At 47.7% G+C, this 60,020-nt stretch overlaps 2 protein-coding genes across 6 annotated transcripts; one reads left to right on the top strand and one right to left on the bottom strand.

Moving 5' to 3' along the window:
* Positions 1 to 7,989: 7,989 nt before the first annotated feature.
* On the bottom strand, positions 7,990 to 57,796 carry CYFIP2 (cytoplasmic FMR1 interacting protein 2). 5 transcript variants are annotated; one of them, XM_035338960.1, is made up of 31 exons: positions 57,584 to 57,796; positions 51,531 to 51,671; positions 49,372 to 49,461; positions 49,215 to 49,292; positions 47,008 to 47,109; positions 45,934 to 46,115; positions 45,521 to 45,617; positions 44,707 to 44,835; positions 43,249 to 43,353; positions 40,517 to 40,608; positions 37,665 to 37,782; positions 36,669 to 36,788; positions 35,914 to 36,039; positions 34,975 to 35,141; positions 34,541 to 34,688; positions 34,016 to 34,169; positions 33,308 to 33,464; positions 32,487 to 32,583; positions 31,842 to 31,918; positions 30,789 to 30,897; positions 30,455 to 30,574; positions 29,594 to 29,793; positions 29,039 to 29,126; positions 20,265 to 20,408; positions 18,653 to 18,743; positions 17,813 to 17,943; positions 14,679 to 14,751; positions 14,063 to 14,157; positions 10,061 to 10,299; positions 9,443 to 9,590; positions 8,710 to 8,877 (listed from the first exon to the last, which is right to left on the bottom strand). In XM_035338960.1, the coding sequence occupies exons 2-31, from the start codon at positions 51,645 to 51,647 to the stop codon at positions 8,710 to 8,712; spliced, it is 3,762 nt and encodes a 1,253-aa protein (XP_035194851.1). In that variant the 5' UTR covers positions 51,648 to 51,671; positions 57,584 to 57,796. The 5 variants fall into 5 exon arrangements, with proteins under 5 accessions (XP_035194853.1, XP_035194855.1, XP_035194851.1 ...); XM_035338961.1 differs by lacking the exon at positions 57,584 to 57,796 and adding an exon at positions 52,377 to 52,394; XM_035338962.1 differs by lacking the exon at positions 57,584 to 57,796 and having other exon boundaries at positions 7,990 to 8,877; positions 51,531 to 51,647.
* Positions 25,851 to 29,007, top strand: FNDC9 (fibronectin type III domain containing 9). Its single transcript, XM_035338970.1, has 2 exons — positions 25,851 to 26,000; positions 27,539 to 29,007. Exon 2 carries the CDS (start codon positions 27,546 to 27,548, stop codon positions 28,206 to 28,208), a length of 663 nt encoding a protein of 220 aa, XP_035194861.1. The 5' UTR covers positions 25,851 to 26,000; positions 27,539 to 27,545; the 3' UTR covers positions 28,209 to 29,007.
* Positions 57,797 to 60,020: the final 2,224 nt, after the last annotated feature.

The raw sequence follows: 60,020 nt of genomic DNA on the forward strand, positions 1-60,020 counted from the left end.
GGGGCTGAGAAATACGTCACTTGTAAGGAAGATGGATGTATCCTAGTGCAGGTTTTGTGGCAGGTGCAGGGTTCCCTGCATCGTGTGCTCGCTGGGTGAAGCCATGCTCTCTGCTGGAGGTCAGGGTGGATTTCCCTCATCTGACCTTCAAGTCAAAGAGAAGGCCAGGCTGCCAGCAAAGGCAAGTCTGAAAAACAAACACCAACAAAAGGTGAGCGTGCAGCAGCAAGGGCACTCATGCTGTGAGGTGCTGAGCACCATGAGGGCAGGACACCGTTTTACCAGCAGTGGCTGCGATTTAGGGCTTTGCTGCCTCTGTGCTGAATCCCAGCCCTGAGAGCGCCAGCTTCAGCCCCTCTGGGATGGGTAGGGGCTCTCCTGCTGTACTCCTGGGGTGGTCCATCCACATGTGTGGGCTCCTCCATCGCTTGGACTCATTTTACATCACTTTGTGGCTATTCTGTTGGCAGTTTAACTTCTCCATCAACTTCCTGTCCCTGCTCCTGCTGATAATATTGATGTGCAAACATTTCAGAGGCTGTTGCACTCCGGTGTGCTTTACATTCATCCTCGCCCTCCCTTGCTGATGTCCTCCCTTCCCGTATTTGTGCTCAGTGACCGTGTGTACACAAACCTGCTGCTGCTACGAAAGCCCTTTCACTGCAGCAGGATCCAATCACCAGATTTTGCTGTAGGTCAGTAGTGATAAGTAAAACCAACAGAAGCTGCTTAGGCTTTCTTCAGCAAGCCTGCAATTATAGGTAGAAACTGTACCTTCCATGAGGCAATAAAATGTAAGATCTACAATATTTAGTGCTTGAAAAATTGCATTTCTTTCACCATGAAATACATTACCTTTATGTTACTAAGAAATTGCTCTCAGACCAAGCTGTGGCATTGCAGGCACCACGTGGATCCTTCACTCAGCACCTGATCGTATATCTGTACAACTGTTTTCTCCAGCAAACGTAATGTTGCAGTATTTTGTGAGTCATTTCATTTTAATTGGGTCAGTTCATCAGCCACAAACCTGAGGGTGACTGAGAAAGGTTGTACTGGCTAAATCCTGTGTCCTGCCCTTCATCACGGGAGCACCTGAGAATCAATCCAGATGGCATGGCAGTGATTTCTGATGTAGGAAATCAAAAGTATGTTGATTTATCAGTGATCTGGAAGCAAGTTCTGCTGCTGCTATTTATTATGCAGGTGAAAGACACCCTGAGCTACATAGTGATGGCAGGGTTTGGCCTTTATTTGTAATTTTACCTGCTGATGCTGGTTGTGAGCCACTCATGCGGTGTGTGAATGTGAGGCTGGTTGCAGAAATGGAGGCGAAGGCTGAGTGGGACGAGCACCGTCCATGTCCCGTGTTCCCCTGCGCGCTGCTCTGCACCCTGGGTCTCTCCCCTTGGCTGAACCGTGCCCAGTGTCCTCAGGGCTCGGGAGTCCTCACGGTGCTTTAGTTATGCCAGTTAAGGTGTGGCCAAAATCATTCCCAAGCCTTTGTGGGTGAGTGTTGTTGATACCTGTGCAGAGGAGAGCTCCTCACTATGCATAGAGCTTTAAACGAGTTAGGGAGGGAGCATATTTTTATGGCAGGGCTCTGAGCTTAAAATAGTCTTTTTGGTAATGGTGTGACCTCATAAATGACTGCAGCACAATGGAAAGCAAAAAGCACTTTGGATCACAGCTTTACCTTCCTTTGGTAGCATGGTTTCCTAAGAGAACTGGGCTAATGTGACCACAGACGTGTGTCTTTGACCCCAAAGATATTTGATAAGGGACAAGAACTCCAAGAGAAGCTCTTCTGAGCCCAGAGGTTGCAAAAGAAGGAGATGTCACAGCACAAGCTCGTGCTATTAGACATCAGGGAAGGAGCGTGTGTAGCTGTCCCCACCGTGGGAGAAGGTTCACTCCAATCTTGCAATCATCCATGGGATGTGTGTGTCACATCTTTCTCTGTGGTGCAGGGGCTGCGGGGGTGTGGTATATAAATTCACGAAGTCACAGGAGTTGCATTTGATGGATTTAGCAAGGTTGTATATGGCAATATGGGATTTAAAAGCCAGGTAGGATTGGCATGGAATTGCCTGCTACACTTAGTCAAGGGCAAGTTCAGACTGATAGTAATAAAGCAGGGGTGCAACCAGTGCCTCTGTTATTGGTTCACATCCTCATTTTAATGGCAAGGCTGTAATTAAGGGAATTCAGCTCCAAGCTATGACCTCACTGGTTGATACTCGCATCAGATGTTTCCTTAAAAATAAGGCCCAACTCATCAGAAATCAGGGAGTCTTCCATAGTGGCTCATCTCTTAGCAATGCAGTTCCTCCTGAAATACTGGTTTCCAGGCTAAAAAACTTGACTGGAATCCAGGGGATAGAGCGAGAGAACTTTGCATGCAAATAATATCTTTAGCAACATCAAAAGGCTTTTCTTTCCCCTGCTCTTCTCTGCTCATCTCTTCTGGCTTGGAAAAAAAAAAGATGGAAAAATACTGGGTATGAATTCCCCTGTGTTACATATTATGGTGGAAGTATCCTGCTAACAGGTGATGGAAACTTCAGCCCTTGGATGTCTGCTAGGCCAAGTTTCTGTGGAAACTTTCAGAGCAGGGCTGCAGTATTCTGGCTTTGTATAGTTCAAGGGCCCCAAGGAACAGTTCGCTGCTTCAAAGAGAGGGTAAATCCTTCTCTTTCTGACAGTGACCTGATTGTGTAGGGGCTAAGGGAATTGCCTGGTGTTCAGATGATTGCAGTGCAGCAACATGAAAAGATGCTCAAGGCTTGAAAGACTGGACTTTGTTGAGCAGACAGCTTTTAATTCAGGTTATCTCAAGGTAAGAGTGTCTGCAGCGGCTGAGGCTGTCATTTCACACTGCAGGACTTCAAATGGCAGTGGCAACTTGGAGAGTTCCCAAGCCTGTCCCACCCACGATGGTTCTGCACCCTTTTTGTGTTGCCCTCCTAGTGCCAGTGCAAGTACCTGTGGCTCTGTGCTGTACAGAAGCTGAGTGGTGTGGGTTCATAATGCCAGAAAACACAGCCCGCCTCACTTACGGGGTTATTTTTTACCCAGATCTGTTCAGTGATAAAGACCACTGAGGCCCCTAAGCCACGTACGCTGGCAGAACAGGAGTGGAGGGGTGGTCACGGAGCAGTGGGTGTTCTGTGGGCAATGGAGGCATCCCAGCAGTGGGTGCTGTGAGGCAATGTGGCATGCAGTCAGCAGATCGTGTGTTTGCAGCCCTCTTATCTGCCAGTTTGCATCAAAACTCTCAATGAAGGAAACTAGATGTGAAGGGCACTGCTGGCTTGCAGAAAGGGTCATTTTGTTACACTTGTGAAATCGTGAAACAATCATTAATGAACTATTCTTCTCAGTGGCAGAGCGCTGTTAATCTGAGTACATAAATATATTTAGAAATAGGAGGAAGAAGAAAAATATGAGCATAAGTTCTTGATACTGGTCCCCTAGGGCTTGTTGTCCAAAACTCAGGCTCTTGGAGCTTGATGCTCAGTGCAAGGGGGTGTGTCTGGCTCCAGGTGAGGCTGTGCAGCCTGTGAACACTCCGCACCTCTTAGCGCTGGCCATGGCACTGGGGTGCCCATGAGACAGCAGCTATTGAGTTTAAAAACAAACAAAAAAAACTGATGGAAGAAAACTTGCCTAGTATCAGAAGCTGTCAGGAAGAACGTCCTGCCCTCCTCTCTGCCATTCTCCATTGCAGAACCCCTTTGAAATTAGTAAACATTGGGCAACTTTCAACCAGCAGGTAAATCTCCACGGCAGCGTGTTACACACAGCTTCAGGCACATCGTGTGCCCCTTAGACACATCAGAAAGATCAACAGAGCTGCCTGGTCATGGTGTGAAGTTCACTTCCAGTTTTACATGAAGAATCATTGCGTTTTCAGTTCTGTTAAGCTAGGAAGCAGTTCCCCTGAGGAAACCTTGGGAAGAAGCTATGAAAGGGAACATCAGTTACAGCGTTTTGCCTGGAGCTGATGAAGCGTAGGCACTCCTGCTGCCACAGAGCCCCAGCAGTTGTTTCACCCTGTCTCCTCACCTTCCAGAAGGTCTTTTTCCCTCTGTCCCCCCTGCTCCTTCACTACAGAACCACAGGCACTGCTTGGATGCTTCTAATATAATCTGAAGAATGGTTTCAAACGGAAATATGGGGAAAAAAAGAAAATACCAAGGGTTGCCTCCTGGGATTAAAAAGTACCCTGTTGAGACGGTAAGGCTGTGGAAGTGAGAGGAAATGAGCTCCTCAGAATTTGACAGGACCTACTCAAAACAGAGCTGTTAATTATACTCCCCCCCCCCCAAAAAAAAAAAAAAATTCAAATGAAAATTTGTGGCAGAAGTATGTTTTCCTCAAATCATCAACTTTCTGATAGGAAACTTTACATTTTTAGCAACAAAATGCTACCATCATCACTCTTAGCTTTCTCTCTTTGCCAGGTGCAATCAGAGGCTTTCCCCAAACAACGGTTATCATAAATGGCAATGACACCATGAGGTAAAGTTTGCCCATTTCATGAATGAGCCCAATTTTTATTTCTCTTCATCACAAAAGTCATCCCACATTTGTAGTACACACTGTTGGTTGCTGTGTTACGGGACATATCACTACGTACCAGATGCTTTACGCTTGCAGAAGCATTTCTAATGGAGATGGAAGCTCCTGTTAGCTGAATTTTAGAACAACAGCGAAAAATAATACAAAAACAAAATATCATCTTCAGCTGCGTAGCAAATATGGATCAAAAATTTAACACTGTATCAGATCACGAGCGTAAATATACCTCACCATAAATAAAACTCGTACAAAATAACTCAAGCAGCTTTTCATACAAATATGGTACATTTGACAAGAGCTTTTGAGAATATTTTCCTTTTTTTTACACCTTCAATTCTTTTTTCTTTTCTGAACCACACATGAACCTACTGACTGGAGTAGTGCTGGAGGAAAAAAAGACTAACATTTTGTTCAATGCTAATAAGTGCTGTCACAGTTTAAAAGGAAAACCACTGAAGTGCTGAGTTTCAACTAGTTTGCTTCCCCTTTCTATTTTATCATTGAAAGTCAAGTGAAACATCATCCAAGAAAGGCATCTGCACTGCCAGTAGTCACATTTCATAATGGTGAAGCTGGAGGGAATGTTACAATCGACTCTGACTTCATTCATGACACAAAACATCCTTACCCACCCTCCTCTAATTTCTGTATCGAGTCAACAACTTGTCTTTGAAGTAGATGTTCTAACTGGTGGTTGCTAAACCCCAAGGAGTTTGCAGCTACTTCAGAGTAATCAGGAGAATGTAGGGTAACAAAAGTGAGCCTGTGGTCAGTTGACTTAAAATATCCATGGTGGGGTCCACACTTCCCTAGGAAAAAATAAGAGTTCTGCAGGTTGTGAAAGGCTGCAAACTAGAGGATTACGGTACACCTGCAAGGAAGGCATCCAAACCTGGCAAGAAAAAAATCAGGTGTGGAGAATATGCCTGATCTCTTGGCAATCTGTTATTATTCAGCCCTACTGTCACAAATTTGCTCCCTATTTCCACTAATGATTATGCCGTTTAAAAAAAAAAAAAAAGGATAGGGAAAAATTACACTTCACTGTGTTTTTTGAAGACCGAAGCCTGAACCTCTCATATGCAATCAAGGAGGATAAGAAAACTGAAACTAAGGACGATTTTAATTCTTTCAGATAACAAAAGGATAATAACGTTCAATCTCAGAAATGAAGACTGTAAGATTATTCCTAGCTGATCTCATACTACTTGAACAACAAGGCAAAAACATCTGCATCCACTCTACAGCCAAAAGTATTTTACATTTTGTTCATGCGCTTTGGATGTTTTGCTCAAAACATTTCATCCCTCAAAATCTGAACGGGTTCCTTTTTGCCAGCGAATCTGAGGGCAGAAAATAGATTTCATCTACCTGTTTGTTCAAGTACACAACTGTGTTTTGCAGGTTTTCAGAGAATTATAAAGCCAAAGCTACAGCAGAAGAATGTGAAGAGATACGTTTAGGTAAAAAAATCTCATGACTCACTCCAAACCTGAACAGATGAACGCAGACATTTATATTCAACTTATGATATCCTATTTTGTCTAGCTAGTTGAGACTGGGCTGTGTGGTACAGTTCAACCTTCTGTATTCTTGCTCGTGTTGTTTTCTACCACAGCTCCACCTTTCCGTAACATGTCAGATGTAGTAGGACATTCAGTTTGTGCTCTGAAAGCCAGACAGAGACCCATGCCACCTTTTCAGCAACACTTTCACACCAAAATAACAAGCACTTGCTATTTAGGTCATGAAAAATAGGATCTTGGTTGAATCTGTCTTGCTTGTATTTTGTTCTCCACCAATAATAAAGTGCTTGATTCTTTTCCTCCTTTTAAAAATATATATATCTGTAGATAAACTCCAGTAGTTTCAGCAGTGTAGGAGTGTTGGAACACAATGGAAAACCAGAACTGACATCCTTAGTAGAGAAAGTAAGTAGAGAGCAAGAGTCCCAGGTCCTTGTTGCTCTTCTGCTGCTCTTCCTCACAATGTGAGGGAAACAACTCACCTTCCAAGGCTGGGTCCTTTCCCACCACTTAAAGGTTTCAGCCAGACTTCCTGAAATTTCACTTTACTTTCAGATTACTGTGCTGCACTGTTTCCTCCCAGCAGTTTAAGTGTTTGTCTCAACAATCAAAGCAGACTCAAGGTGTAAAAATGTCCAGTGCTTTGCATGTGTGGGTTGTTTGTTGATTAGTAATGAAATAGGAGAGTGTCTGGGAGAACAAATTCATCCCACACAGCAATGCCTCCTCTTGCTAATAATGCAGTGCTGGCTGTTGTTTCCTAAGACAAAATATTCCACGTGGGACATTCCTACTAATTAATAGTATGTTTCCTCTGAGAGAATACATGTCCAGACTCTGCCTTTTTAACATCTGTAGTAGCATTCAGTTTACATGGCACGATGAGATGCATGAAAAGGATATATCACATCTGTATATTGTAACAGCAATTATCTGCTGTGATCTGGTTAAAGCTGAGAAAAAAATATTGCCAGTGGTGATGCTGTCATTATCTTCCCCTGCAGCGTGTGGTCTGATCTCTGTTAGCTTCAAGCCAAGGTTTTGTATCACTTCTGTGATGCTACTGGGGGGGAGCAGGGAAAACCATGAGTTATGAAATTCTTCCCTGAAGTTCCTACTGATTTTTTTCTCAATATTTGACAACTTCAGGGCTATTAGACGAGCTGAGTGGGAAAAGGGAACAGACTGCAGTGTTCCCTCAGAATGCTTTTGAGCCTGGAAAATACTGTTTCTGTCATTTCTGAGTGATGGGATGTTTACTAAGCCTTGCTGATAAACACCATTCTCTCAAGAAAGATATTTGATGACTAGGAATTTGTCTAAAACAAGGGGAAATAGGATGCCAGAGCATACACAAATTTTACTTGGGCAGGTAATGATAGAACAAGGGGGAATGGTTTTAAACTAAAAGAGGGGAGATTTAGATTAGATGTTAGGAGGAAATTCTTCACTCAGAGGGTGGTGAGGCACTGGAACAGGATGCCCAGAGAAGCTGTGGGTGCCCCATCCCTGGAGGCGTTCAAGGCCAGCTTGGATGGGGCTTTGGGCAACCTGGTCTGGTGGGAGGTGTCCCTGCCCGTGGAAGGGGAGTTGGAATTAGATGATCTTTAAGGCCCCTTCCAACCCAAGCCATTCTGTGATACGCGTTCCAGCTCTCATCCTCAGCTGAAGATCAAAGATCACGTATGTTTGAGGTAACTACAGCTGCCTGCTGTCAGAATCAGTAACAATTTTTACCCAAATTAGCGTGGACAAGAGCATATTCACATGAATGCAATCTCTTCCATGGTCCTTGTTTACTGCGTGGAAGATGTCTTTAGGGGAGAACCCTTTGAATTAAAATAAGTGGATGTCCCTTAGCAGTGAAAAAGTCAGGCCATTTTCAATTTCCTCCAGCTTTCTGAAGTGCTGAGGAGTTATTTGACAGCTACATCATCACTATTCTGAATCCTGACTGCCAAAGCTCCCTTTAGCAGAAGCTAGACAGGCCAACAACTCGACAGAAAGCGCTCAGCTAGCCCCAGCCTGGGGCGTGCAGCAAACCGAGACCGGCCTGGCCCGGCCAATCCTTGGTCCTCAGGGTGCTGCCACAGGTGAAATCCTGCCTTCATCCCCTCTTCCCCCGAAAGACCAAATCAGGGTTTGTCTTCAGACCTTCCTGCCCCATGGCTGGTGGCACACGTCACAGGTGGGGTTGATTTGCCCTATTGCTTCTGCGGCGGGAGCGGGCTCCCAGCACTGGAAACACGCAGCTCTTCCGACAGGAGCCCCACCTCTGGGGCCGCAATATGGCTTCAGAGTTCTGTGTTAGACTGGACGAATCACAGGGAAAAACAGACCACTTCGTGGAAGAAAAGCACATTTTGCCCGCCCGCTCCCACCCGCCCCCAAGTCTGAAAGCTACAAGTAAAACTGGTCACAGGGATGGTACAGAAGAACATGCACTCAACAGGGCCAGATGGGAAGATGCGTTCTTGTGTAGTAGGCATACCCGGTCTTGCTTTGTTGCCAGGTCGCATGCCATCAAGTTCATCCTCCCAGTTGTTCTGGGCTCAGTCTCTTCTCCCTTCTCCCAACGTGCACGGGGGTAGTGTCCACACTAGCAGGTGGTGGCCAGCGACTGGTGGATGGGGGGCTGGAAGCAGCGCACGTGCTCCACCGTGGAACTGTCTGTTTCCACTGACTTCATGTACTTGTTCAGGATGGCAAAAATCTCGTTGTTCAGGATCTGATACTTCCTGATCCTGTCGGCCATCTTTTTCAAGGGCTGGAGGGATGGTGAGGAAGAATAATAATCAGTGAAGAGAATTTTATGTCATCTGACCAGCCAGAAGTATTGGGACCTCTACCCTGCTGCTGAGAAACCTCTGCTAAAGCAAAGCAGCTGTTACACGTATTATAGTTCCACTTAGCACCTCCCAGGGACCGGTGACTCACTTCATTATAGGGTTCGATGACTCAAGAGAGAATTAACAAGGTCAGTGAGTGGTCCTATGTTAACCGACCTAGAGTTAGGACTTCCAACTGCTTATTGATAAAGCCACTGAGATCAAAGGCTGGTGGCTGGAAATACCAGCTTCTCTGCTCCAGGTTCCCAACCCCAGGAAGCAGGTAAAAGCTTTGGGAGAAAAAAGATTTGATTATCAAGCCAATTAAAACCTTGGCCTCTCTGCTGAGACTGCAGATGGGAATCTGACAGCAAGTGTATCCAGTTTCAATAAGGTTAACACCAGGCAAGTTTGTGATTTTTGAGTTTGAGCAAGGCAAGGCAGAAAACAGAAAGAGAGAAGTGTGCTGGTTCAGGTCTTTTGGGACCTTACCCTTCAACTTACCACGTTTTTTATGATTTCATCCTTCCCATCCTGCCTCTGCACCTTCAACAGGTGATAGCAGAAGTCAAAGAGGTCAAAGCGCCGTTGTTGTCCAAGGAGAACGATGATCGAGCAACCTGCCCAGTTCAGACCATCTCCAAAGCACTGCCTGGAGGGAGGACAGGATAGAGTTAGGTAAGACCTCTCCTACAGTGATACCAGGAACTTTCCTTGGTGGGGGAAAATCAGATTCAGTCCTATTCCTGTACACCTAGAGAAAATGAACTCAAGGAGACCTGTGGAATTATATCAGGACCAGTGCATGGTGCATCACATAGTACGATGGATGAGGACCTTGCCTCTGACTTGGGTTGTACCCATCTACCCATTTCCTTCTGCATGTTACCTTGGGCATGTCACTTTGTATTGCTCTTCTTCTCCCCAGCTGTTCAGATGGGAAGCTTTTCGTGCATCTCTATATGTCTACGCACAACAAAGTCCTGTCCTCAGGTCCCCATGTTCTCCCTCTACCTCTCTGCTGGCTGAGGCTACTGCTGCAGCTGAGGGCATCCCGGGGGCTGTCTCACCCCGCTACCTCATGAGCGTTGCTAATGGCAGACCTGGCCCATGGACACTCACTCTGCAGTGAACTCATTCGTGCCCACAGGGATGCAGTACACAAACTGCATCGCGCTCCAGAGGCGGTGAAACTCCACGCATTCATCCACGTGCATGACCCCGTTCGTCGGGGGAGGTCCGCGCCAGATCGGGTCCTGCAGGTAGCTCCTAATTCGTGTCAGGATCACCTCGAACATGGACAACCCGCAGCACAGCCGCTCCTTGGTCAGCAAGTCACCTTCCCGGGCGATAGCTATTTGCTGAGAAGGAGGCGAACCAAAGAAACAGAAGTGACAATGTAATACAGATGTACCCTCCTGCTGGACTTAACGATTCCTCGTCTCCCTGGCATATCCCGTGCAAGATCCACCCTTACCTCTGATGGCTGCTCCTCTGGCATTCCCCACCAGAACTGGCTCAACCCTCAAACAGAAGATGTCTTACTATTGTGCTCAATTATATTTCAGTGAGCTGAGTATCTTTGGAAATAACTATATGTGTCAGAAAACAAAAGCTGAAGGCCAAAGTCTGATCAGAAATACCGATCCTTAATTCTGCTAGCATGCTGCTCTGTTACATGAGCACTGCTCAATGTTGCCAGGCTTAATTTCATGATTTTTGCAGATTATGAAAATGAAACAGGAGAGAACACAGACATTTTGCTTCCCAGGGCATTACCATCATCTCTAAAACACAGGCTACAACAACTACCTTGAGTTCCTATGCAGTTAGGGTTAAAAAGCTCTGAGGAAGATGAAAAGCCACTGGAACCTTAATACTGGAAAACCTGTGGTTTATAAGAAAGTTAAATAATCTTTTTTTTTATTTTTTTATTTTTTTTTTTTATTCCAGCTGTGAAGCTTTCCATGTGCACAGAATCTCCATGACATCCCACTCAAATTTACACAAACAAATCTGGAATGGCTCCACTGGATGGAGCGTGGAGTTTGCTCACTGCCCTGATGTCCTCTTTGCTGCCCCACATGCCATTACTGACTTCTTGCAGTGCAGCCAAAAATATCATGGCAAATAGGACAGCTGAGTGCTGTCAGAGTCGTGCCGCTGGCTGTGGAGGTAGGAGGCTCCAGCTCACCCCGTGGATGGCTGACAGCCACAGGGCTCTGTCTCTGCAGGAAGAGCCTTTTACCTGGCTCAACTCTTTGGTGGCAGCATGCAGAGCAAGTGTGACACTTAGCGACCCCCTGCCTATCCTAGAGCACTTCCTGGAGCTTCAGGTAGTTTTTAAGCATTTGCTCCATTTCCAGCAGTCCCCCTAATGCCTATAGAAAATCAGTTATCCTGACCAGAATCACAACAGAGGCTCAGAACCTCTGGTACAAAGCACAGGCGTATGTCCCAGCTATGTATTAAGAACACGATTTTGCTCAGTTTATGTGGGTATTCTTTCTTCTCTACTAAAAAATAAAACCTGAATGTGCACATATAATCCTTTTCCTGACTACTGGTTTATGCTGGTATTAACCTAAAGCATTTTTAGTTTGGTAGCTATTGAAATGAAAGTGCTACAATTCCTGCTTTTGCCACAACTCCAAGGACATTCTGGGAACCTTGGAGCAATTAATGTTTAACTACTAGCAAATATCAGGGGAACGCTGTATTGCTCTGCAGAGGACAGATTGAGTCTGGGATCTCTAGATTTGTTAAACTCGGGAATAATTATCACCTGAGTTTCATGGCACACTTTTTTTAGCAAGTAATGATTTATTTCATCCAGCATGTTTTTATAGATAAAGACTGTATGTATGCTTTCTTTCTCCTCGCCTGCTCCAAACTCTAATAATGGATAAAGATTAGTGTCTGCACACAGTAGTCTGTGATGGCAAGATGGGGACACAGCAGAAATAAAGCCAGTTCACATATAAATTAAATGTTAGCATTATTGTTTGCTAAGGTGCAGTGATAAAACAGGTATTTTTGAGAGAACTAGTCCAATGATCTTAGTAAGCTTTCTTCAGAAATGACAATCTAGAAAAGGATGTACCTATTTTTTTTTTTTTTTTTTTTAATGATACCTCACACTTGCAGGTAAAATTTGGTTCTAAAATTTACCTCTGAAGACCAGTCTTTGACACAGCACTACTATCATTTGGTAGATATTTAACGTGGAGAAGGCGGCTGGACAGCTATTAGTCTTTTGCCAAATCTACCTTACGGTCTGGGGTTTCACTGACTTCTACGTTCAAGAGAGGAAGGGTGATCTGAGGATAAACTGTCAAGGGATGCCTCTGTGCTGGCTCAGCTATTCCCTCTGTTTTCAAAAGAAAAAGACTCCCATTACTTCCAATGAAAAAACTAATTGACGAAGCACTTTTGAAAATCCCTTGCTAAAAATCTACTCAGCATTAAAAGGAAGATGATTCCTTTAACAAACCACTGTGACCCCCTGGTTCTTTATGAATCACCTATCAAACAGATACTTATGTATTTCTAGTGCAGGCTATTTACCACACACTCACTGACAGTTTTCCTGTCATTGCACAAACCCAGTTATGCCATACCTCTTCTACAGCTTGTTAATTGCGAACTTGCCAGAACCATGCTTGAAGCTCCAAAGACTGCTGGGAAAGATCCCCACTAACTTCAGCAGCATTTGGCTCAGACCCTTCACAGCAAGTAATTACGTGCAGAGGGACACCTGGGAGAGGCATCCTGCAGCCAACTTCTGCTCAGATTCTGGACAATTGCTATAAGGTACTTAAGTGTTCTGCAGGAAAACCCCCATATGGCCCGTGTCCAAAACTGCATTTCCAGGAGCAAGCTAGGAGCTATGGAGGCACCTATAGCAAGTCATTCTTGTGTTCATTTACACCTGAGCTCAAAAAGTTCTGGTACTCAACTGTACCTGTGTGGTGAATGTGGGAATGGTTTACGGAAAAAATAATTCTTAGCGGGACATGAAATACCCTTTGTTTTCATCATCGTAACTATGGCAAGGATAAGCAACAAGTGGACTCTAATAGCAGAGTTCAATGATGGTTTTGCATGGAAAGAAAGAGAGAGAGAAAGACCAACACAAAGACACAAAAACACAGAGGTGAATTCTTTTTCTCGAGTGTCTCCTTTGAAAGGAAGCCAATGGGGAAGTGAGAGAACTGTCTATAAAGTAAGACAAAGCTCTCAGTTATCCATCCAGTTTCTTTGTTTCATATGATTTCCAATGAAGCAAAGTTCCAAATATTCTTGATCCATTATAAAAACAAGAAAAAAACAGTAACTTTCTGCCTGCCTTCAATCTATCACCTCATACAACTGAGCATTTGTTCCATTCCTTCAGCAGAAGATTACAGAAAAAGGGTGTTGATTTATTTAACACAATGACTTTTATCCTATTAACTCCACTAACTAGGCAGTGGAATTTTGGCTACTGGTATCAACGGGACTCAAATCGTGCCCGGTGCATTGATCGATCTGGGATAATTTTAGCAGTACTCAATTTCTGCACAACATAGATTTTATTTTTCAAGCTAAGACCCCACCTCAAGACAACACTTAAATGGAGCTGTAATTTTAAGCATGTGCTGAAGCTCTAAGCACGTGCTAGGAGGGAAACCATTCTCAGATGTATTCCTTGACAGGGATGAGCTTAAAAGTATACCACAAGGCAGTCCTAAAATGGGATCCCCAAAAGTGACGGCAATTGATTAGGCCAGGGACAGCCCTGCAATGTTTCCCCATGAACCATCCCAACAATTCTCTGTCTTTTTAAAAACAGAGAGGAAGGAAAGAGGTTTTCATAGCTGTCTGTATTCAGAGCTGACTTCTCACGCTCTTGCGTTACAGCTCCCTGCCAGCTCTCCGGAGTGGAGGCAGCAACACACCATCTCTGGACCCTCTCACCAATTTCCCTTTGATGTGTCCGCTAGGGCAAGGATTCTGATTTTCTTGTCCGATTGGCATTTTGGAATAAATAAATAAATAAAGGATCACTTTCCCAGGGCCAAACAGGCCAGGTGGGGACTGCTATGAATTTTCAACAGCCATCCCTTTCAATGAAATCCTTACCTGCGGAGTGCCCAGCCTCTCTATTAAGGGAACCAGGTGAAGTGGGGCATACTTGGCTTCGAGACGCTTCATGCGCACCTCCAAGCGTTCTCCTTCTGTCAAGCGAGCAGCAAACAGTGAAATGAGAGGAGGAAGTGGAGACCCGCAATTTCCGCCGAGTTTGCTCAGAGCTGCCCCCCAGCAACCATCCAACGAGACTTTGGATCAATGAGCCAAACCAACAGCCAATGAGGGGACCAGCGATGCAGAGAAGGGCGGGATGTGCGATCGCAGTCTCAGCAGCAGCTTAATCACACATGTCCAAAAGCATGTCCCTGTTACTGATCGCTCCTGTTGAGATGGACATTTCATGCTGTCATTCTCCAAAGAGGCTGCAAAATGGCTTTAAAAACTGAAAGGAACCCCCAAGCTGACAAAGGTTTCAGTCTGTAACTAGGCTACAGAAAATGCACTGTTGGCATTTGTTTCCACCTGACTTTTGGCTGTATCCACTATTTAAGTAGATATGCTTAGAGGGGGAAGCAGGGCCAGAACTGATCCTCGGCAGAAATGGGAGAGAAAGGGCTCTTGACAGAGACCTCTGAGTCTGTCCACTGCTGCCCTCTGAGCTTCTTACCTTTGATGTAGACCCTGGGCAAAATATTTTGGAAGGGAGCAGCATGCAGCAAATCACAAACTTCTTCCTGGGACTGAGGCAGGAAGAAAGAAAGATACAGTAAGTTAAAAAAATACCTATAGGGGATGATTGTATGGCTCAGGGGTCTGGGCAACACTACAGCAACCCAATCACATCTAGCACCTAGTCAAATCCAACCCAGCTCACTAATAAATCCAATAGCTTGAATCTAAATGAACTAAAGCTGGAAGAAACAGCTCTCAACTTAAGCCAGGAAGTCATTCTGTAACTCAATTTACCTTATGCCTATGCAAGGCCAGAGCTTCATTTTAATTTCTGGTCCACTTACTAATACTGCAAATAAGAGGGGATAAAGGCCATAGAGATCTCAGTTTTATCTTACCCTGATGACTTCCTGCTGTTGTTTTTACTGAGTGTGCCCAGGTGGAAATTACCCTTTGGCTGAGTTATTCTAGGAGGTATACATGTAAAATACACTGATGCATGGCTCCATTGTAAATAGATACGTAATATATTGGCTGAAACTATTTGTTTGTTTGTATGGTGTTCACAGCCAGTGCTATCCAACCAAAATCCCAGCGGTGCGGGCACTGGGGAGAATAGTACAGAAGTCCAGAGAGTAATAACATCATGAGATGCCACCTGAGACGATGCATGCCAATGCACTAGAGAAAAAATAATCCCAAACATAGATGCACAAGGAGGAGAAACCTGGAAGTAGGAAGGTGGAGACTGAGGAGCGATGGCTGACAATACATCATATACGAGTCTGCAATGGGAAACAGCAGCAAGGAAAACCAAAGCTGTTCGACACAGAGGCATTGCGTCACGACACGGCATTAGTTTGCTCCTGTGAAACTCTAGTTCTAGGACATGCTTTCAGTTCTGAGCTTACCATAGAGATTTAGACACACTCGAGAGGAGGTCATGACAGAGTAGCAAAGATTTTTCGGGGCCAGATGGAATGACTCAGCTGGGTCTGCTTGGGATGTGCGGGCGGGTGCACCATCTTCCAGCCCAGAGGGATGGGACAGAGTGGCATGGAGCTGCAGGAGGCTGTACTGGCGTCATGGATGCTGGCATGGGAGCGTGTTTGTGCGAGTGCAGTTTGTGACACAGTGCTGGAGGGAGAGGAACAGCACGGGGTCCCTCCTTGGGCATAGAGGTGTTGATGCTACCAGAGCGTGCGTATCACCTTTGTTATTCTGTTTGCAAAGCACTCTTCCTTCCTAGATGAATGTTCTTTCATTGCTCTTTCCCTCTGATAAAGTGAGTATTTTCTGTTTTTGCAGCCTGCATTCACCTGATATCTGTCCTAAAATTAGTCATGGGAGATTTTCTCCCCAAGGCCCATTACCTGAGAGTAAGAATTCCTCTTAGAAATTTAGTCCCAAGCAACACCTCATCCCTCAAATTTAAACAATAAAAAGGGTATAGCATGGAGCAGACTGCTAATCTTTCCTAGAGCAGTCTCTGCCAGCAAATACCACCAGCCTTAGATTAGGCTGACAGCTAGGATGATAACTGCACCGTAAAAGCAATTGCACCTTCTGCACAGGGACTCCATTAGAGGGAAGATCTTGTTGCGCAGTGGCTCCAAGCATCTGACAACCCTCCAGCAAGCAAGAACCAGTGCCTGCTGCATGCAGAACTGCTTTATATTCTGAATCATTTTTTTGTGCAGAAAAACCGAGGATGAGAGAGGGCGAGGACTTTGCTGGCACGGAAGGTGGGCAGATGTGGAATTTGATGGGCAGCCTTCCTAAAAGGACCCCCAAATTCTCACCGTGTCCCTTATTTTATGCTGTTCTAAAATGCCATTATATTGACAACGTACAGCTCCTGGAACCGGCAAAAACAGGAGGAATGTTTTTGCACTCCAATGAAACATTGCTAGAAGAAACCACCATGTGTCCCTTAAATATCGATTTGCAAGATGGGACGTAAAAGGCAAATGTAGTACATCTAGCATAAAATTCAACACAGAACAGCCAAGAGCAATGACAAAGCCACAAAAGGAATAGAAACTGCCAGGATACTGTTGGCAACTCTGGTCATTCTATTAAATAAAGCCAAGCTGCTAGGTGATATCTCTCTCTCTGGTTTTCTTCATCTTACACAACTGCTGCTCTCTGAATGTGTGTGATGCACCAGATTAGGAACTAGAAGGCTCTGTAGCTGGGCTTAAAATGCAAGGGCAAGGGCAGACATATCCTTTTTGAGGATATGCAGAGATTCTCAGTTTTCCTGGTATTCTATGGTTGAATGAACTTGGAATCTTTCAACTTTCTTCTGGTTTTACTCTGAACAAAAATGTATGGCTTTGCTGGGAAATCCCATTAAGCGCTAGAGAACCCTTTCTGAAAAAAATCCCTGAGACCTGATACAACCCTGTCAAAACCATTCTGACACGAAATATGCATGGTAACACAAACCTGTGTTTAATACTCCTCAGTTGGCTCTGACATGCGTTCAGCCCCAGCCTTTATGCCACACCAGTTCAATCAAGTCAGAAAGGAGCTAAGAGGCTGAGAGTCTTTTGCAGGTATAAGACACTTGTGCAAGGGGAAGTAGCAGGTCATCACTCCAGCTAAGTTTTGGTGAAGATTAAGTTATAGGAAATATCACAGGATCATCTGCTCTGAGATTTCCTTCCTGTTGGATTGCTTTGTCCTTAACATCATTAGGATCAATCAGTTTTTCCTTTGCACTGGCACCCCAAAAAAGCAAAGGGCTCAAATCTACTCCTCACTGTATGAGTATGTATATATATATAAAAAAAAATATATATATAGTAACAATCCCTGCCCCAAAGAGCTTACAATCTAGAAATAAGCCCCAGTCGTTTTTATTTCTCAGGACAAACATGGGGTAGCTTTGGGTCCAAGAATTAAATCTAGATCTTCCAGTATTCAGATTCTCCTTCAGCAATCCCAGATGTTCGTGACACAGCACCAATGCAAATCATCCCCATGGATCCCAGTAACACAGCCCTAGAGAGCCCTGAGCACACAAAAAGCTGGTAATTTTCCCAAACTCTTCTGTTAGACAACCGATACTCTTGAGCTGGCAAATTCAAGTACAGTCTGTTGGTGCAGGGGGTTTTGCCTTACCAAAGCCTGCTCAATAAGGAGGCAGAAGAGAATGGCATTGCCCACTTCTCTGAGGCTCTGGAACACATCAGTCTTCAGCTCTGCATACTCAATGATGTCCTTCAGCTGGTGGTGGAAAAACTCCAGGATTCCTTAAAAGACAAGGAAGGACAGTCAGAAAAGTGAGAGCCAAAGCTCCCTTCGGTGACTTGGATTAAAGGACAGCCAGTGCCCGGTGTGTCCTACATCATGAACTGCAAGCCATGACTGCTACACGGATAGACAGATCAGTGCTGGGGAGAGCTAGCATGCGGGGTCTCATCCTGCTTTCAGTAACCCTTGGGAAATAAGGAGTAATTCACATGAAGGCCTTGGATTTCCTAATCAGAGGAAAAAAAAAAAAAAAGAGATTCCAGGCTGTAATGGCTGTCCTTGTGCTGGTTTGTGTATAACAGTTCCCCATCCAGATCAATTGCAGACTGCAGCCATGCTGCAAAGAAAATCTTCACATCAACTAAACAGAGCTTTTGAAAAAAAATTAGTAAAAGCGACCCCACAGTAACAAAAGCTTAAAAAAGTCCTGAAAACAAAAGCTAAACTGCCAGAAGATGTTCCCTTATCAATCACCTGTGTGTTTGAAGAGAAATTTCTAACAGATTTCCTGGAAAAGTTTTCCGTGTGTGTTCCAGCGTCAACAGCAAACCAGCTGGAGGTTTGTCCCAGGGAGCCCGGGCTGTAAGCTGCACCGGCATGCCAGGTGCCAATCCTTGTTTAATTACTGGTTGGTGCCTGAGTTAATGCTGCACAAACACGTGGGCGAGCTCTTGCTCAAAGGATTATGCATCTCTCTGTAGCACCCACCTGGAGAGCCGTATTCGTGTCTTGGCAAGCGGCATATCTTGGGCATTACTTCTATCAGAGTCTTCACGTACTGCAGGATGGTGCCTTGCAGCTGTCAGAGACAAAGGGAGGTTAAACTCTAAGGATGGCTTCTCCTGGCATGGGTTTTAAAGGGGGCAGCTTGTGGCTAGGGCCATGTCTGACAACAGACTGTGAAACTGGAGTCTAAGAAGAGTTTCCTTCATTTGGATTTCACCCAGATAGAAAATCCAGCCCAAATGCACGGAGATTTTATAGCTTCCTCCCAAAGAATAAATCATGGTTTCATGGATTTTGTACTTCAAAATACAGCTTGCTGTGTTTGCATTGTTTGCAGCTGAAATCCAAACAAGGCTCAGTCTTGGATCCAGCTGGGCTTATGCTCCTAACCCACAGAGCGTTTGACCAGAGCTGCCAGAGGAGTAATTCCACAGCACAGGAAACGCTCTTTCCACCTGATGAATGATCACTAGATACTGAGAGTTTAAATAAATAAATAAATTACACGCACGTAGAACAAATTTCTGCGGGTTGGATGTTTTGAACTAACATGGACAAGAGCAAAATATATTTCTTAGTTAGAAAAGCTTGCTGTCGTTTGGAATTATTATGTGCTAAACACAATTTAGCCAAATGCGAGATCTCTCTCTTGGCACTGAATGCTGTCTGATCTCGCACACCAGCTACGGCATTTTCAACTAAGTGACACAAATTACATCGTCAATAGCTACAGTATTTTATAGGAGAGAAACTGGATATATGCTTGAGATTTTCAGTCCTATATTGCTTTGCTAGACACTTTAAAAATGACATTATTGCAGCCAAAACAGAATTTAAATATTTATAATGAGTTAAAGTCTTCTCTCCAGTAAAGCAGGATTTTTGGTAGAAAAGCGTGACCTGAAAAATTGTACATTTTTGCATACTCCCTCCTGCCTTGTTAGTGCTCTGTATTGCTGGCACCCTTAGGGAACGTTTCCCTGCGGATATCACCTCTCTCTTCTGAGGGAACTACAAAGCAGATGGAGCTCCTGGCCACCTGAGCGTCTGATGGAAACGGCCATATGGCTTGAATTCGTAAGAACTCACCTAGAGCAGGAATTTTCTGAAAGCCTTTTTCATCAGTTTTGTGTCCTGCTCTCTACCTCCCTGCAGGTCCCCAGGGGTATCAAAAAGCTGTGAGACAGGGGCTCTTGTGCCACTGCTGAGCACGAGCACGTCTTGGAGGTCTCCCAGGCTGCAGCACAAGTGGTGCTGAGGGGCAGTGGGGACGAGCACCACATCCCCTTGATCACCTCTTGGTGGATTTTAGCAGAGCAAAACGCAAGTGCCAGTACCCCCAGATCTGGGTGGCTGGTCATGGTCAGCGTTTCAGGATGGTGGGAAGACTCCACCATCCCACAGGAATCAGGGGGATGCCTCTGCAGCAGCGGGATCACACCCTTAATGGGAGCGTCGCTGTGCGGCTAAAGGGGCACAGAGGCACACAGATTTTAACACCTTGAACCACGGCCCAAAGCCCAGGCTGACTGCCCAACCTGCACCTCTCAAGGCATCGGGGTTTCTCCATCACCAGGGTCAGGGTCACAATTACCAGGCTCTTGACGATCTTCAACAGCTCCTCCATGACCACCGCGATCCCTTGATAGCCAAGAAGCCTGCAGATCGTCTTGAAATGAGGCGGCCCCACAAAATTGCGGTAGGAGCTGTAGATGTGACTGTAGGCAATGTTGAGAGGCTGAGAAGTTGGAAGCACAATGACAGTTAGACCGCGTTTACAGGACCTGTAATATTCTCATCTTACTATTAGGCTCCAACACTTGAAATAATTTTTAAGAAAAGCAGGAGAAATAAAAATCCCTGTAAGGAATTTATCATAAGACTTCTTGTGACACGAAGAGATTGTTTTTCTTCCCGTGCAGTCAAATATATTTGAGTCTGAACAAATTGTCACATCACAAGGTTTATCATCCTGCTGTGTAACCAACACTGCTTTCACTTCCCAGGTAATTTGCTCTCCCATATATTCCCAGTCAAAAATTTGAGTTCACTGGCCCTTTGCCTCTTCAAACTCAAATTCCTTTGTGCTAAAATGGAAGGCATTATGCACAGGTAACAAGATAGATTTTTTTTTCTCCTATTGGCATTTGCTCCAAATAAGAAATATTACTAGTAGGAACTCCAGCATCCGAGCCTACGGGCAGTTGGAAGAGACACAGAAATGATCCTTTCTGCATCCCCTGGATCCCTACATGTATTTAAAATATCCACATGTGACTGAATAAAAGGGGAAGAATCCAACTCTTGTCTAGGGAGCATCCTTGGGGCTCTGGCCCCCAGAAAATGTTTAGCAGCAGAAAACAGGAGGTGATTTCCAGGAGTGTAATTTATCAATACCATGTTGGAATGATAGCAGCAGGGAATTACTGCAATTTTTGGTCATTAGAACATTTTTTGAATCCATTTGGTGTAAGGAGAAGTGGGAATTAATTCACGTGTGTGATCAGAAGGAAAAAAAAAAAAAAAAGAAAATGAATTTTAGCTGAGGCACTGCATGCTCAGCTCGGGCTCTGCAAGAGAAGTGTTGGCACCGTGACTCAGCCCTAGCAGAGAAGGGCTGCAGCCTCCCCCACGCTATCTGGAACAACCACAGCTTCAGGTAAACAGCACCAAACATGAGCCTGAGAAGACTGAGGTGTGCAGTGCCCCTTTCAGCAAAACACGGATACCCCTGGCTCACGTATACTGGAAGGTCTTAAACAAAAATAAGGAAACAAACTAAATTGTATCCCAAGCATGCCGTGCACGGCTGATTGTGCTTCTCGCATGAGCACGGCGTGCCGGAGGCGCGCTGCATCCCCCCACAGCAGGGAGCTGGCATCCCACAGCCATCGCAGACCTGGCTCGTCCTCCACTTCTTACTCACTTCCTCGGGACTTACACTTCGCACGCCTAACAAGTTACAAAGGGGAGTCATTTGCTAAGCACTAGGAAAGTGTTTTCTTTTGCTTGCAGATACAGAATTTCTGCTGACTGATGCACTGATGGCACTTCATAGACTTGGCAGTTATTTAAATAATCAATTATTTAATCAATTAATTAATCAATTATTTAATTGTTCCTCATTTTGTTACAGCCCTGTTGCTTTGGTCCAGGGACGTATCACCTACTATGATTCATAGGCACTCTTTCAAATAGCTAGCAGAAAGAAGACAAAGTTAGAGAGTCCCCTACTTTCTGTGAAACAGAACTTCACCTCCGGGCCCTGGTAGATAAAAAGCCCAAACCCTTTAACTCTGTTCTGCGCATCAATACTTTTAGGTACAGAAAGGCTACCTTGTAGGATCTGTTTTACATTCATTCACAACACGCATGAACTTTCTCTCCCATCAAAACTAAATAACAGACCCTTGAATAACGAAGGGCCAGCATTTAAAATAGATTTAGGCAGACAGAAGCCTACTTTCAGAGCTCCTTCAATGCCAGCTCCTGTTAAGAGAACTGCTTCTGAATATCCTGCTTAGGCTTCTACCAGCATCCTTAGATAACCACAATGTAAAATCTGTTAGAGCTCGATCCAAAGCCACAAGATACACACGCTGATACAAGTGAAAAACAGCAATAGCTTATGTTTTGAGAAGCATGATTGTTTAACCCCCAGGTGACGCCCAGCCTGCAACAAGTGCCCAAGGGCTGGCGCCCCCATGCAGAGTCATGGATATGGCCCCAGCACAGCCCCTGCAGATAACACACACAGACTGGGGGGGATAAATATCCCCAGTTCAGTGGGCTCATGAATCCATGCTCACTTCTGGAAGCCCCTTTTCTGCTCCACAGCTAGGAGACGGTGCTCAGCACGTGCAATGTTCCCTGAGCTGGGACGTGGGCAGTACCCGGTCGTGGAGGAAGCGGTCACATTTTCCCTGTAATGGGGCTGACATTTTGCTGCACGGGCAGCGAGCGCCTGGTGCTGCCGTGCAGCCTCCTGCCTAGCAGTGGGATAATGGGGCTGGAGAGCAGCTTTGAAGCTGACTTTCCCTTCAAGAGGGGGTCCCAGCAATAAGCCTGATGAGGAGAGGATCATTTTGAGCACTGGCTGCAGACGAGCAGGATGATTCATCCCCGCCTGTCTGTGAGATGAGGTAGGTTTGTTGAGCTCTCCGCAGAGCCACACAGTGCATCAGCAGCAGGCTTGCATCTAATAATAATACCCCGTGAACAATTAAAATATAACTCCATTTAAGGGTGAGATACACAGCTTGGGTAGAAGACTGTAGGATGTAAAAAATGACACCAGGGTGTATTTTAAGACAAACCAGCTGAACATACAAGGTGGTTGTGCAGCACGGCTCACTCCCCCGTGCTGGGTGGCTGCTGCCACCCCCTCAGAGAGCAGGAGCAAAGCCCCAATCTCGCAGACTGTTGGGAGGTTTTGCTGTTCACAAGAGCAACAGCCACTGAGGACACCAAAGAGGTTTGCCCTACCTTTGGTTTGGGGCCAAACAGGCAGGTTTGGGGGCTGGGAGGCTGGGCGTGCAGGCAGGTTGGGATTTGCAGCATTGGGCAGAGCTCCCGGTGTCCCAGGTCTCTTGGGACATGAGAGGAAAACATGGGAGCATGTAGGAAAGGTCCCACGTTGCTCTGGGAGCTAGTGAGGTTATTAGGAAAGCCCTGGAGCACTGAACACCAGAGCCAGAAGCAAACAAAGGGAAACAAGAACTCGGTGTCATTTCCACATCTTCGAGCTCATTGTTGGCTATCACCCAGACCTGTCTGAGCTCACCTGAGGGAAGGCAGGGAGAATTTTATCTGATAAAACAGATTGGACACAGAGAGAACAGATGATACTGCTTGTGCCAGAAGCCCCTTGGAAAAAGATAAAGAACTAACAAAAGAGGAATGGATTTAGAGACAAAAGAAGGCCTATGAACTGTGTGTATATTCTGTGCCTCAGTATAATGCCTTGCTATCCTGGCTGCCGATTGCTACTCACACAGACACACACGCAGAGCTATGACTTACATTGAGCTGCTGGCCATGGCAGGACAGGCAGCACAGCACGTGCAGTCTGTTGGAGGGGCTCAGCAGCAAGCACAGCCCCGTAATGCCTTTGTGCCACTGCTGCAGCCCTGGCAGCAGAAAATAGAGCCACTCCAACCCACTCGCATGCCGTGGCTATTTATACAAGTGCAAGCAGCATGCACGGCCCTGCAGGTTACATCTGCCTGCATGTTCCTAAAAATGCATGGGCAAATTCAGCCCTGGGGGGAAGCAGTGATCTTCAGTGACTCTGGCACAACCCTGGGCTCAGCAGTCCCAAAACAGAAGCATTCAGAAAAATACATGAATTAAGCCCGATCTAGAGCATTGTCAGAGCTAAGAAGTGGTTAATGAGCAGTAAGAAGTGGGTTGCTGGTGATTTTACAGCTTCTTTGTAGGAGACTTGAACACCTGCTGCATTTTCTAAGTGGCTGAATGACAGAGGATGGCTCACTTTCTGCCGGTCACTTGAGCAAACCCGTGGTTTGCATCCTGCAGGGAGTGATGGCAGGCAGGGACAGCCGGGGACACCAGCAGGTGTTATTTGGGTAGTAGGGAACACCAGTGCTAAAGCACTGGCATGGTTTTGGTGTGTTTTTGTCCTGGGAAATGAGAATTTCAAGCTCATCACCAATGTAAGCTGGTGCCAGCTTGACTTTGGGAGCCAGCAATGCCAACACTGCTGAAAGCTTTGGTGTGGTTCCCCTTGAGCTAGCAGTGAGTTGCTGTGTGGAGGAAGATTAGCAGGACCCTTTGCTGACCTAATCCAAATACTCCTGTTTTCCTTGGTTTCCTTTGTTCCTGTTTACACGTTATTTGTGAACAACTGAAATTTAATTTTGAAGCAACTGTGAACATCAATAAACTCAACAACCCAGCTGCGGTAGGGAAGCACTTCTCCCATGAAAGTATCATCACGTGGTGTATGCCACCTTCCCAAGCAAGCGTTTGTATCCTCAGCTCTCTCCCTGCAGGCAAGGATGTACTTTACTTACAGCATGGGAGCAGCTAAGAAGTCTCCCCCTGCAAGGAGGACCAAGTGATATAAAAGGCAAGAAGCCACCTGGGAGCACTTCCATTTCCATCCCTACCCATAATTATTTTCATCTTTAATCCCAGTTTTCAGCTCTCTGGCAGCTGCAGCTCACTTAGAGACAGAAGAAAATATGTCAGGGCCTGGAAGATAAACCACCCAGAATTGCAAGGCGTCAATCAAAAACAGGGGTTATATGTATTGCCCAGGCTTGTTAGAGCTCCTCCTGATCCAGTCTGCATCATTTCCTCACCGACACATTTTGGAAGTTCTTTGAAACACTGCAAACACCTTACTGTAGATAAGGAACTAATAACTCCAGACCCAGAATCAACAATTCTTTTGGAAAAGTTTCCCTCTTGAATACATTTTGGCTTCAGAGAGCAGTGTGCCACTTCTTCAGAGCCCCTCCTTACTAGCCCTGCTGCCACATCTGTCCCCAGCCTGTCCCCTCCTGGCCACAGGCTCGGGCTGCTCCCCCAAACCCTGCTGGTGCTGACTCTGTCTCTCCCTCCTGCCCTCTCACCTGGCTGATGGGACATCCACGAGTCTCCTGTAAGGCAGGGGCATTCAAATCTTAATCTCATGTCTTAATCTCACAGGAGTTCAGCAAGGATCAAGGTCTTGGAAAATCCAGTTCCTGCTCCTACCACAGAGCTTGGAGAAAAATTAAAAAGCAAACGTGTTCTGCTGCAGCCTCAGGGATGAAAACCTACTGCTCGCTAGCTTTGGTTTAAAAGAGCAGTTTAAATGTGCAAGAAATAGCATTAAAGACAAAGCCCCTCAGTGACAAACTATCAGTAGGTATTAATAAACTATCAAAAGGCCAGGAGCTGGATGTCATGCCCCGTGCCAGTGTGGCTCTGACCCCAGGCCCTGCTGGGGGGCAGTGGCTCTGGAGCAGGGCTGCAGCATTCTCCCTGTGGGGCTGCAGGTGGAGAGGAAAGAAAACCAAAATCAAAGAGAAAACAAAACTACCTGTCTTGTTTTTCCGCCTCAGAGACACACTTTTCTCAGGCAAAAGCTTTTAGGGATAACGTTCCCAAATCATTGGAAGGCACCTGCCCATCCCTTCCTATTGGTTGCTATGGTGAGAGATGACGGAGCCCGAGATGGGTATAATACGAGGCAGCACGCGGGGAAGGGATTTAGAGGAGGCAGGAGGGACCCGTCGGTGGGAAGAGGGGAAGGTGGTTAGAGGGGAAGGTGCCACGCTGCTCACCAGCACCGAGGGGCTGCTGTGGACCCACAGGGGAGGTAAGCTGCTGCCCGCGGTGCCGGGAGTGCCTAGGGAGGGGTGTTGTGCTTTCCTGCTCTGCTCCTAAGAATGCTTAAAACAGTCATTAAGATGAGCTGCTTCTGGAGTGAATTAATGGAAAGTTAGATCTACTAAGGGGGAGAGGAAGAAAAGAAAGAAAAAAGAAATCAGCTCTATTGCATGCAGCTCCTGCTTGGGGTGCTCGGCTGGCTGGGAGAGAGAACCTTGCGACAAGGCTCAGAGGGCACTTGGTGACCTGAAGGAGCAATGTACCACTTTGTGGCTGCTGTTAAACAGTAATTTATTAGTGGTTGAAGTCTTTTATCCAGGGGAGAGTTATTTAATTGTGATTCATACATTTGTGCTTCGTTAAAGACACTGTTATTACATTTCACCAGACTTTAGATCTCACACTTCAGATCCTGATATTACACAGTGTGAGATGCTGCAGGAACAGAAAGGCTTTATTAAGCAACAAGTTAGGTATGCAAAGTGCAGCAACAGCTTAAAACAGTTATTTAACCATTATGCAGCTTTTCCATGTGACATTTAGGTGTAAAAAATCAAGATTTCTCTTGGAAACTCCACAAGGCAAACTGGAGCTAGCCTAGTAATCAGTTTATGTTAATCACACTTGCAGTAAGTATCCTTTCTATTCCATGGGAATGGAAGCAAAAAAGCTTTCTATATAGACAACCAGTCACAAGGAAGAGATTTGTACAAAATCTAACTAGAGCTTGAAATATGCCTTGTGTCCCAGGTGGTATTTTTCATTTTATTTATTTTTTTTCTCCAAGAAGCAGCAGGATGATACAGTAGTCTGGGCACTGGCAGAATTCAAATTTGGTAATTTAACCACCTAAAATCTAGCATCTAATCTAAGCTTGTCAGGAATACTCTTCCTGTCAGTAGAGAAAGCTCCCTCCTACCTTCTGGGCAGCTCAATTCCTACAGTCACTTTCTCTTTGCAGCTGCAAAGGGGAATATAACAATTTCTACATTCAAGGAAGAGAGGTTGTGGTGACTGAGAGAAAAGACAGTAACAGCCATGAGCGTGGAAGTCGTGGAAGCAGCAGGCTTAGAAATGAAAATATTGAGTTTGGCAGGTGCCTCAACAGGTTGAGTTTAATTTCCACAACCTCCCTGTGAGCGTAGGAGTCTACAGCAAAATGGGGAGGTTTCAAAGCAGTCACCTGAGTTACTCAATTTCTAGACGTTTGCTGAAAAGTCTAAAGACAGTTGTGAAGAAGCTTTCTGTCTATTAGAGAACACCTAGAGTGCTTAACAGTTCTCAAAATGCATTTTTTAGTGACAAATATTTGCAAAACAAACAAAAAAATAGTGCAGAGACATTCATGACTTATCTGACAGGCTGTACGTTTTAGTAATTTATAAAAAGCAAGGGTAATTCTCCTGAAGCCTATACGAGTCCAATACAAAGGCTAATAAAGCTGGTGGAAAGACTGCACTGATGTCAGTGGCCTTTGAGCCTGTGCACGCATTAGGGAACTCAGCCTCTCCCTGCTTCTGGTTTCAGGGGCACAATGAACATTGAAGTGCACAACATCACTTATACCAGTGCCACGGTCTCCTGGGCCACAAACAACCCTTGTCCGGAGAATTACTACCACGTCATGTACCGCCCCAACTGGAACAGCGTCTTTGCAGGCTATTTACGCCAAAACTTCCATCGCGAGGAGCGAGTTCCCCACTCCCTCAGCTCCCTCGTCCTCCACCGACTCACGCCCTCTACCATCTACGTCCTCTGCATCACGTGCAAGAACTCCTACCCCTCCAGCAACCACTGCACCACGTTCCACACCCTGGACCAACCCCCTCTGCTTTTCGGCGGCTCAAAGCACGAGCCCACCACCTCCATGTGGATGGTGAGCAGCCTGCTGCTGCTCTGCTTCATAGCTCTCTTGGCCTACGGCTGCCTGCAGTTCTGGTCGGCACGGTGCCGCGGGGCTTCCAGGCTGAAGGAGCCCGATGGCAGCTCAGAAGAAGTGGGCGAAGGCAGCAGCTCGCTGGATGGTCCCTCGAGCGATGGACTGAAAGAGGAGCTTCTGGAAGTGCCCATGACCACTGTGCTAATGAGGAGCTCCAGTTTCATGAGGGAGAGTCCATATAGTTCCCCCCGTTGCTTCTTCCCCTACAAGAACAGCGATGACAGGAGGGCCATCTTGCCACAGCACGGCCTTCAGTGAGGGCAAAAGGGAGGCCCTGCTTAGAAGTTTGGTTCGTGCTGTTCTTCCCCAGCTCTTGCCAACACGAGCATCTGTGTGTCCACAGGGGCTGTTTGTCCCAGGGCAGAACATGAGGTGGAATATAGTAGCCACAGGGAGAAAGGTTTTTGTCAAGTGACAAAAATATTCTCATTTACTGAGAGGTTTTTAAAAGGAAACCAAGTCAGCTTTCTGGGAACAGCCAGGCTAGGCTGACTGTAGTGTCATTATCTAATCTGCATCAGTACTGTAGGTTCACTTCAAAATCATCAACCAATGTACACAAGAATAAACTCCACTCCAGTAGTTTCATGCTTGAGTGATTCTCCATTAGCATCACCCCCCAAGCCCTCGTAATGCTTGTATAAACAGTAACCATGGCCTGACAAAAGAGCTTTTTGTCAGTAATAAGTTGTATACATTTGCACAGAAGTATTTTAGTAATTCCCTTTTAGAACTACTAACGGGATTCCTGAAGTAACACCTTCCTCAGGGAGCAGCGCTGCTCTGGAGCTCCAACTCGCTCTCCTCTCTCTGCATTTAGATGGACGTGACTTGGTCCTGGCGCCAACGAGCACAGAGCAGTGTCAGTTCCCCCTAACACAGGCATGTTATGGAGGAAAATATGGGAAAGCAATAGCAAAAAGCACACTGAAGCTGCTTCTTGCATGGCTTTTTGTTTCCACACAGCAATATGACCCAGTACATTTGCATCCACCACACTGTTAATGAACTAGTTCTTGCATTGCTTTCTTCCTAAATAAAGGATTCCAACATCCACCCCTGCTGGCTGCTGTGGCTCATTTACTGACCTTGGATCCATAGAGGTAATAGGGTTGAACGTTGGCCGGTTTGTCCCGCTGGGGTTCCTGTGTGAAGGGGATTGCCGTCCTCACAAACCTGTGGTGGGCACGGGAGACGGGGAGGAAAGCGGTCAGTGCCTGGTTAACCCCGGTCAGTGCAGACACTGCGCAGTCTGGGGTAACTGCAGCACCTGAGCTACACGAATGAGCTCCAGGCTGTCACTGATGTAAAACACGTTGGTTTAACATACTACAAAGATGGTGTTGTTGCCCTTTTTTTTTTTTTTTTTTTTCTGAGAAGCTGTCACAGTTCTGCTGTGGAGTCACAGCCCTCTAAACCAAACTACCTCTGTTGCTTGCAGTTTCTGTCCAACTTCGTTGCTCGAATTTGTTACTAGAGCTTTCCAGGCCAATGGGAGCTGGTGGGCTTTAACTTTTTCTATTGCTGCTGCATTTCATTTGGAATGAAAACCTCACTGCAATGCATGTGAATTTTATGTGGCAGGTGTGATGTTTTAGAAAGAAACATCTCCAGGTGCCCCCTGCCCTGTTTTTCCTCCTCACCTGTTGGTGGATCCATTGTAGCAGTAGTTGGGTAGAAAGTCAAAGTTGAGCTCCCAGAAGACATGGAGGGTGATGCGCCCATAGGGTGCGGAGACGTTGTGGTTGGCCTCCCGGAACATGGCATCAAAGCTGTCCAAAGTCATGTGCTTGCACAGCAACCTGTGAGTCAGGCGATTTATTTCCAACAGCCACTCCAGCTCCTGCAGCATATAAAGCAATGGCAGATGCAGAAGTGTTACTAAGATGACAACAGAAACAGCTGATTTAATTGCCAAGGGAATGATTCTATATCCACACCCCGCACACAACTTCCCAGGTGAGGATGTAGCAAATGCTAAAGACATCAATTTAACTCAGTGGCCGAGGCCAATTGCACTTCTACTCAAGGGGGTCCTGGTCCAGCATCTCCCTAAACTTGCAGGCAGAAAAAATAATTTGTTCCCCACTGAGAGCTGGCTGGCTTTCACATCAGAATCCTTCGGAGGTGGAAACTGGTAGTTTTACACTACTTGACTGTGATGCTCCTGTAAAGTATCAAAGGCAGCAAATCCTGTACACACATAAGCGATCTCAGTTACCTGCATCCAACAGAGGGAATTACAGTCAAGATTTCCCACTCCCAGATCACAGGACTCTATTCTACAAGGTCTGCAAAATTGAATTCATGACTGTTACTTTATGACTTGCACAGATGCACAATTAAGGCTTCGTAAGTAGAAATAGTAGAGACTCAGCATCATAAAGGAGAATACACGTCTGGCTGAAACCTACTGTAGGTGGGACTTCTGGTAGAAGACAGCTGACTCTGTATTCAGTGTATTATTCTCAGTATTCATTGTCTTAGTCAAAAACAGTTCTTACCACTATGGATGTCAGGTCCTCACTCTCGAAGCGGCTAATGGCCTGGTCTAATGATTTGTACATCGCTGCTGAGATACGCTGGGTTATGAGCCTGTTCAGGTCAATTGACCTACCCAGCAACTGGGAAAAGAAGAGAAAATATTTGTATGTTATATACAGATGGGGACAAGCTGTCGTGGTGTTCTGATTGTTTTTTAATAGACAAAAATTAAAGCCAAATATCCAGTGCTGCTTAAATGTGAAAATGGTAATACAAATGCCTCTGTTGGGTTTACTATTACCAAGATAATAGACCAAGAGCTGTGAATACCAGAATCTACTGCTTGCAGTGTACCTGGACGTGCCTCTGCTTTAGCAGTGTCTCGTAGCGGTTGGATGGTGGGTATGGAATGATCACCCCGTAATTCTTACACTCGGCCCGGAAACGTTTGTCCAATAAAACACTGAAAAAGGAAAACAATGTCAGGAAAAAGGAAACATGCACAATCAGCTACTCTGTGGATCTTTTCCAGAGTTGTTTTCATCCTTCTTTTCAACTTGCTCTGAATGCCAAGAAAACTTCCACACTTTACTAACTAAATCACAGAGCAGAAGTTGTTACCTGGGGACTGCCGTGCCTCTATCATTCTTGGCTTTTATGGCTAAAACGTCCAAAAAGATAAAAGATTGTGCTGAAAGGTATCACTACTGCCAGGAAGTGGGGTGATCCCACAGGTATGCTCCCTCCTTGAAGGTCTGCTGTAGGAACAGTTTGCTGGTGACGGTGATTGCTCTCCTTCTCTAAGGCCAGATGTGATTATAGACAAAACTCTTGGCAGAGTTAGACTGAAGACTCGGTTCGCCTTTGGGGACATGAGAGGAGGACTCTCGTTAGAGTTCATCCACATTCTTTCAGTGGTTAAAAGGAAAAGTCATGAAGGGCCGGTCTCCCCAAGTGGAGGCAAGCAGCTGTCTAAAGTGTGACCTAAGATAGTGAGAATCCTTCTGGCCATTACAAGTCCTGCTGCTCTGCTAGGGTGAGGACAAGTGCATATCCTTATTTCTTAGAGATGGGAGGTTTCCACTCATCTGTCTGGTAAAGTGTCAAGCAAGGACATGTCTTCAATAGGCTTGGTTCACTTTGCTGCTGCTCTCACAAATTGTACTCAAATAGATACATAGGATACGAATTATTTTTATTTCACTTTTAACCATATCTGTCTTGCCACCATTAATTCATTTTTCCCATCTGCACTGGCATGACACGGATAGCACGCTCTGTGAGGAAAGGATGATCTGTTTTGTTATGTCTACCTACAGCGGCTACTCCCTGAGGGGAACCTTTTGGTTAACAGCGACTGGGATGCAGCACTATCATCACTCATCAGCAGCAGTCAGGTTCTCCTACCTGCCAGCCATTGCTTTATAATAGGCAAAGATCTGATCTGCCAGCTTGTACACAAATTGATCAAAGCACAAATTCACCTGGGGGAGAAAAAACAAGACATCATGAGGGTGTCACTAACACAGAATAGCTCCTTCCTACTCATGCAAGATCGATATAGTGCAATACAGAGCTCTAATTTAATACACACATCTATGACGGGCTGTCTAAAAACCACACTGCAGATCTCACATGCTAAACATAAACAGAAATTTGCAGTTATCTTTCTGTCCCATAGTTTCTAAATGTTCCTAGAGGGCCCAGTCCTCCATCCCCAGTCATCCTTCTCTTGCAGGGATCTCTGGGTTCTCATTTTCTTCTGATGCCTCATTACATTCTGCCCATCAGACAGACTCTTCCAGGCTCCTGGTGTTTAACAGCCTTTGGCTTCCACTGGTCCCCGTGGGCACTGCTGAGCTGAAGCCCTTAATCAGCAGAGCATGTCAGCTCTCAGAATATTCTGATCTTTTGAAAACTTCTCATTCTCATGGGATATATTTTTCAGGAGATGCCTACAACTAATTCACTGCACTGCTGGGCTGGGCTGTCAAACAGGGCAATGTGACCCCAGCAAGTTCTTTCCATACAATAAAGATGAAAAAGACTTACTTCAGCTTCAATTTCATCATACAGGAACTGCTTTTTGAACTTGGTCAAGGCATAGTATGCGCTGTCATTATAGAGGTCCAAGGGGTACAGTACATACCTGAGGGCAAGAAGACAGATCATGCCTTGGAGCATATCAGCAAAACCAGCAGCCACTCGGTGCAAGAACTGGCTTTTTTCTGACCTCACTTCTTTCTTCTCCACTCCAGTCCCTCAACTCCCCCACCTCATTCCCCTTGTCTGAGTTGCTGGAAGCAGCAAGAACAGAGCTGGACGTGTCCTAATTGTGAGTTGTTCTATCAACACTTGCTCCTTCTCTGCCGTTAAAAATGTTGTTCTGCCCTGACTTCACAGAGTGCCCTCGTGGTGGTTATGAAATCATAAACAAAGCTTTCCTAATGAGGAACATTATTATGAACATAACTGTACTTGCATAACAGCAATTCCTCTGATCATTTATCACTTGTATTAAAAAAAAAGTTGCTGAAGTGCTTCAGCCAGGGCCCACATCCCTTTGGTTGCACATGCTGTCTGGCTGCTGCATGCAGATGACTATCACCAAGTTGTGTGCTGATCCTAATACAGCAGTTGCCAATTGCTGGTTTATGATGCATAAGCAAGTGCCAGTGTCAGGAAGCAGCCAGTGTGCATTTGCTAATGAGTTATTCACACAGTGCACATTCATGTGACAGCAAGGCAAGAAATACAGTTTGTTTTTTCCCTTCCTTGTCAAAGAGACTGCTCACCACCAGCCTACCCTTCTCCAAAACAGAATTCCAAGCCTGAGTGAAGGCACAGACCCACCAAAGCCCATCAGCTCTTACTCCATCATGGAGGGCTCTTTGGTTTCCAGAATATGGTCCGTGAGGATCCAAGGCATGGACATTTCGATGGGGAACTGGATGCGGCGGCCCATGGTCAGCTCCAGGAAGAACTCCCGGAACCAGAGCTGGGACAGGTCGCAGCACTGCTGCAGCGCTTCTGAAACACAGAGGAGATCCCCCCAGTGGGAGGGCACCAAAGTTACTCCTTGGGGATGGCAGCCAGGAAAAAGCACAAGAGGCAGTTCCAGTGGTGTCATACTGGACTGGTTTGGGGCATGAAACTGCTTTCTGGGATGTCTCTGTTTTTAAACAAAGACTCTGTCCATACTGTCTGAGCGCTTTGTAATGGAAGAGGAAAGAAGGGATTGCTCCTTTTGCTCTAGAGCTCCAGGAAGAAAATTTTAATGGCTCAAAATCACTTTGGAAGATTTCTCCTGTGCCCAGTGGCTCAGAAGTTTGGCTACGATGGAAAAAAATCTCCCCTCCTAGAAACTAAACTACAATTTTTGTCTCTTTTGCGATTGCTGACTCATTTCCGTTCACATAATGATTACTACCTAGAAGCAAGCCTGTATCAGGCAGAAGTAAAACATTTGGGAAAAATCAAGGAAAATCTTCTGCATAGGTCAATGCAGAGCAAAGATATATACGTTTGCTTGTCTAAGCGTGTAAGAATTGGATTCAAGCCTCCCCCTGCCATAGTCTCACCACTGATGTTGAGAAGGTGGGTGAAGAAGAAGGACTGTTTGTGGAACTCCTCAATGGCCAAGACTATCGGTCCATCCAAGCTGCTCCTCAGAGTCTTCTTTGAGCCACTCTTGTCTGCTATGAGGGACTCCAGCATGGTCCGCACCATGTAGAGCTTTGGAAGGAAGTTAACATGAAGTTACTACTCTCCTGTGTGATACCACCACGCACCACCATGGTGCTCTGCAGCAAAAAATAACACTTTTCCCAGCTAGCTTCTACTCAACTCTCTCAGCCCTATAGGCCACCATCATTCTGAACTAGAAATAATCATAAAGCTAAAAAAAGGAGGCTTTGGGAACAAACTAAGCGTCAAAGCAACATTTAACACGTAGCATGTTATTGATGTTGCAAGTTATGACATTACTGAGTTATATTATATTACTAAAAAAGCCCATGGAAATGGCTGCCAAGCCACAGCATGGGAGATTCCTACATGGCTGTAAGGCCATTAATTACTTACTCAGGAGACAGAGATTTACATACCTGCGTACTTGATGGTCCTACTGCTCTTCGTGGGACTTTAATATCAAATCCACCTTTAGGATCCTTCTCACCTCTCAGGCAAGGATCATTTGGTGGCTCTCGACCTCCCTCCCAGTCACAGATTGTCTTCCGAATTGCTTGAAGAACACTGAAATAGGCAGGGAGAGGGAAATTAGTGTTTAAACTTGATTCTACTGCACGGTGAAAATATTGACTGCTGTGCACATATGGGGTGGGAAGTACATAAGCTGGTGAGACACAAAGTGGTTCTGGGGGGAGTCATGTTCAAAACTGACCATGAAAAGAGTTGCTGGCCAAGGTACGTTGGCTGGTTGTATAATATTAAGCTGTCTGCAAGGCCACATGCTTATCTAGTACAAATGTACTACACAAATAAATACACCAGCTTTGCGTTACATTCAAGAAAGACCAACCTGATCAGGACGTTCTTCTTCTTCCTGACTGCCTGCCTGAGTGGCTCTCGCAGGGTCACCTGGGCAAAGTCCTGCAGGGCTGCATAGATGGTGTTGCGGATAGCTTGGTTAAAGACACTCTCCATCCGGCCCATCAACACTTGCAGGCCTTTGATCATGGCAATTACCTGAAGCAAAAATTAAAGACAGATATACTTCCCATTTTTCCTTTGTATGGAGAGGTCCATAAATCCAGCATTATGATAATTTGATACTAAGTTAATTCTATTCAAGTAACTTAGGTACAACAAATAGGTGGCTTTTTTTTTTTTAATGTTATCTGCTTTAAGGATCACCACAAACTGGGGGAACATTTCCAGTACCAGTTTCTTTGAAATGGCCACTATCTCTTGGCAGACCCTGTTTCCACTACTGATCTCTTGATATTTTTAATAATGCCAATCCTGGGAAACTGCAGGTGTGTGCTTTGGACAGACATAATGAGAACATAATATCCATGAGAAAACAGTCTTTGCTGGCTCTTATTCACTCTTAATTATATTTTATGCATAGTCAAAACTTTAAGAAAAAGGTACAATTCATCAGGGAGCCACTCTGCTCACTGCCCCTTCCTCATGCTGCTCACTGCCCATCCATAACAGCAGTTGTTGACTGATATGCAAAATACCTGGATGAAGGAAGGACTGCTATTACCATTTTAGAAGCTGGGGAGAATTTAATCTGTGATTTTCAAAAGCAGACTTCAACACTGCTGGTGGACACCTGCGAGGTGCAGCTAAGAGACCTTAGAAAACTGCAGTCCGAATACTTTGAAACACTTTTAAAAATCTGGCACTTTGTGACTTACCCAAGTGACCTAGATAATTTGGGTCAAAGTGCACAAAACTTGATCGCCACATCACTCTATCTGCTAACTGCAAGGCAGCAGTTGGCACCTACCTCCACAAAGGCAAACTTCTCTTCACTGGTGTAGTTGTACCGGGTGGCTCTTTCATACTCTTCTGCTGTTCCTGGGCAATCCTTGTTGCAAAACTTATCTGTGGGATGAACCAGCTTCCAAGAGTACTGGAAGATGGAAACATGCACTGTTAACATTGCAATGAGTAAAAAGAAGGGCTGGAGGGATTGAAGAGGGCTCTGCCAGAAAAACATTCCCCAGACTTTACTACCGTTGTTTGGCTCTCCTTTGGGAACTGAATGTATGCTTCTTCCTAGCTTTTTTTTTCACTGTATTGAATATTGGTTTTTGTTTATTTGGGAGGTGCCAGTCGTAACGGGCTTTTGACATCCATGGACTTGTGTTAAGGTGTGGTCAAAACTTTCCAACTTAAGAATTTTCGCCGTTATCTGAATTACAGTTTTACTTGTTAAAGACCCAGACTTATCGCCCTTCTTTCAGTACTCAACAGAGGTGTTCAGGTGAGAAGTCACCAGCCTCCTCTAACGTCACTGGGGGCGCCCTGCACCTGCAAAGGGCAGTTCAGCTCTAAGGGAGATGAGCGAGCTCTGCTTCTCCGTTTGGTACAGAGAGACTTTGGGGTGATCAGCTGCCTGATTTTAGCATGTTTGTTAAAAGTTTAAAGTTAGGTGGCATGCAAACAACCTCACGTTTCCACAATCCATATTGAGTGCCATGTTAAAATGTTCACACTAGCCCAGAAAGAGGAGGAAATCACGCACTTGGATGCACTCACCACTTCCATGACGTGGGCACTCCACTTGGACAGCAGCTGCAGCCCCCGTAAAGCGAGATCAAAGAGCTCCCTGTACTCTTCATCTGACTTCTGGCTGTCCAGCCCTGAGCCGGTGACAACCTGGAGAAGATCACATCACATCAGCGCTAGAGTCAGCAGCTCGCTGTGGTGCCTTGGCTCAGCCAAACAGCAGCAGATCTCTCTCAAATCCCAGCTGAAAAGAATTCCCCATGACCTTATGACCAAGCTAAAACTATGCTGTGCCTATGCAATCCTATGGGAAAAGAGGTATAACTTGGCAGGACTCTTTTTAGCCAGGTGGTCCATTTATTTCCTACAGAAATATGAGTCTGACCTGTAGCCTCAGAGCGAATACCTGACCTTCTCATTCCATTTTCCCTTTGCTTTGTGATGGTTTAATACCACTGAACTCCTCTAGAGGCCTTTACTGATTTAAAGTTCAAAAAAAGCAAATTAAAATGCCAAAACAAAAGGGTTAAGAACACTAACAAATCATTAAATTAAAAGTGATGAATGAGGATGCACATTTGCAAAAAAAAAAAACAGTCTCAGTCGCATCAGAAAGGGCTCTGACATTCAGCAATCAACAGAGCTGCTGTGGAGAACTTTCCTCAAAGCCCTGATAGCTCTGTGTAACTGAGAAGACCCATCCGCAAGACATGGGTGTTCTGCCACCCACAGCCAATGATAAACAATTAGCTACAAAAATATTTCTCCTTATTTTAACTGAGCTGCAGCCAAGGAGCAGAGCTTGCAGAGCAGGCCTTCCAGCGCACATGATTTTGCATGGGCAGGGACCTTTCATAACGTTCTTTTTTATTGCTGGATCGAGCAGTGGATTTGATATAGTTTCATGTGTATCCTTCTCCCCCCCCCCCACCATATGTACTTGGCACAGTATGCCCACACTACTGCCACACTTGTCCCCTCCCAGCCTCGCCTGTCTAAGGATTACAGCGACCACCCTGAGCTTACCTCGCTGTTGCTGTAGCGAGCGAGCTCTGAGATGAAGCGGATGTGGTCGTCCCGGATCTGCACCATCTGCTCGCAGATGTTGTACTGGGGACTTATGCTGCTCTGAGTGCATGTCCACCTGGGCAAAAAAGCAACGGCTTCAAGAACGGGACACGGGGCTCCTCTCAGACACCCCAGGGACAAAGCCTTTCGCTCAGCTGCTCTCTTCACCTCAAGGTGCCCTAGACATGCCACATACAAGGCAGCCTGTGTCCTCTCTCTCACCCCCGGGGTGTGTGATGTCTTCCAGTGGTGGTCTCAATAGCACGACAGGGATGCTTGCCTCACCTTTCTTCTGGAGCATCTCTGCTCTATCCCCCTGAAGGCTGCTCTCCATGTTGGGTTCACCTGCTCCCACGGGCAGAGGTGGTTATTTCCCTGGCCGCTGTCTGGCAAGCTTTCAGGGAAGGACGAGCTGTAGATCACCACTTGTATCCCTTCTGCTAAACTTAAGGATAATCACCTCCTTAGAGGTCATCCTTCTGGGCCCTACAGGGCTGGTCACGTGCCTTTCTGCTGCAAGGAAAGACCCTGCAAGGGGCCAGCACAGAAACATCCCTTCTGCTCTTTTTGGTTCTGGCTCACATTACTAGCTTAGTGAGCAACTCTGGGAGTAAACAGTGAGCAGGAGATGATTAAAAGAACTAGATTTTCATTTGCACTGAGTCACACATACTCTGTAACAGTGCAAAGGGGTCTTAAAGGGAAGGCAGCTCTTCCCTTCCAGTGGCACAGTCATATGAAGAAGTGGTCAGAATAAGCACGAAGCAGGTCTATCGAATTTAACATCTCACTTTTCCCAGACCTTTGTTAGCCACAGACATAGAACCAGAATAGCTCCATCAAAATGCTTTGTGCAAACATATGTCTGTCAGCAAGACTCTCACATCTGTATCCATCATCACAATGGTTTTAGATGTTCAGATTCTGCTTTTTTTCCCCTAAATGACTGACTGTCTTAAGATAGACACTCATCTTCTCCAATCTAGACTGGCTGTACAAAAGGGAGGTGAGAAACCTGCTTCTGACACAGACATACACATGAAAACGTATTCCCACAGTTAACTGTGAGGCTCCTGTTGCCAATACTTGTGGAGATGGAAGTCCTGGAAGTGCTGAACCATGCCATCCCTTGTGAAATCCAGCCTCCCACCATCGAGTCCCATCGCTCGACTCTTACCCGTTTGAATGTCCCGTGCTCCCCACCAGACAATCGGCAGGCTGGCAGGAGTGGCCAGGGCTGCCCCAGCCCTCCCTGCCACATACAATCTAGTCCACAGTGCAGAAACAAAACACCATGCAGGAAAAACACCAATAAATTCCATTTTCATGGAGACAAGGAGGGAAAGAAAGTGACAAGAACAATATTAGTAAGAAATGGGGAACATATGGAACCACCTTGGCAGAGTTAGTGTTGGAAGCCCCATGCAATTTGCTGGGAAAGCGAGTGAGGAAGAAACATCGGTTAGTAAGGTGCAGCACAAAGACCTGGTAGACAGATTTTGAGACAGACATTAAATTGTGCACAGGTAAACAGCCTGCGAGCTACCTTGGTTTTGAGATGAGAAAATGAATGCAGCTGACATGTTTCGTTGAAATGTGCTTTCTGAACAGTTTGGGATAAAAAGGTGTCAATTTATAGATAATCTTCCCATTCAATTTAATTTTTAAAAAATATTTTTAGAATTTACATTTTGTAGAATTTTATTTTTTAATTTTCAATCGTAACCAAAAACCTTTTGCTTGGGAAATTCTGTGAAGCTATTTTCAGATATCTTGTGAAAAATCAATTGGCACTTTTCAACCAGCCTTCAGGAGGGCAGGGGAGGGCGCTCCCGGGTGAGCCACGCAGTGGCAGAAAGCAGGACCCGCCGTGGGGAAGGGAAAAGCAAGCAGGCGCAGCGATGAGGCTGTTGGTTAGTTCCTGTCCTGATGGCTGTTCACCTAGACTGCTTCTCGCAGGTGATGGAGAGATCTGACTTCCACGCAGCCTGGTCCCACAGGTGAATGGTCACTCGCTGGCTGCAATCAGTGGTTACAGCCAACACAGCTTGGATGTGCGGATGCAAATGCTATTCTGAGGATGTCCAAACCTGCCAGCGATGCTTCTAACACTAACTGAGCACCATGCAAAGCTACAGAGACAACTGGGGCTTCGCACACGAGTGGTGTGATCTGCAGTGACATCTGCACATTCTCTTGATGGGAGCAACAAACTGGCTTCCAAACCACACTGTGAAGCCGTGAGGCAGCCCCCATGCCACGACGACTGAGTACGCCTGGAAAGACTCCATTTCTGCCTTTTTCCCACAATATTTATTCCTTTCCAGTGCATCTGACCCACCCTGTTCAATTCTCATTCCCGCTACCTTTCTACACGGGAAAGTGCCTGAGCTAGAAGAGACGCCCTGCCTACCACGTAGATCTGGCGCTGTGTTCACGCTCTGGAGGATTTTGTCCTCGGGGTGAAAAGTGTGGATTAAAATCTCTCCAGAGCAGGAACACGCTGCTCACACTCACACGTCCCAAGCACTCAGTGGCTGCCCCAGACCACGCACCATGCCTGCTCGCCTGCCTGCGTGCATGGGAAGGGTTCCACGGAGCCGGTGAGGACATCCTCCCATGCAGGGACACACAGGTACACACGTGCACACACAGGTGGCTGCAGAGTCAGGCACGCTGGGGTGTGCACCCCCTGGGGACACACACAGGTACCCGTGCACAGACCTCACGCACGCCGGGGAGGAGGAGCGGCAGCTCCCACGGCTTTCGGGACACACACAAAGCCAAGAGACATTATGGCAGGCACTCACTTGGATTTGTTCTCCTCATAGTGAGCACTGGTCTTAATGTATCTGGCCAGTTCTATCTGCATATCGCCGAATAAAGGAACCACCTGCAGCTGCTGGAAAAGAAAACAAAAGATGGTTGAAACGCGGCGGAGAGTCCCTAGGGCGACACAAGGGACTACAAAGAGGCATCCTGCATCTCTGAAGCTACAGGAGGTGTCAGGCTGTTCAAAGCAAGGTGCAAACCTGGATGCAGGGCCTTTTCACACCTAGGAAGCAACTGAAAACTAACACAAGTTGTTGGTTTTTTTTTTTTGGCAAGTAAGATCACTCCCTGCGAGTGCTCTGGAGCCCTGGGCTTGCTGATGCTGGCTCGGTTAATACCAGAAAGGTTCGGTGCTGTACTCAGCATCAGTTGTGAGAGAAAAAAGGTCTTTTTATACCAAAAAGAGAGAATTGTATTCCTAAACAGCACTTACTGCCTCCCGCCATAATCCTCAACAGTACTGAGGGATAAAAACTAGCACATTGGTATTTTGGCAGCATGCTGGGGAGGGAGCTGCCGGCTGCTCGGCTGCCTGGACTGCTAGAGATGTGGCATCTTTCCCCAGGGACTCAGGTTTTACTTTGGCCCTGTGGTTGTTAGTGATGTGTCTTATGATTTCTCCATGAAAACAAAAACATAGTCAATGTCTGTCTGCACTATAACATGGCTTTGTTCTCCCTTTACGTCTCAGGAGGATTTTGAAGGGAAATAAATTCTAAGCGCAGTGAATGTGCCTCAAGCTCAGACAGGTCCCTGCTGGAATAAGCTTTCAGCTGCAAGCTAAATTCAGCCAAGAGCTACCTACAATTCTTCAAAAAAAGAGAAGCTTCAACGTCACCCAGCTACAAAAGCCTAGCCCCAAAATACAGGGAAGATGGTGGCAAATTCACTGTCCTATTATCACACTTCTCAGGCTGGCTTGTGTGGAGGATGTGCAATGCTGTCATCAGAGGTTCCCAGTGGCACTTTCATAAACGGTTTAAATGAAGGGGTAGTTCATTTTCACTACTCAAATTCGTGGTCAATCCACTAGAAATTTAATCAGAAGGCAGTAAGCAGATGTAGTAAAAGGAGTAGTTGGCCTTTTCTTATTGAGATCTGATAGTCTGGAGTGGTACTTAACTGATTAGGTGAAACCACAGCAGATGTTGAAGAAGTGCAAGTGGAAAAAAAAGCTGGAAAGGAGAAAGTTATTCCATGCAGTGGAAGATATTTTACCAGTCCAATTCTCTGATGGCCCACACCACTTTGCAATGAGCAACAGATCTGCTTGAACGCACCAAGATGACCAAACTCTACACAGAATGCTGAAAGCTGGATTTAAACTGAGGCAAAGATTCAGTAAAACTAGCAAAGCTGAACCAGGAAAAACTCAGAAGACTCTGAGCAATGGCTTGATAAAACTCCTTTGCAGAGCTGCAGTCCTCAGCAATCTCCCCAGTGACTGGGAAGCGTTCTGCCATCTCATTATCTGCCCATCTGTGAGGTTACGGTGTCGGGCTGTAGCTCCCTATGCGGGTGTCAGAGCCCTGCTCTCAGAGCTGTCTCCAGGAGATGATGCAAAGATGGGTAAATAAGTCCCCACTCACTCGGGCTGAGGAAGCAGCAGCAGGTTACCTCAGCCTTCATGAAATCAGGCTCACCAACACATTTGTCCCTTGCCATATCCCACCATGAACTAATCTTCTCCAAACCTAGAAAGCCACCTAGACCCAGCCTTGTGCACAGAAGCAATAGACAAGAAGAATGACTTCACCCTGCAATGACACAGGAGGCGCTTGCACTGTGCTGAGCTCATGCGAGCTGTGCAATCAAGCAGAGACATTGGGGATCTCAGCCCTCCCCTCCATATGCCACTAACAGCTTGCACACACACCGCATTTGGGGAGGAAGAAGACGGTTATCCCAAATCCTCCCTACAGCCTGACCTCCAACTGCGGACCAGTCCAGGGGTGATCCCAGCTGCACGTGGAAATGGGGCAGAAGGAGGCTGCAAAGCTGCTTCCCACCGTGTCACTGGGAGCACTCAGCTCCCGCAGACCTTTCCTCAAAAAACTGATCTCAAAAGACAAAAGGATTCACCAAAACCACCAGAGGAGCCCCTTGAGGAACTCAATGAGCACCTGCAAATTGCAGCCAACACAATCTCCTCAAGAAGCTTTTTCTGCCCTACAAGGAGCACAGTTTACACACCAAGTAAGACTGCCGACGAAATGTTGGCTGACCAGTTTTGTCCCGTCCCTCACCATGTCAGCTCAGCAGTAAACTGAGAGAAAGGAGCACACAACCATGACCCATACAGACCTCAGCAAATCTATCCAGGTTTGCTGGTGGCCTGAAATCGTGGTACTCTTCAGAAGACTGCAAGCCAGCCTCAAAAATGTGCCCAGAGCTACAAGTGTGCGTCAGTCTGGCACACCCTTCCCTCATCCACAAACACAGGCTTCCCACGCGCCATCCCTGTCCTTCACCCCTCAGCAGGAGGGCTGTCATCGCTCGTCTCACCCACGCTACACCCACCTATGCATGTTCACAGCAATCCCCTTTCTCATCCTTCAGTCTAGGTAATTTCTTGACCCTTTGGGTGGTTTTTTTTTGGAACTGTAAGTGATTCCTGTGGTTTGTTTTTTTGCTAGCAGCATGTGCAATGATACTGGTCCGTAATACAGGCCTGTAGTAAACTCCAGCCTCACCCAGACAGGTCACTGACCTTGAAGAATTTGTCTATTTTGCTAAGGTTGATTCTCTTCTTGGCGTCCAGTTTGTAAATGTTGCTGACGTTCCCATCCATGAGATACAGGCCAAACCCCATCACCTGGAGAAGACAGAAAGGCAAGGTTTCAAGAGCTTGAAGTCAGCAGCACAAGTCAGACAGTTCTCATTTGCTCAGTGTGAGGAAAGACCATTTCAGGCTCCTGTGCCAACTGACACTCATGAGAAAACTGTATAAAACGTGCACATATCTGCATGGACGTGTGTGGCAGACAGGGGACACATGATGGAAAGCTTCTGCAAAAATGTATGACTCTCAGTTGTTCCTCCTCTCTCACACATAGTAACAACCAAAAAGTCTTCTTCACCTGTACTAAAAAGGCAGACATTTACTCCCAGAGACTTGAAAACGTTTAAAATATTCTCATGGGTTGATTTTTCCCTTTATTTCAGTACAGATCATTATAGATATTAAACGTACCAACATTGTCCTTCAAAGAACCTCAGTTGACTCATCTGTGGTAATGAAGTTTTTAGGGTAATAGTGACTGTAATCACTGTAATAACTGACTTACAGCAAGGACAAGCACAAAAAATAAGCAGATACTTTGGTGTGTTCATCTTTAGGGCTCTTCAGAGTCAGGAAACCAAACCTATGTGGTGATCTGTCTTCTGATTATTCTTGGAAATGGGTACCAAGAAGAAAATTCAGGGTTGCAAAGTTGGTGGTGATTTTAGCATATCCTTTAAGGTTACTGAGGTCAAAACTGTGTTCCTGCACACCACGTACAACAGAAAAAGCCCTTCCAGCTCTGGCGAGTGCAGAGCACCCACAAGTGCTCTCGTCCACCAGCTGGTACCTCCTTAGTGCCAGGCAGACGGAGCTGCTGGCAACCTTGGGAAGAACTGGGGGAAAAGACAGAGATGGAGATGGGGAAGAGCAAAGGAAAGGGAGAGAGGAAAGAAAATTTTTATACGGGAACATGGATGAAGACCAGAAAGGCCAGAAAAAAAATGTCAGGAGAAGTTCAGAGTAACAGTGGGAACGGAGGCAGCCATGGCACTGCCCAGCAGAGGTGCCACTTAAGAGCACTGAGGTGGGAGATCTCTGACCTTCATCCATGCTCACTCTGTTCAGCTACAAAGAAGGGATAAATGGGGAGAAAATGGGGGAATGGAGGTATCCCAGCAGAAGACAAAAGGTAACTGAGATCAGAAAGGAAACAGGCAGAGGTGGAAAGGAGCTCTGGTGCTGCATGCAGAAAACCTTCCCACTTCATAGCAAGCTTTGTGTCCAGAAGATGTTGGCTCTGCAGAGAAGAGATGCATGTAAACCCAAAGGAGTTAAAAATAAAGAAAACAAAGAGAAGAATTGTCCTGGAAGGGAGTTTCATTTTACTAAAACAAAAGTGGAACTGCCCAAACACTCAGACACATAAATATGACCGAATCTCACCTTTAAAAGCATGTGTTTTTCACTGGGTGTGAGATACATCTTGTTTTCATAGTAATCCACACAGATGTTGACAATATCAGCAAGCAGTTCCTCATAGCCAGGGATAACCTCTAGTTGCTGGTGCAGACACTGAAACAGCAATAGGGGTCACATTATCCTCATGGACAGAAGAACAGCAGGAATGTATTTCCGGAAGGGGGAAAAGATTAAGAGCATAATGACAAGAGGTTTCCTAAAAAATACCCTATCTCTGTGCATTTCTTAATTTGCAGATAGAAGATCGACCTCACGGTACCACCCGTAAAGAACAACCTTCCTTCTGTAGGGCAGCTCTCCCCTTCACACTGATCACAGCAGCCAAGCATCACGATGAGATGAAAAGAAAGGTCTGCCTCAGAAGCAGACTTTCTGATTGTCTGCTGTCTCTGTGCAATATTTTATCTAATTAGCAGAAGCTATGGAGCCTGTAGTGTGGAGGCCCCTGGTGTCTCGTCTGCAGTCCCCATGCAGTTGCAGAGACAGACTAGAGAGATTTCCTAGGGAAAACGGATGGAGTTTCTGTGAGAAAGCCCCGAGAGCTCTTCTTGCACCTTTTACACCTTTATCCTTGTCTTGACATAAACAGACCACCAGGATGATCCACTGGAAAAAAATATTGCTGGAATTATACAGTCTGACCCAAAGACCACCAGCTGGTGGAAATGACCCAGGAAACAAGGCAGATATTGCTGCAGTCCAGTCTGAAATGCCCTCAGCCTTGGAGAGACCATTGCCTCTGCCTACATGTGGGAAGGTTTGGAGGAACGGGACCTGCCTGCGTGATACGGTTGTGGTTTGCCAGGAACATGGAGAGGTTCTGGGACTCCTGGATGGACTGGGGGTCTGCCATCTTCCGCAGAAACTGAGCAGCTCTGGAAGGAAGAAATCCGGCGTCACCAAGGCTCACCCAACGCAGTCCCTCACCACCCACCCTCCTTGCCTCACCTGCAGCTGCAGAGCTGCAGCCTCAGAGCCCCCCTCCAACAGAGCTTAGCTCTTTCCTCATTTTACCAACTGGGAACCAAAACACAGAGCTCAGACATTTGCCTAAACTCACAGAGAGAGCCTACAACAGCACAGAAACCCAGCCTCCAGCCCACTTACATCTGCCCGATCTCTCTGCTGGGCAATTCCCCTGCCAGACCAGGCCCAGCCCCATCCCCGTGCTGGCTGCTTCTCGCCCCTCACCTTTTGTAGGCAGAGTGGTCATTTTTGACGCTACACTTCATGTTCTTCAGCTCATCCAGGACAGCAAACATGTTGATGAACTTGCCCAGCGTGAGGAGATAGGCCTCAGAGACAAAGTCCTTCCTCCGCTCGGCGTGGCACAGGCGCTTCACCTCGCTGCAGAACCTCTCGATTGCCTTGCGCTGGAAGGCAGCGGGACATGGTCACTACAGCAGAGGCTTGCACACGCACAGCACCACCTTCACCCACCTCTCCTTCCTTGTCCCAATGGGGACAGAGGCTCCAGAGTCTCCCTCCATTGTCACCATGCAATGAAGCAGCATTTCAAACCACTACAGACAAATGTCCTCAGTGCTGGAGGGGAGGAGTGGGGCTTGAATCCCCTGTGCCTGCCCTGAGTGCAGCATGTTCTGCCAAATCATGCTTTGGTCCTTTAGGTGGGGCATTACAATTTATAGGACATAAAACCCAAACGTGGCACTGAAACCCAGTTGCAGCCAACTAGAAATGCAGGTGGTGATCTAGAGAGCTCCCGTAAGCCCACAGCAGCTCTGTTAGCTATGTGGTCACTGCTCTGCTGGGATCCTAAGCGTGTTATCTTCTCAAGTGCCTCAAAGGCAGCAACTGCTAAATGTAAGCTTTGGTGCTCTGACATCGGATGGGTACTCTGGCCAGGATGAACATATCAGCTGCACCATCAGCCCTCGGCTCTTCACGGCTTTTCTTCAGAGAGAAGAGCTGAAGAGAGAGCTGTGCTGGCACCAGGCTGTCAGCACAGAAATAGCCCTTGCATCCACCAGCCAGCACCCCAGAAAAACAGGAGCCTGTGGCATCCATTAGCTCCTACAGTTCTGGTTCTCCATGAACTTTAAGGGCTGGGGTGTGTTCATTCCCAGCTTGGGGCTGAGCAAGGGATAAATGGCACAGATTTGGCTCTGGACAGGTAACTGCAAATAAAAAACCCATCAGGAGATCAGGGCTCTCCAGGCTGGCGTGGCAGGCATGACACAGCACAGCCCTGCTGAGGAATCTCACACCAAGACATTATTTCTACCACTCCCCTTGACCACTTACCTGAAAATACATGAACTTCATAAGCTTGGTGACTTCTGGCTCCAGGACTTCCACTGTCTTCTCATAAATCTCCACTCGGTTTGGCTGTTCATTACATTTCACCTGCAGTACAAAGACAAACCATCTTCATCAGCATCATTTCCAACACAGCTGTGGACTTGCACCAGCCACCAACTTCTGCTTCTTTCACAGTGAATCCTGTCCCCATTTGAGGACAGCAGAGGGACTCCAGAGGGAGCTTGTTTTCAAGGCAACAGGTGATGGCAGAAAGGGCTTTTTCTCAGATGTGAAATTCTCTCCATTAAGGGGCACAATCCTGACTCTGAGAAATGAAATCTTCTAACGTACTTGTCTGGAGTAGAATACATAAAAAATTAAGTCTGTACTTGCTATACAATGTGGAAATGTTGTACCTTAAATTTGTCTTAGATTTTGTGTTGCAAAGTCCCACGGACACAGGCACCATGCTATGGCTCTGCTCTAGTCCTGCTGGGATAACTCTGGTTCTGTTGCAGACCCATTAAAAATCCCTGGGCTTGGACGTGACTAGCAGCAATGAACTGAGTCACTTTTACCAGAGTCCTAGGAAGCTAAATTTAAGTAACTCTGTCTTGCCATCAGCTCAGCCATGGCCTGCCTCCTGCTAGCATGGCGAGCACAGGCAACAACAGCACAGCATCAGATGTAAATGGGAGATAAGCAGAAATCTAATCAGCATCAGCAATCTCCCTGTGGCTGGATCTCGTCAGACCATCAGCAGAGTATAACCCAGGGGAACTGAGGTTTGACCTTTCCCAGGGAACCACTAACACGGACATTGTCAGCCATGTGGAAATATTTTTTCCTGGCTCCATGGAAGTGCTGCAAGCCCTTTTATCAGTGGAGTTAATGGATGTGCACTACATCTGCCGGCTGCGTTGTCAGCCTGCGCTTTTGCAGCGATCCAGCACTGCTCGTGTTGCAGATGACAAGCTTTGTGCTGGAGTCTGAATCACGGCTCAGTGGGCCTCATGGGCAACCTTACTCATGTCTGTAGGTGTTTGCAGGATTTTGGTTGGAGAGAGGACTGAAAAACATTTGAAACAGAACCAGCGGTAGAGGAGAATGATTAAACCCAGGACCTTCAGGTACAGCAGCAGTAAAAAAGGGCATTTGGAGGAGACCTGGCTGGGAGGCTGACATTCACTCTAGAAATGTTTCTGACGTAGTAAAGAGCTCCTTCATACAACCTGGCTCAACACTGACCCTGCCAGGACTCCCATGAGAGCAGAGACAGCGCCCCAGCACCAGTTTGGGATGCGGAAAGCTGCCCCAGCTGCCCACTCTGCTCCATGCAAGTCAGGGAGAGCCCAAATTTGCCACATCTTGAGAGCACCCGCTGTTGTCGTCACAGCTAGCCATCTCACTTCATGCAACACAAGAGTCCCACTCAGCACTGGAGCAATTTTTAACTGACATTGAGACACAGCATGCAGTGGTGTCAGGAAGTGTGGTATAAACCAGATCTGATACTTTTACTCTCAACTTCCAAAAACTAACTGCCTTTGCCTGAAGCAAATTGCATCTTCCCACAGCATGACAGGGAAAAATACTCCAGTGGTGTACTGGAAAGGAAATAAGAGCATTGCTTTAATTAAAGCAAAGGCTGCCCAATCTCCAGACAGAGAAGTGGATAGAGATCCAAGCAGCAAAACACAGCACTATGCCAAGCACTGAGCGGGACCAGAGCTGTGCCCAGCTGCATCCTTGCAGAGCTATGGGACACACAAGCTGGTTTTGCAGTTGTGAAGTGACTTCAAGTGTGACTGCTTTGGGGAGCTTGGGAAACAGTCCTGAAACCAGGAAATACATATCTATATGTGTAACGCAGTCAGCCACAAACAGTTGCTTCATTTGTGGCCGGTGTGACTTAGCTGAGAGGTACTGCTAAGAGGGTCAGGGATGGAGCTGCTACCTGTCATACACAAGGGTGCAGAGCAGATGTCCTCTGCTAGGACAGCAGCAGGGACCTGCTTATTCTGGAGTAGCTACCTGCTGCTGAGATCAGTGATCAAGACTTAGGTGGGGAAAGGAGGATAATTTGAGCCCTCAGTAGCCTCTCTTTTCAACCTTTCTATCTGCTTCAGCCTTCAGCCCAAACTAACCCATGCAAGACAAAACCACACAGGTGCTCTGAGCAGAGCCCTGTACGGGAAGGGCCCCGTTACCTGGGGGATGGCTCGTGAGCAGCTCCTCCACGTGTAAAGCATCACGGCGTACTCGTGGCCTTCCTCCAGCATTTCGTTCTGAAACACAGAGAGATGTTGTTGGGGCAGGGCACGCACCGTGGTTCAGCATCACCGGGGCAGTGCCCAGGGGACTCACCATGCTGGAGTGCACCGTCGCCTGCTCGATGTACCTGGCTATGCCGGTCACAAAGGCATTTCTGTCTTCAAAGTTTGTGTCAAAATTAGCCTGTGGGTGAAACAGGGATTGGGATTAACATACACACACACTGGTTGTTCTCTCACCTGATGCCATGCGCTGGCAAATTGTTTTGGGAGTATATTCAGGGAACCCCATGCAGGCACAGGCTTGAGAGCACCTGGGGCACAGGGTCAGCCTATGAAAAATTCGAGGTGCTGGAAATGACTGCGTCTCTAGGGCTGGAGTAGATCTGTATGGGCAGCCTGCAATGAGCCTGAACCACACGTGTTCGTTAGAAGAGACCCCGCAGATTATATGTGTGAAGATGTGGCAATCAAGACTGACAAAGCCTTGTAAAATCAAGCCAAGCCAAGTGGGGATCAGTTATAAGGAACTGCAGCCACACCAGCGAGCAAACCTCTAGCGGTTATGCTAAATACTTTAGTCTGTTAACTCAAAGACAAACGCAACCTCATTAACTTCCATTTGTGCCCCTGACTGCTAGGGGAAGACCACATCCTGTCAGCAGGAATTGCAAAGGATAAACACGCAGAAAGGGCAGGGAAAGAGATGTCTGGAAAACATAAATACAAAAATCAGCACTCGTTCAGATGCCATTATCAGTGCTAGTGTTGCTCTTGCAAGCAGATGCTTTGGGAGGAACGATTGTTTGGGAAGCTGAACTAGTGCTTTGGGTCTGGATATGGGAGCGAGGAAGTGCAGAGCAAGGTGGGGGGGGTGAAAAAGCAGCTCCTTGGCCTCGCGGCACCGAGCGCCCATTCACACGCTTTGTGCTTGGGCAATTTCCTCCGCCAAGGCGCGCTGATGGTATCTGCTGCAGGGCAGAGCGCACGCGAGTCCCAGATGCCCAGAGCTGCTCCTTGCAATGTCATCAGCATTGCAGCAGCCGTGTTCACCTCAATAACCCATTTCCTGAGCGGCAAAGCTGGGAGCACAGACCTGTGGCTGCAGGGCTGCTTTTTGAATGCCTCTAGGACAGAGCATGTGACTGAGGTGAAAGCAAAAGCTGGGGCTGTGTGTGCACCTCTGGACGGCAGGGACGGGGCTAACCCCAGCGCGTCTGTGACGAGGAACCAAGCTGAGCAAACGCTTCCAGATCTGGTTAAGACAAGGTTTTTAGGCCCAGCTGAGTGCACACTTGTGATAAGAGACACAAGTGAGGCTGTGCCATAAGACGGAACCTTTGGTCCCTCGCAGGACACAAGCCAGCAAAGAATAAAACTTATTTTGTGAAGAGAGATGCTAAGTTGATATCAAGATTTTCCAGGGCTAGCTGACATTTGAACAGCCCGGAAATGCCTTTGGGTTCGATAACCCATGGAGATACTACCGCTACTGAACAAGCCTGCAGCTTGACCTGCTGAAAGAGATACTGTAATTCCAGAGCCCTGCCTACACGGCACGGCAATCCCTGCACGGGTGTGTTTATGCACAGTCACAGTAAGCCATGAAGACAGGAGTGGCAGGACAGAGAAAGTAACCCCGCATTATATTTAACCCCGGGTGTGTGCTGTAGGACAGGGCGTGGTGGCCAAGCAGTTGAGGCATCCTGCTGTGGATGCACAAGCAGGGGTCTGAGCCTTGCCCTGGGCTCATGCCAAGCTTGGTCAGCGCAGCTGCAGCTTAATCTGTGGGTGTTCGAGGCAGAGCAGTGATTGTGGTCACTGCCCTCCCTTGCATGCCCTCCGCTCCCTACCAGCAGCTCCGGCTGTGCTGGCAGCACAGGCCAGCCAATTTCAGGCAGAAGTTTGATTTTGGCCTACTTAGACAAGTGCAGTACCATGAAAAAGAAGCACAGAAATACGTGCACAATATTACCACCGAAAACTCTCTGCTGTTATCACAAACCTTTTCTCTGGCTTCTCACCGGTTCATGCCCTCTTGTCCTCATTGTCAACTTCCCTACATCTTGCTCAGACTTAAAGATCCCTTTCACCTCTCTGGGAGCAGATTTGTGGCTAGATCTGTTGTGAATATTTCCTTAAACACACCGAACCAGGAACAATTTTTGCTGGTTCTCACAGCACCACGCGCCCCTGTGGTTTGCATGAGCCCCTGCGCTTTGCATGCCCTGCTGCGGCCGGGGCTGGAGGTACCTGGTACATGATGGAGGAAGGGGGCGGCTCGATGCATGGCTGCTGGTCGGGCAGGGGCAGCTCCTCCAGCAAGTCCACGTTGGACAGGGCATCCTCTAGCGTGACGTGGGTGGTCATGGTTCTGGCTCTTCAGTTTCCACGCTAGATCCAAAGGAAAAGAGAGGGTGATAGTCAGCAGGCAGAAGACTCAGTGGGAAAGCACCAAAGGATAAAACTGGAACCCGGACTAGCTTGCACCGCAGTGGATATGATCCTGGTTCATCTTGTTTTCCTTTTCTTGTGTATTTAACCTATATCTCTGTGTCATCTCTCCTTCCGTGACTCAATAACAAAGCAGGAATGCAGAATAAGAGGAACACAGCCACCCACCCATGTCCTCCTTTACTTAACTCAATGCAAAACTGCTGGAGACACAAAACAGCTGGGGGCTGCAGAGCAGCTTAAGCAGCCTCAAGTGAAAGCTTGTACTCCAAAATGCAAAGTGGTGCTTTCCAAAATCTCTCTTGAAGCAGCATGATTAGAAAAGCATGACCAGCGCTGGCGCTCACATGATCGCCTTCCCACATACACGGGCAGAGCTGGAAACTGTAAACACCGAAGCCCACTTTCACAGGTGAACTGGAAAGAATCGGCTTCTGCACAGTCAGGCTGTGGCAGCTCAAGCAGCAAAAAAAAAGAAGTTGCTGCTAAAAACAAAAATGTCCTTGCTTTAACCAGACATGCAGTGGCCCCTGCCCAGCCCCAGCCTGCCCTGCAGCTGCCACCGGCGGTGTCCTGAGACGGTGCCAGCTGCACACAAATAAAAAGCAAAGGGAAACGGTTCTGAAAGAGCTCACTGGTGATTACCCCTGTGCCGAGCACCGACGCAGACAAGCTGAAACGCAGGATCAACCTCTCTGTCCCTGATCTCTTTTGCTCTTCACCTTTGCGTGCGCAAGCACGGAGGGACGCTGCTGTCATCCGGGCTGACACTTGTATAACCACCGCCACCAGGCTCCCCCAGTTAATGCCTAATCCATGTGCAGGAGCCGTGGCTGACCTGGGAGCCCGTCCTCTCGGCAAACACGCAGCTGCGCTTCGATATTTGTAGAGAGAGAACTGGCTTTGAGAACTGACATGTTGTTCGATTAGCAAATCGCCCCTCTTTTGAGGAGCACTTTTTTTTACCAGTTGGAGCCTGTCTAGTTTCTAATGTGAGCCATCGGGTTTATCACTTTAATCTGCAAGACAGTAGAGCTCAACAGAGCTCAAAGTTCCCATCAAGATACTCATAGATTTCAATACAAACACCCTGCAACCTTCGCTTCTGCTCAGGCAAGCGGGCAAAGCTCTTCAACTGCCTTGTTATTGGGTATGTTTTCCAATCCGTTCATCATCTCTTTGGCTTTTCTCTAAGCTTGATCCAATTCTGCAGCTTTTTTTGCCAAAGAGCAGACACCATAGCAGGACACAGGGCTCCAGCAACGCCTGCACAAGTGCCAGATAGAAAAGTAACACAATGTCCCTTCCTGCTCACCACCACATCCTTGGTCACAACAGCAGCTCCACAGGCGCTCCCGTTCAGCTGATAATCTGCTACAATTCCCCCAGGTCCTTTTTTCTTGTTGTTGTTTTTAATTGAGTCACAGTTTCCCCGAATACAAGTTTGCTTTTCCTTTCCAGCACTGGGAGCACGGAAGGACAATGGCTGCGGGATGGCCACAGACAGACACACGTGCACGCAGTGAGGAGCACGGCCAAGGGGGATGCGGGCAGCCTGCAGTCCTGGGGTGGCTTCGTGTTGGTGAGGAAAGGGCCTGCTGCCTGCATGCAGGAGCTGCAACAATATCTGTGAGCCTGGTAAAACCCACGTCACCTCCCCAAACACCTCCCCAGGGCACCAGGCAGCCGAAGAACAGGCTTGGTTGTATTTGCAGCTTGAAGAACCACGAAATAACTATCTGGGGAAAAGAATTCTCAAGCAGCCCCTTCCCTACTCGCTCAAATTTCTGTTTCCCCCATCACCCCGTTTTGCTGCCTGTAACAAGGTGCAGAAACTGCCCAAAGCAGCCGCTCTGCCCTGTTCTCAGCAGGAGATCCGGGTCCCAATTCAGCATCGCAGACCTGTGGTGCTGGCCATGGCACGAACCTGCAAGAAGCCAACAGCCCCTGCCCCACAGGTCTGGCACTCAGTTGCAGGAAGGGAGGCACCACGTAGAAATAACGAACAGAAAAGGAAGCCTCGAGCACTGGCAAGCTGTCAGCCCTGGCCACAGCCCACTCCGTGCTGAGTGGAGTGCAAGAACCAGGATCCAGGTGGAAAAACTGCCTAGAATTTGTGGGTTTACCTCATTGCAACATCCCCGTGAGTGACGGGGACTCCCAGTTTCAATTCTATGTTTTCTTCAGTGCAATGGCAGAAGCGAAGGAGATGAAGGGAAACAGAGGTCAGTCGGGACTTCCTCTGGGTCTCAGGCCCTTGGCAAGCTGTGGCAGAGGGCAGCCCTGCAGCTGGCAGCACACAATGGAGGGGACACTGGTCCAGGGCTGGCAGAGCTGGATCCCCACCCCAGAGCATCCACAGAGGAGCAGCCTCAAGCAATTCCCCATGGCGCTGCCCTGGCGCATCCAGCTTCATACCCTCGGTTCATTGACCAAGTGACTCCAGCCTGGGGAACTACAGGGGTCCTGGGGCCACCCACCAAAAAGTCTTCATTAAGCCCTACCCCCAACCCCAGCAGAGCCATGCCAGCTGTGCCTGCAGCTCACCGTCGGCGCTTCCTTCCTGTGCCAGCACACATGGGGCTGCGGCCGCGCCGCCCGGGGTGGAGCTCGGCGGCGTGCCCCAAACGGGGCTTTTTTGTTACCGTAACGCATGGGCTGCGGGGTAAGGCTTTCCTTCTCACACAGGAAGCATATCCTGCCCGTGTGAATTCTTGGGCTGCTACAAGCTACCTCTCGAAACTATTTTCTTCTGCATATTCTGCCTCTGATCATAGGCTGATGCTCCTCTGGCAATATGAGTTTAGGTAGAACTGAACGTGAGCCTGGCAGGAGCCAGCCCCACCCTGGTGAAACCCTGGGGAGCAGAGACATGGCTAAAGGGCTAATTGCTGCTTCTGCTGATGAGCCACGGAGCTAACAAGAGCTGCCCATACTTCCTGCCCATCTGCTGCAGAAACTTCTTCCTCCTGTTGCTGTGGTCCCCCTGGGGCAGGCGATGCTCGGTGCTCCCTGTCGCACCTGTCTGAAGTGCCAACCCCAGGCATGCCAGCCACACAGGATCCACAGGCACAGCCCCACCACCACTCTGTAGCTGAAATGAAGGTAAATCAGCCTAGATCAGCCTGGAGAGCGTAGCAAGGCTTTGAGAAGGAGCGAGGATGGACATCCCTGATGCCTGAGCTCACAATCGCAGGGCAGGTCCCACCTTCCCGCTGAAATGCTTGCCCAGAAGTGTCTGTGCAGTATCATCCTCTTCACGGTGAGAGGAACAAAGAAGCCTTTATTGTTAGAGCAGCTTGGGGGAACAAAGGAAGACTTTTGAAAGCAGAGCCATCATGAATATGTTGCATGCATGTGTGCTTGGCTTCGAAGCTGCGGAGCTGAGAACGCCAGGGAAGTGGCACGGGCTGCTTCGGGCTTCCAGCTCACCTGCTCCTACAGCAGGCATCCACGCTGGGGACACAGGAGCGACCAAGGGCAGGAAAGGAGGAAAGAAATAACAGGAATTATGGAGATTGGCAGTAACTGCACATCCTGCATGCCTGGAGTGAGAGGAGCAGCAAAATGACTTTTGATGGGGAGATGGTGACATGGAGGAAACGGGCAAACTTCTGGTCACCTCCAGGGGACCTGGGATTCTTCTCCAGCTCTGATGCCCAGCCCCTGGGTAACCTGGAAACGTCACGTAATTCATTTTTGCCCCTCTGACAATGCTTCCCCAGTTACTCCAAAAAGCCTTTCACCCATGGTCAGGAAGCATCCTGGCCCAACAAGTGCCCAGCTGACTGATGTCTCAGACACACAGCAGGACATTTCTGGTACCCGTTGCCTCACAGCAAGAGGAGGGTGAATGCTGCTGGCCGACAACGTACTTCCAGTCAAGTAGAGTAACTTCGGGGTGCAAAAGGTTAGTTTTACCTTTGCCTACAACGCACAGGATTAACAGCCCCTGTGGTTTAGGATGCATGTCATCAAACCCTCCTTGCATGCTCTAAGAATCACTTGTAATTTCAGCACCACGCCAGTCAGGAGGTTCTTTGCATAAACAGCCAGGATGAGCAAGGCTGGCAGAGCTGAGCTGCACAGACACAGGCGTTAATGACCGTGAAATTACCCTTCCCATCCAAACAGGAAGCCAAAGTGCCCAGCTCCTGAAGCTGTTGGTCTGCATCTCCACTCTACATTTTCAGCCATCCCATTACGGCTGCGTTCCAGCCATCTATGCCGTCTCTGTTTCTCAGCAACATTTTATTTGGATTTTATTTCTTATAGAATAAATTGATCAAATTTTTCTGCTGCCAAAGAAAGAGGGTCAAGGCAGAAGGCTGGTATAGGAAACTGTATTTCCAATATAGTTGAGAAATTTGGAGCAAGTTTCCAGGCAAGCTCTTTTGCTGACAGTCAAAGCACTTATTGGGAATTTAAACCATACAGAAATGCACTATTAATAGTCGGACAATTACTGATCTTCCAGAAATGATCATCCTCTTTTCATGCAGATAACTGTTTGTTAATAAAGTTGTTATTATGATAGGATAGTCTGCTCTGCTAAAGAGACCCAGGTCAGAAAATGGAAGATTTTCCATATTCCTCGGGCTTCATTAATAGCAATTAGCTGTACAGAGAAAAGGAGAAAGGAATTATCCTTTGTAGGGAATTACCCTAGAATTACAGGGCCGTGACAGACACCAAAATAGCGGGCTGGCCACCCATCGCAGTGCCCAACCTGTCACCGCGCCGAACACAGCGCGCTCTCCTCCGGCTATCTGTGCAGGGCAGGGGGGGTGCCGGGGGTGCTGCAGCCCAGCCTCATTCTGCAAAACCTTTGTGGCCTGAGCCTGGTGGCCTGAACCCCCCCGGGGAAAGCGGCAGATGGCGGAGGGGGACAAGCTGTGCTGCTGGCGGCCTCCTCGTAGGGCGCCCAACCGGCGCCTTCTTCCTTCCTCAGCCCAGCTGGCAGAATAAGGCCCAGTAAGCACGGGGAGGGGGGGGTCCAGCGTGTGCCTCTTGTTCCCCCCACCCCTCTCCAACCCCCCCAGGAGCCATCCCTTCCTCCCAGCGGGATGCGTTTCCAGCCTCCTCGCCTGTAAAGTTGCCTACAAAGGAACGCTCCCTGCTCACGGCCTCCGCCCCGGGCGGGAGGAAATTTTGGGGATGGGGGACGTTCCCCCAGCTCCCACCGACCCCAGAACACGACCCTGGGTAACCGTCAAGGCCCCCAGCCCACCGCAGGCACAACCCCCCCCCGCGCGCGCACCCCGGCTCAGCATCCCCCCGCTCCCCTCCTCGCCCTGGGCACCACCTTCTCCCAACGAGCACTGCCTGGGGACCCCCTGAGGACCCCCCCCCGGACCCCCCTAGGGCCCGCACCCGCCCCCCGCCCCGCGGCCCCCCGCCCTCGCCTCTTCCCCCATTCCCCCCCCCCCCCCGGGGTGGGGGCAGCATCGCCGCCACCGGGCTGCGGGGAGCGCTGCCATCACCGCGGGGCCTGCAGCGCCCACCGGGCCGGGGGCTCGGCCCTTTTCCCCCCCACCCCCATCCTAGAAGGGGAGAAGGGGATTTTTGTTTTTCCCCCCCCCACCTCCGGCGCCGTGCTCTGACGGCGGGGGGGCTGCTGCCGCAGGTAGCACGGAGCATTATGGGATACATCCTCGCACATCCAGGGCCTCCCACCCTAAGGGGGGGACGGCACCTGCCCCTCCGGGTGGCACCCCCATCGCGACACCCCCCCCAAAAATAAAAACCCCCAAACCCATCCCGACCGGCGGCCGCGGAGCTGAAGGGATGCGGCGGCGCAACCCCCGCGCAGCCCCCGCGCAGCGCAGCGCTCCCACCCCCGCCCCGCTCACCTGGCGCTCGGAGGGGGGGGGGGGGGCCGGGCCCAAAGGGGGGGGGCCCGGGGGGGTCGGGGAGGGGTAGGGGGCAGGGGGGGGGGCGCAGCTCGCCGGGATGCTCCGCGCCGCCCGCACAAAGAGCAGGAAATGGCTGCAGCAAGTGCACTTCCGCGGCTCTCCGCCGGCCCCTCCGCACGGCGGCGGGGGGAGCCCCGGCCCCCGGCGAGGGAAGGGGCTGGAGCGGGGAGAGCGGCTCCTCCCCCCCGGGCTGCAAGGGGGGAGCTCGGGGGGTGCGCTGGGGGTGCGCTGGGGGTGCGCGGGAGATGCGCGGGGGGTACCCGGGGGGTACCCGGGGGATGCGCGCCCCTCCGCGGGGGCAGGCACCGGTAGGGAGGGGAAGGGGCTGCCGGGGGTCCCGGGGAGCCAGGGCCCCCTGGCTGGGTGCCGGGGGTGCCGCCGCCCCGAGGTGCTGCCCGGAGGTTTGAGCCGGGGTTGTGGGGGCTTGAAATGCACGCGGAGCCTTGGGTGGCTGGGTGTGCAAGGGGTGGAAGGCAGGAGGCGATGCCTCTGCTCCGAGCTCCGAGCTTTTTCTGAGTCAGCACTGCATGTTAAAGATCTTCCTTTTGACGTTTTTTGGCATCTGGCGTGTCTTTGGGGACAAGTTTCCAGTCGTTCTGCCCATGCTGCTTTGTAAGGCTTCGATACGGCTCTTCAGATGTAGCGTGAAATCCAAACTGGACCTCTTACAACCTGCGGAGCAGCTCCTCGCTGTAATTGATGCAAACCCTGGATGGGGCCTTCATTCATTTTTTTTGGCAGCCCTCTCAGCTTCTGGTGCTGCTTGGTGAAAGACATTGGTGGATATGCAAGACTGCTGAAAGTCCAGCTTTATGGCCAGGTACATTTCCTTGGCAGTGTCCGTTCCCTAAGCATCAGCCTGTGCTACAGGCAGGTTGCCATCTGGCCCTGCCTGCGTTAGGGTAACTGCTCCCGATTCCTTAAAGGCTGTGGCTCTGCTGTCCGTGCTAGCTTGGCGTGGGGTCTGCAAACCACAAAGCAGGAAGGCAGTCGTAGAAACAGTCTTTGTTTTAGCAGACAGGAGCGCACCTGAACAAACCTGCATCTCTGTGAGTGGACTCTTCTCATTCATTTGTGTAGCATTTCTTCTGTCTCACCTTTAACTGGAACATTTTGTAGCCATCATTCCTCTTTTTACTGTTTATTGCTTGTCAGAAAAATTCAGTAAGTGAACATTATTACTGCAAACCCGAGAGATTGCATGGCTAATATTGCTCTGAGGCCGTGGGTGAAACAAGGTCAGTTCAAGAAACCTGTGGCAGTAAAAACTGCTGTGGACTTTTTTTTTTTTTTTTTTTTTGGACAGTTTAACCTGCTCCTGTTACCAGCTAGGTTCAGGGTGATGGGAATTCGACAAATGTTGTTACGCTATTTTATTTTTCTGCTCTGTGCTGTCTTAGATCACAGAATAAGGGAACGAGCTTTGTGTTCGTCGTGCAGATCACTGCAGGATGGGAGGACTGGCAGTGGGGGCAGGCCCACCAGCCTTGTGCCAGCGCTCACCGTAGCAGCAGGCTGGGAACGTGCTGGGACAGAGCAGTGGCACCAGGCCACAGCTTCCTAATACCTCCCAAGCCAGCTCATAACGTAACCCCTGAACACAGCCATAGCTCTGGGAACAGAAGATATTGCAGAAAGCCAGAAGAAGCCTGTTTGCTTCTTGGTGGGGAGGATTTCGTGAAAGGGCAGGGTGTGTGATTATGAAAGCATAAGGGTGGTTTTTTTTGCATTTTTGCTGACATATAGTGAAAGCCACAGCTGGGACAAAGTATTTTATTATTTGTAAAAATATATATTGTGTACATAGAAATTCTGCTAAAGAAGACCAAACATAAGACATTACAATATTATTTTGTGCAATGCTCCCTAGCTAATAAATATTACATTTATCTCATCAAACATAAATATAGCCTCCAAAACATTTCTTAGAAGAGCAGTACTGCTGCTACATAATAGCAACTTCCTCAGTCTTGACAGATCCCTGGTTGCTCCCTGGATGGAAAGGGCAGCAAGCCAGAGGCTGGGCTTTGTGAGCCTGTGGATATCCCTGCCACGGGCTGGGTGGCAGTGCCCAGGGAAGAACCATTTCAGAGCATCCTGCGGTTGTACAGCTCCTCTAAGTGGGGTGGGGGAGAGAGGGGGGTCATGGCCAGCTGGCCTCAGACTTAGCCATAGGTGTGCATGCAGTTCAACTTGCGTAGGGCTACCGAAAATGGCATTGGCTAAACGCCAAAGTTAGCACCATGGGAATGTGACAACAGGCTAATTCAGACTAAAAGGGTAAGAGGGACAATGAGAAATTTAGCTTAAACTCACTATAGGCAAGAAACCAAAATCGGTTTTGTAGATGTTCATATTCCACATGTAGGTTCAG

Source organism: Oxyura jamaicensis, chromosome 13 (genome assembly GCF_011077185.1).
Source record: "Oxyura jamaicensis isolate SHBP4307 breed ruddy duck chromosome 13, BPBGC_Ojam_1.0, whole genome shotgun sequence".
Classification (NCBI taxonomy): Eukaryota; Metazoa; Chordata; class Aves; order Anseriformes; family Anatidae; genus Oxyura; species Oxyura jamaicensis.

Bases quoted from the DNA above. Each gene is read 5' to 3' on its own strand.
- FNDC9 (XM_035338970.1), top strand. From the start codon at position 27,546: ATGAACATTGAAGTGCACAACATCACTTATACCAGTGCCACGGTCTCC.
- CYFIP2 (XM_035338962.1), bottom strand. From the start codon at position 51,647: ATGACCACCCACGTCACGCTAGAGGATGCCCTGTCCAACGTGGACTTG. The intron at 43,354-44,706 runs GTGAGATTCGGT...TGTCTTCTCCAG, and splicing joins AAAAACACATGCTTTTAAAG to GTGATGGGGTTTGGCCTGTA. The intron at 34,170-34,540 runs GTATGTAAATCT...TTCCTTCCAAAG, and splicing joins TAGGACCATCAAGTACGCAG to CTCTACATGGTGCGGACCAT.